The following is a 72,089-nucleotide window of genomic DNA, read 5'->3' as shown; positions in this document are numbered from 1 at the left end:
AGGGGTAGTATCAGACAGGGGTAGCAACTTCATGTCTGCATACTTGAAAGCAATGTGGAAGGAGTGTGGTGTTACCTACAAGTTCACCGCTCCTTACCATCCACAGACTAATGGACTGGTAGAGAGGTTTAATAAAACTCTCAATGGTATGATAATGGGAGTCCCTGAAAAACTCAGGAGGAGATGGGATGTTCTGTTACCTTGCCTCCTTTTTGCTTACAGGGAGGTACCCCAGAAAGGAGTGAGCTTCAGCCCCTTTGAACTCCTCTTTGGACACCCTGTAAGAGGTCCACTCACTCTTGTGAAGGAGGGTTGGGAACAACCTTTAAAAGGTCCTAAACAGGCCATAGTGGATTATGTACTTGGCCTAAGACCCAGAACGGCTGAGCACATGAAAAAGGCCAGTAAAGACCTTCAAGCCAGCCAGGAGCTGAAAAAGCAATGGCATGACCAGAAGGTTGTTCTGATCCAGTACCAACCAGGACAGAAGGTGTAGGTATTGGAGCCTGTGGCCCCAAGAGCACTCCAGGACCAATGGATTGAACGCCCACCTGAGACACCTGCACTGGCTTCCCTTCAACAAAAGGATCACCTTCCAACTCCTCACCCACGCACACAAAGCCGTCCACAACAAGGGACCCGAATACCTCAACCGCCACCTCAGTTTCTACACACCCACCCGTCAACTTCGCTCCGCCAACCTCGCTCTCGCCGCCGTCCCTCGCATCCGCCGCACCATGGCAGGTGGGAGGTCCTTCTCATACCTGGCGGCCAAGACATGGAATTCCCTCCCCACCAACCTCAGGACCACCCAGGACCACTCCGCATTCTGGAGGCAACTCAAGACCTGACTCTTCGAGCAGCAGTAACCCCACGCCCCTAGCGCCTTGAGACACGCACGGGTGAGTAGCGCGCTTTATAAATGTTTATGATTTGAACCCCATCCAATTGTTGAGAAAAAGGGTGAGGTTACCTATTTGGTAGACCTGGGCACTGCCAGGAGTCCCCTTAGGGTGATTCATGTCAACCGCCTGAAACCCTACTATGACAGGGCTGAAGTCACCCTGCTCATGGCAACATGAGGGACAGGAAGAAGAGAGTGACCCTCTCCCTGATCTATTTTCCACCACTGAAGCAGATGCTTTAGTGGAGGGAGTAGTTTTAGCAGATTGTCTGACTGCAGAACAGGATGACAACTGCATCAATCTCCTAGGACAATTTTCTGACCTCTTTTCAATTGTGCCAGGTACAACATCCTGGTGTGAACACACAATTGATACTGGAGACAGCCTGCCTGTCAAAAGTAAGATTTTAGGCAACCTGACCATGTCAGAGACTGCATTAAACAAGAGGTGCAGGAAATGTTGGATCTGGGAATGATGCTTGTACCAAAACCTCATACCAAAGATGGAAAGAGAGAGATCAGGTTTTGTGTAGACTACAGAGGTCTCAATCATGTAACAAAAACTGATGCTCACCCTATACCCAGGGCAGATGAGCTCATTGATACACTAGCATCTGTCAAGTATCTTAGCACTTTTGATTTGACTGCAGGATATTGGCAGATCAAATTGCCAGAAGATGCTAAACCAAAGACTGCATTTTCAACTATAGGAGGGCACTACCAATTTACAGTGATGCCCTTTGGTTTGAAAAATGCACCTGCCACTTTTCAGAGGTTGGTGAACACAGTCCTGCAAGGGTTGGAGGCTTTCAGTGCAGCATATCTTGATGATATTGCTGTCTTTAGCTCAACCTGGGATGAGCACATGGTCCACCTTTGGAAAGTTTTGGAGGCCCTGAAAAAGGCAGGCCTCACTATCAAGGCCTCAAAGTGCCAGATAGGGCAGGGAAAAGTGGTTTATCTGGGCCACCTGGTAGGTGGAGAACAGATTGCACCACTACAGGGGAAAATCCAGACAATCATAGCTTGGGTTCCCCCTACAACTCAGACTCAGGTGAGAGCCTTTTTAGGCCTCACAGGGTATTACAGGAGATTCATTAAAAACTACGGCTCCATAGCAGCCCCTCTTACTGATCTCACAAGTAAGAAAATGCCTAAAAAGGTATTATGGACAGTTAGCTGCCAGAAAGCTTTTGAGGAGCTCAAACAGGCCATGTGCTGTGCACCTGTCCTAAAAAGCCCATGTTACTCCAAGAAATTAATTGTTCAAGCTGATGCATCTGAATTAGGGGTAGGGGCAGTCTTATCACAACTGAATTCTGAGGGCCAGGATCAACCAGTTGCTTTTATCAGCAGAAGGTTGACCCCTAGAGAAAAGCTATAGAGAGGGAGGCCTTTGCTGTGGTCTGGGCACTGAAAAAGTTGAGGCCATACCTGTTTGGCACTCACTTTATTGTTCAGACAGACCACAAACCTCTACTTTGGCTAAAACAAATGAAAGGTGAAAACCCTAAATTGTTGAGGTGGTCCATATCTCTACAGGGAATGGACTATAGAGTGGAACATAGACCTGAGAGTACCCACTGCAATGCATATGGACTCTCCAGATATTTCCTCTTAGATAATGAAGACTCATCAGGTCATGGCTAGTCTTATTGTCCTTCGTTTGGGGGGGTTGTGTAGGGAAGTACCATCTTGCCTGGCATGTTACCCCCATATTTCACTGTATGTATGTTGTTTTAGTCCTTGTGTCACTCGGACCCTGCCAGGCCGGGCCCCAGTGCTCATAGGTATGTGCCCTGTATGTGTTCCCTGTGTGGTGACTAACTGTCTCACTGAGGCTCTGCTAACCAGAACCTCAGTGGTTATGCTCTCTCTGCTTTCCAAATTTGTCACTGCAGGCTAGTGACTAAATTTACCAATTAACATTGGCATACTGGTACACCCATATAATTCCCTAGTATATGGTACTGAGGTACCCAGGGTATTGGGGTTCCAGGAGATCCCTATGGGCTGCAGCATTTCTTTTGCCACCCATAGGGAGCTCTGACAATTCTTACATAGGCCTGCCACTGCAGCCTGCGTGAAATAACATCCACGTTATTTCACAGTCATTTACCACTGCACCTAAGTAACTTTTAAGTCACCTATATGTCTAACCTCCACCTGGTGAAGGTTGGGTGCAAAGTTACTTAGTGTGTGGGCACCCTGGCACTAGCCAAGGTGCCCCCACATTGTTCAGGGCAAATTCCCCAGACTTTGTGAGTGCGGGGACACCATTACACGTGTGCACTATACATAGGTCACTACCTATGTATAGCGTCACAATGGTAATTCCGAAAATGGCCATGTAACATGTCTAAGATCACGGAATTGTCACCCCAATACCATTCTGGTATTGGGGGGACAATTCCATGATCCCCTGGGTCTCTAGCACAGAACCCGGGTACTGCCAAACTGCCTTTCCGGGGTCTCCACTGCAGCTGCAGCTGCTGCCTACCCCTCAGACAGGTTTCTGCCCTCCTGGGGTCCAGACAGCCCTGGCACAGGAAGTCAGAACAAAGGATTTCCTCTGAGAGAGGGTGTTACACCCTCTCCCTTTGGAAATAGGTGTGAAGGGCGGAGGAGGAGTAGCCTCCCCCAGCCTCTGGAAATGCGTTGATGGCCACAGATGGTGCTCATCTCTGCATAAGTCAGTCTACGCTGGTTCAGGGATCCCCCAGCCCTGCTCTGGCGCAAAACTGGACAAAGGAAAGGGGAGTGACCACTCCACTGACCAGTACCTCCCAGGGGAGGTGCCCAGAGCTCCTCCAGTGTGTCCCAGACCTCTGCCATCTTGGAAACAGAGGTGTTGGGGGCACACTGGACTGCTCTTAGTGGCCAGTGCCAGCAGGTGACGTCAGAGGCTCCTTCTGATAGGCTCTTACCTCTCTTGGTAGCCAATCCTCCTATCTTGGTAGCCAGACCTCCTTTTCTGGCTATTTAGGGTCTCTGCTTTGGGGAATTCTTCAGATAACAAATGCAAGAGCTCACCAGAGCTCCTCTGCATCTCCCTCTTCACCTTCTACCAAGGATCGACCGCTGACTGCTCCAGGACGCCTGCAAAACCGCAACAAAGTAGCAAGACAACTACCAGCAACATTGTAGCGCCTAATCCTGCCGGCTTTCTCGACTGTTTCCGGTGGTGCATGCTCTGGGGGTAGCCTGCCTTCACCCTGCACAAGAAGCTCCGAAGAAATCTCCCGTGGGTCGACGGAATCTTCCCCCTGCTAATGCAGGCACCAAAAGATTGCATCACTGGTCCTCTGGGTCCCCTCTCATCCCGACGAGCGTGGTCTCTGGAACACAGCAACTCTGTCCAAGTGACTCCCACAGTCCAGTGGCTCTTCAGTCTAGGTTTGGTGAAGGTAAGTCCTTGCATCCCCATGCTAGACTGCAAAGCTGTGTACTGTGTGATTTGCAGCTGCTCCGGCTCCTGTGCACTCTTCCAGGATTTCCTTCGTGCACAGCTTAGCCTGGGTCCCCAGCACTCTGTCCTGCAGTGCACAACCCTCTGAGTTGGCCTCCGACATCGTGGGACCCCCTTTTTTAACTTCGCATGGACTCTGGTTCACTATTCTTCTAAGTGCCTGTTGGGGTACTTCTGCTGGTGCTGCCTGCTTCTGTGAGGACTCTCTGACTTGCTGAGCGCCCCCTCTGTCTCCTCCTCCAAAAGACGACATTCTGGTTCTTCCTGGTCCTCAGCAGCACCCAAAAACCTCAACCACAACCCTTGCAGCTAGCAAGGCTTCTATGTGGTATTTCTGCATGGGAATACCTTTGCAAGCTTCATCACGGCGTGGGACATCTTTCTTCCAAAGGAGAAGTTCCTAGTCCTCTTCTTTCTTGCCGAACTCCAAGCTTCTTCCAACCAGAGGCAGTTTCCTTGCACCTTCATCCGGGGTTTCCTGGGCTCCTGCCCCCCAGGACTCTGTCGAGACTATTGGACTTGGTCCCCTTGTATTGCAGGTCCTCAGGTCCAGAAATCCGTTGTCAGTGCACTGCTTGTGTTTGTTGTTCTTGCAGAATCCCCCTGTCACGACTATTGTGCACTCTGGGGGTATTAGGTGCACTTTTTTACTCCTACTTTTCAGGGTCTTGGGGTGGGGTATCTTGGACACTTGACTGTTTTCGTACAGTCCCAGCGACCCTCTACAAGCTCCCATAGGTCTGGGGTCCAATCGTGATTCGCATTCCACTTTAGGAGTATATGGTTTGTGTTGCCCCTATACCTATGCTTGCCGATTGCAACCTATTGTAATTCTACACTGTTTGCATTACTTTTCTGACTCTTACTTACCCATTTTGGGTTTGTGTACATATAACTTGTGTATATTACTTACCTTCTTACTGAGGGTACTCACTGAGATACTTGTGGCATATTTTCATAAAAATAAAGTACCTTTATTTTTAGTTACTCTGTGTATTGTGTTTTCTTATGATATTGTGCATATGATATAAGTGGTATAGTAGGAGCTTTGCATGTCTCCTAGTTCAGCCTAGGCTGCTTTGCCATAGCTACCTTCTATCAGCCTAAGCTGCTAGAAACACCACTATTCTACTAATAACGGATAACTGGACCTGGCACAAGGTGTAAGTACCTTTGGTACCCACTACAAGCCAGGCCAGCCTCCTACATGAATACATGTCATTTGTGAGTTAACAAACAGGGGTATTTGGATAAGACAACACTGGGCTAGTGGTTTGAGTAATGGTAACAGAGCCTCCTACTCTTAACAGTCATGTTAATTCTGTACTGCACACACTATATAAATGTTACCCCCCCAGGTGTGTACACATCATTTTTGAGTTAAGAAACAGGGGTATTTAGAGAAGAGAACACTGTGCTGGTGGTTGAGGTAACAGTAACAGTGCCTCCTGGCCTTACCAGTCATATCAGCCCCTGTACCAGTGGTGGCTCCTCCGCTAGGGCAGAGGAGCGTTGCCCCCCTGCCAGAAGCAACCGCTGCAATTCCTTTCCCAAGAAAAGGATAATAAACCATATGTATTATCCTTTCCTTGTGAAAGGGGTGAGGCATTGGGGTCACGAGCAGTTAGGGGAGTGCACAGTGCACTCCCCTCAGAGGATATGTATATTTGGCTGGCCATCTTGGGCAGGCCAAATACACATACGCAATAGGCTGTCTCCAGCCCTGCAACTGTCAAGCGTTGCTGGGCTGGCGAGAGCCTGCATAGGCTCCCGGTCTGCTTAGGAGCACCCTAGCTGGGCACTCCCAGCCAATCCTGATGCTGATCTGGACAGTGTCAGGATTGGCTGAGGGCAGGCTGGGAGCCTGTGCCTGCGGTGACAACGAGGGAGAGGAGCGGCGCGGCTCAAAGGAGGAGGTAAGTGTTATTTTTTTAAATATGTTTTATCAATCCCCCCGTCCCCCGTGCTCCCCTCTCCCACTCACCACCACACCATCCCAGGTGAGTACACTTCAATTGAGAGTTGAGGAACAGGGGTATTTGGACAAGTGAACACTGGGCTGGTGTTTGGAGTTACAGAAACAGTATGTACTGGGAGTTGCAGTCAGGTAACTCTTGGGAGTTGCTGTCAGGTAACTCTCTCTACTACAAACAGTAAACAATTGTTGGGTATTATTTATTGTTTGCAGACTGCATTTATGTACGGGCATACAGTTACCTGTTGAGATATACCATGAGTCCTGGGATTATTATTGTATATTGAAAGACTTACAGGCCCCATTTGCATCAAAGGTATGTGATGGACCTTAGTAGCTGTGATATTGGGTCCAACAACAGAGATTGGCAATGTTTGCACTCAGATACTTTGGGTATTGAATGTTGGTGGGGTACATGAACAAGACAGTGACAAAAGGTGAGCAAAGAGCATGCATGACATGGCATTTTGGTGACAACATTGTGTTGTGACTCCACTCTCCCAGGTATTCCTGTCAAGGTCTCACGATGCAGGATGGCCAATACCTTCTCCTCCCAGGGAAAGAGATGTAATAGGGCTCTGGAATGACCACCACAAGTCTTCTTGGCCTGCACCTGGTGCCTTGAGATCAGGAAATGGACATTGCCCTTGAGGTCATTCGACTTCTTCCTGATGTACACATTTGTGCATAAGGTGGTACCTTCAGCATTTATTCTTTCAAAGATCCTGTTCCACATTTCAATTTTCATACTGAGAGAAAGAGTATGCTGGACTTGAGCTCCAAACAATTGTGGCTCTACTCTTATGATTTCATCCACCATGCCTCTTAACGCATCTTCATCTTCCGAAAAACGTGGATTTTAGAGTGAGACATAGTGGAAAAAAAATGGGTGACAGTGACTTACTAAACTGACGAAGTGCAAAAGGGTATGAATGGACAAATGTGTGTGCAGGGTGTTCTATGTGATGTTGAAAAAAACAGGGGTCCCTAATCTATTGAAAAATGGGAAAATGGTGGTCAGTGTTCTTCATCGTGCTGTGTAAATGCAAAGTATTGTGGTCTGTGAAGGGTTGTGTTTTTTTAGTGTTCTTTGCAGGTGTGTCCACTATGGCAATTTGTGGCAGCCGTGTTGTTTTCAAATTCATCTAATGTGCAGTTATCTGTTACTTTGCTGATCGAGAACTGCCAGGGTTCTGACTGCCATTGGCTGACAACCATGCAGGGACCACCTTGGTGACTGTGTGCTTGTAATACCCTTGGTCACTGTGCTGATGGCACTGCAGGTAGGACCGCCTATTTGCAGGCAGCTGCCTGGGGGTCCTGCCTGTGTGACTCATAATAGAGTAGCCTGAAAGACTGTCAACATGGAGGTCTTTTCAGGACTGCCAACATGGTGGTCTAGTGGTCCAGCCGCCAAACTCGTAATGAGGCCTTTAGATGTTGTTGATGTTCCTCAGGAGTATTTAAAAACACCACAATGTCATCCAAAAAAGTAGCACATATTGATTCCAAACATCTGAAAACAATAAATCTATAAAATACTGGAAAATGGTATGAGAGCTACACAATCCAATTGGCATTACCCAATATTCAAAATGTCCGAATGAAATGTGAAAGGTCATTTTCTATTAATTACCTTCATTAATTCTCAACACTTGATAATCCTTTCTTAAATCAAGGTTAGTAAAAAACTCAGCTCAATGCGTTGGTGTTCAAAAGATCCTTAATAGAAAGTAAAAAATAGCCATCTTTGACCTTAATCTGATATAGGCATCTAAAATAAATTATTAGTCAAAACATTTTCTCAAAGAAGATGCTCCAGCTGGTCTGGAATGTGGAACAACCAGCCCATTCTAGTGTAACAAACATTTGGACGCTTATTTTGTCTCTCAATGAAGGAATAGGTGTAGCCAAAGGAACTATAGTGCCAGGCCCGATAGGTATAGCCTAAATATACTCCAAGGAGGAAGTGAGCTTACCCTAGGCTTGGAAAATACTGGAGAAAATGCATAATGCAACAGCGGTACTGAAGAAAGATTAACCACTGTTAAATTTGATGTGCAATGCTTTATCTCATCATTTGGAGATCAGTATTTTAAAAAAGCATAAAAATGATCATGCCAAGACTGTGATGACTGAGATATTTGTACGAGTATTCCAATTAACATAGGGATTATGCTTCTTTAAGCAATGAATGTCAAAAATTATAGCATTGCTGGATGAAACATTGATTCCAAAAGACACCTCTTCTGTATGATCTCCAAAAGAAACTTGCAAAGCAGCAGAGGCCTCTGAAGTTAATGGCAGCCATCACCGGTTCATATCAGGAGCCTTAATAACATGCACTACTGCCCAACAATACTGAAGTATTATCAACCTTTCATTTAATTTTCTCTTCCCTTCTTTAATAACTGATAAAAGGAGCAAATTATAACTAACATGATTTATTGATGATTCAATATACGGGAACCAAATTCACCTGTCTGGATTTTACAAAATTGTATAAATTTCCTTTTCATCTGTTTAGCAAAGGCCTGGATCATGTGTCCACCTTTGCCACAATAGAGATACAACACAGCCTTATGTCAATGTGCTTTTTCACTTTCGGGCATGGGGACCTCTCACAGTTTCTACTCACAATGACTCTTCTAACAAGGACTCTGGGGGCAGCCTGAGACCGTGGATGACTACGGGGCCCAGATCACATTGTTGCCAAGAGACCAACCCCCTGCCCTCTGTCACTTGCTCCCAGAGGCACATTTAATCCAGTGCGACTCCCGCTGCTCAGGACACACTCAGGCGTGTGCCAGGGCCAAGAGCAGGCCTGTCTGTGCCCATCCGTAGCCAGTAAAGCTGGATTGGGCCTACTCTCTTAACTCTTGGCCCCGGGCTCTAAATACTGTTGTATGGGTTGATACCAAAGGGTGTAAAGTAAGTGATATCATTGTCAATTGCCACCTCTGATAACATCTTTTTCTCTTCTGTGGCAGAGCTTACTGTTTGTATCTTATAGGTGTTAACTTTTATTTGTGGTGGGCTTGTGCCAGCACACAATTGTGGATATGGATAAGTGTAAAGCAGGAAGCCAAAACTCATTCCCTGAGACAACATGCTCTACCATTGATTCCTTTCTAGTATGGGTGGTAGGGGGTTATCACTAAGGAGATAGACCTGGCAGAAAGGCGCCTATCCCTGGGGATGGTTTGGCTTAGTGAAGCCACAGGGATGCCATTTAGCCCTTGTAGCCCAGTAGGCTTAGCTACCAACATGAACCATTTTGTGGACTCCGACATAGGGAGATGTGGTGAAAAGACTTCAGGCTTTATGGATTGTGTTTTTGTTGCTTCATTATCAGCCACTCATTCACCTGCTGCCAAAAGGAAAAAATGTTGCAGAAAGGGGGCCACTGGTGATTTGGGTCCTCCTGCCCGAGACAGCTTTGAAGACAAAGGCCCTTAATACAACCTTGGTGGGCGGCAGAGGCCCCCCGCCAAGGTTGAACCGCCGGCAGCTGCCAATGCGGTTGCACTCCCGCGGGGTCTATTATGAGATCCCCGCTGGCCCGCGGGCGGAAACCTGGTTTCCGCCCGCCGGCCCAGTGGGGATCTCGGCCTCAACACGGGAGCCGGCTCCAAATGGAGCCGGCGGTGTTGCGGCTGTGCGACGGGTGCAGTTGCACCCGTCGCACTTTTCACTGTCTGCATGGGGCCATGGCAGGGGGCCCTGCACGACTCCCCTTTCGGCCAGCCTTTTCATGGCGGTTTTTACCGCCATGAAAAGGCTGGCGGGAGGGGGACTCGTAATCCCCTGGGCAGCGCTGCAAGCAGCGCTGCCCTGGGGGATTTAAACCACTGGGACCAATGTGGTGGGAAAACGCCGGTGCCGGCGGTACGACCGCGGCGCTTCCGCCGCGGTCGTAATTCCCCTTGAAGCACCGCCAGCCTGTTGGCGGTGCTTCCTACAAAACAGCCCTGGAGGTCGAAGACCGCCAGGGTAGTAATGACTCCCAAAGTCTCCTCCTGAGATGGGCTACCAGAAGGGTCATACTGGAATAAACTTTTAACTGAAATGAGTGACTTGCTGAAGCCACTTTAAGACAAGGTGAAGAAATTAGAAAGGGAGGTTGGGAAGGTCATTGCTTTGTGTCAGAAACTATCCTTGCCTACTTTGGTCTCTAGTTGTAAAGCAGGTGTGCTACACAATGACCTAGGTAATATAATAACCCCAGAGGGTGTAGATACTGTAGTTGGTAATATTGAGAGGGCCAGACAGAGGGCCTCCGAAATCGGGCAACTAAGTGATGAGTATGGAGTAGGACAAACCATAGGGCGGTGTACAACTCCTTGTAAACAGATGCGTGTCACAGCAGTGGGTAATTCAAGAGAGTATACTTCCTACAAAAAGCACCTCACTGCAGCCTCATGATAGCGAGACAATTGAGCCTATCACTACGACCACTCTGGGTGAATCTACTACCATTCAGTTACCACCAGCTTGTTGCCCTTATGTAACTGTTAATATAAATCTTCCACCTTTGCAGCCAGGTCAGATTGAACACCCTGAGATCCCTGGTCCATCCTTGCATTGAGTCAATGAGGGGGTTGGCTAAGAGGGGATCAGTAGATTTCACATTTTTGCCTGGGCCTATAAGTAATTGGTATCAGGTTTTGAGCTCACTATCAGCTAATGACTGACCAAGCCATAGCGGTCAGGAGGCTAATGAAGTGGAGGGGTTCAATCCTGAGGGGCCCAAAAGGACTATAATGATTAGTGGTTGTGGAAGGGACCCCATCATTTTTTCAGGATTAGTTAAGGACGTTAGAACATCATGTATTACCAACATTGCTGGGGAAGCAATAGAGGGGAACTTGTCCACCACTAGCTTGCCTGAGGTGGTATCTATGGGTGGTGGGAGCTATAAATTTGCCACGTGGAATGTGGGAGGTCTCAGCAATAAGACAGGGACAGAGGAGTGGTATAATATTGTTAACGATCTTGATATCATCTATACCCAGGAGACATGGTGCATTTCCCACATACACATACAAGGATTTACCTCACATTTCCTGTGTGCCACGCCATCCCAGTCAGGGAGGGCTAACGGTGGGCTCCAGGTACTTATTTCTAACAAGCTTCCTGTAGTAGTTAAAGAGTCCTTTTGGGTGGGTTCTAACTCTCAATTGCTGTTGCTAACTTCTTGGAATATGGTGGACGTGGTGCTAATCAATTTATGCAGTAATGTCTTTGATTCTACCTACAGTGGAGTAGCCCATGTTTTGGATCATGGCCTGCATAAATTCTTGGGCTTAATCCATTCAACCTCTATCATATTATAGGCCTGAGACTTTAATATTCAGCCTTGTTTTGCCCCAGCGACTCAGGACACAAGTTAGGATGGGGTGGTCTATGATCACTTTTGCTACAATGACTATGGAGATGTTTTAAATCCAATTATATCTAAACATGATTTATGGTTATTGAGATGCAAACATGGTGCAAATGGGGAAATGATTCCATCCTTCAAGGGCAATAACATCTGTTATAGATCAAGTCTTAGGGCCTCATTATGAGTTTGGTGGTCTAAGGACCGCCGTGTTGGTGGTGGCGGTCATACCGCCAATAGGCTGGTGGAGAAGACCGCCAAGTTATCATGGCAATATTCCAAACAGAATACAGCCAAAGCACCTCTGGCACCACCACTGAGGTCAGACCACAACAGACGACGGAAGTCACCTGCAGGCCAGCAGACACCCTGTCACTACCAGACAGATTACGTTGCAGCACACTACCACGGTCGCACACCATGGAAACCCAAGTGGAAACAAACTGCATAATAATCACCTTAAGGAAGCCATATGCCTCTGGAGCCTCTATGGACCATCATCGCACTGCCCCTGCTCGCACAAAGACAACATAATCTTTGCCGATTAGGATGACAGCAACCGTAAGTACACACACCTGTTACTGTTGTATATTGTCAATGTATGTACACACACACAATACACCATCAAGAAGGGGGTGCGAGGGCGGCAACCACATGCAACTACACACTGACACTCACATTCACATACAGCCTCACACACACACCCGCACATACACAGTACGCACATTACGGCAAACACACACACATGTCAAAAACACACACTTACGCAAGGAAATACAGCCCAGGTCCAATCACACACAAAAATACACAACACCACAATATGTCACAACAACACCACAACCACACCATAGCCAATATGTTGGCAAGCACCCACTATAGACATTATCCAGGGACACAACACACATGCAACACAACCTACAATCGACAGGCAATGAATAGACACAACGCACATAGCACATTGTAACTATCATATCATACACTAAACACACACACACACACTGTCAAAATACACAAAACCAAGCAACACTGCAATAACCACATGTAAACACAAGCACCACTCAATGGCATGACAAGAAAATGTGTGAACAGACACATGCCCATCACACAGCACACACAATCACTGTGGGACAATAGGACAGCACATGACCTCACATACTGCCCAAACAATACAGGCAGCACAAGTACCACACACACACACACAAAATACTGACATAAACAACTCCATCATTGGAAAAGAGGAAAAGAAAAGCATGACAAGATGAAACCACAAAACCAATCACAGGTTGGTTGTAAATACATTATAAACTATGAGATAGTAAAACCAAAGGTAATAGGCCAGTCCAGTATCTACATAATACAATGGACACAGTGCACATTTGTGTGCCCCGAATTGACTCCTGACTGCCATGTAACCTCCACATGTAGGGGCATCAAGGGGGCAGGCAGATGTACTTTTGCATCTGTCTTGGGGGGGTTTTAGGTTTTGGCTTAGTGGAGGATTTTTTTTTGGGGGGGAGGGGTAGACGCCATGGCAGAGGGAGGGGCATGAGTACTTTCAGGGGGGCGGGAGAGGCTTAGAAGGTGGAAGGGATATACTTGGGGAAGGAAGCAAAACGTTGAGGGGTCTCACGGGGGAAGAGGGCAAACTTCAAAATGAAGGATTAATTAAACACACAGGGACAGTCAGAGGAAAAGGGTTTGGGTGTGGAGGGAGAGGTTGTAAGAGGTGTTGATGTGGATGCCCTGGATGCATGTTTGTGCAAGATATGCTTGTGGGTGCTGGGTGTCTGTTGGGTGGGTAAGTGAGGGCGTTTATGTGTCTTGGGATGAGGTGGAGGTGCTGGGGGATGCTGTAGTAGGTGGGTGACTGTCTGTTGGCATGATGACTGCAGGTATGGTGGGTGTGCTGCATGTAGGAGTGTCAGTGGTGGTGGTGTCTGTGGGTGTGGTGACCGGGGTAGATGTCTGAGAGTCTGCTGTGGTGCTCTGTGTGGGTAGGATAGGTGCAGTGGCTGGATCTGTGAATGTTGGTGTGGTGTCTGCAGGTGTGTCAGGTGTGCTGTGTGTGATGCTGGGGTGGTGGGGGTGTCAGGGCAAGTTGTGACGGTTGCTGTGTGCACATGAATGTTGCTTGTGTGCATGCCAGTGGTGTGTCTTGTGGAGTTTATGTCTGTCTGATCTACCCATGGATGTTGAGGTGGATGCATGCCTGTTTGTGTGCCTTGAGTTGGTCTGGGAAGAGGGGTTTGGGATTGGAAAGAGTAAGGTTGATGGGGGACAGTAAACAAAGGGTGCCTGGCTGCCGTCAGTGTGGAGGCCAGAGCCTGAAAGGATCTCTGTAGGCCAGCAAGTGCACCGTGAATGCCCTCCAGGAATGCATTACTTTGTTGCATCTGAGTTGCCAGTCCCTAGATGGCATTCACGATAGTTGACTGACCCACAGAGATCAACCTCAGGAGGTCAATAGCCTCCTCACTGAGGGCAGCAGGGCTAACATGGGATGGTGCAGAGGTGCATGCGGCAAAGGAGACGCCCACCCTTTTGGGTGAGCAGGCATGGCCAACTGGGTGGAAAGTTACAGCGAGGGTGGTGGTAGAAAGAGGGGTGGCATACAGAGATGGTGCTGAAGTGGTCCCAGATGGGTAAACCACCTCCAGAGAGTGTCCACTGGAGAAGGATTCCGAAGATGATGACATGGATCATGTCTCCCCCGTGGCACTCCCCTCGCCCTCCAGGCCACTGGGTCCCTCTGTGTCAGTGGTATCATGACTTGAGGTCCCATGGCCAGCAGCTTCCCCACTCAGCTGTGCCCCATCTCCTTCTCCTGCCGATGCTGATGCTTGAAAACAGATAGAGAGGTAGGGTCATCCCATTCTTTCAATACACTGACATCACACTGTGCACATCATTTCCATTATATCTAGTTGTACTGCACCCAAGGTAGAACCAGGTTAATGCCAGCATCATGTCACAACAACAGGCAAAACACATCCCTATATAATAACTGTCACATAAGCCACCTATATCACACCTAGAATACCGTCATATCAGTAGAGCTCCCACACTAACTATTTAATGACAAGCTGACTTGGTAACATGATTCTGGGTCCATATCTACAGCAATATAGTCAAGCAACAACCTAGCCATGGAAAATAGTCATAACATAGATTTCCACGTATCACATACACAAAATCTACACATGCCTGATGTCATGTACCAGGAAAGGAACCTTATCATATGCCAAAAACAAGACAGCACATTGTATACAAGCCTAACCCCTTTCATGTCACAGAGTTGACAACCTTCACAATTGAAATTTGCCAAAATGCACCTACTATATTCGGCATATTCGGATTATGATAGAGTCTAAACACGTCAGCAACACATGTCCCAATAGTCATTTAGGAAAGGATGAGGCATAGTTTGGTGAGCTACTCATCTAAGTCATTCTCTATCTGTAAACAAAGTCATGTACACTTATAGGGGCAACCTTAGCCCGCAGGATTTACTCACAGACAAGCCCAGGTACCATACCACACCTTAAATACAATTTATACCTGTCATGCGCATGAAGGCCGCATACAGTACAACTAATCATGATGAGTGTCAACATCAATATCCCCTTATTCAAGTGGCAACATCGCTATCCTCGGTTCAGACATGAGCAATCTTACATCTGTATATGAACGTTACAATGCCACAATACACTTCTGAGCTTAACATGATAGTGACATACACCTTGAGGCAAGACAAATGACTGACTACACATACCATTCCAACAACATATGAAGGTGCAACCACACCTGCAGCACAATTCAGTCAGTACAAACTATAGGATCCCATACCACAAGCCTACACAACATATCCACAACAGCAACAGTAAGTATGTAAAAGTTGCACAACAATGTTGATATGTCTGAACCAAACAATGTACACATGATGTTGGCAAAAAACAGTTTAGATTGTGCCAATTACCTAGATGTTGTGGCCTATTTAGCATGCTCACAATACATTGGAAAATGAAATGGTTGTGTAGCCACTTACCATCCAAAAAACATGTACATGGTACCAAATATTTTTAACTCTCATCTCAAATATATGGATTGCACTAGGAGTCTAGTGATACCGCCATGGTTTCCAACATGCAGGATGTCCGTTCTGAAGAAATATCATGTGTGCCAATGTATAGTCCTCACTTACCAATGAGGACGCCTCCTAACAGATCTGAGTAAGTGTAGCAAGTATGGCATGTGAAATGTCAGATTGAGATCACAGCCTCACAATAAGTTGACAATCATTGGGAACCTCAGGGATATTAGGCATCTACTCAACTTGTCAGACTCAATGTTGCACATACAGATGGATCAAGGGGCAACTGAATGGACAGAGTGCAAAGACCAGGCTAACTTACCATCAGGATGTTGGGAGTATGGATCTGTAGGTGGCAAGGTACAACCAGCATGGTACTAAGAGCTGTGTAGTGGTACAGATATGACACAGTCACATGTGCGTCATCATATACTACTGTACAGAAGAGATTACATAGGTGAGTAATATGTCCCTACACCCAAGACAATGTGCACACCTCTGTACCAAAGTTGAGGACTTCACATATAGGATTGCCTAGGATACACGTAATCTTTTGCACTTACCCCATTGTCTTAGCTTAGAGTCTTTCACATCATACAATGACCTTGCAGATGAATGTCTATTAATTTAGTCAGTACTCACCCTCTTGTGGCTCCTGTGCTACCCTCAAACACCTATCCAACTCAAGGTAGGCTACCATCAACATGTGGGCCATTAGGGGGGGTCAAGGTCCAACAGGCACCCCTACGTCCTTGGGAGGATATCCCCAAATGGGCCACAGTGGTCTTCCAGGCACAGCGTTACAGGTCCTCCTACCATTTTCGGCAGTGGGTGCTCCACTGGCTGTGGACCCCCAGGGTCGGCACTTTCTTGGTGATGGCACGCAAGACCCCCTTTTACTGATGGGAGGTGACATGCATGGATGACACACTCATGTACACATGTTCCATCCCAAAACAAGTAGGGTGAACAATCAAGTTAGTGTAAGGTGCCAAACATACCATTCCTCACACTTCAATCTCATTTGCAATTCACCCTCTGCAGTCAGGCCATGTGTGAAGTTGAGTCAGGCATACAATATGCATACACAGTACCAGGTATTGGCTACAAACATTGGACCAGACCACAAGTATGTCCTTAAAATGGTACATATATACAACTATTTGTAACTCCAAGATTGATGTAAATGCTGTAATGAACATATGTGGATGAGGCTACATACATCACATGCTACCTACTATATATCATGGATAACAATCTTCCTATGTGCACGTGCACATAACCAGCTACCCACACTTGACAGCTCAATCCTTCATTCATGCACATTTCATCTACCTCATCATACGCTCTACCTTTCACACATTGGTATTGCATTGGACTCACCTGCTCCTCTGTTGAACGATAGAGTTGTTCACATAGGGATAGGGCCTCCTCCACAAGCTGATCCACTCTTCAGGAGAGAAGGCAGGGGCCCTATCACCTGCAGGACGTGGCATAGTTACTCTCAGAGTCAGTACACAGCAGCTCACGTCTTGAAGGTCTTGCTGGCAGCAGTGTCATGATTCAAGTGAGAGATTGTGCAGGAGATGGCAGTCACGTCCGCCACATACAGGACATCACTGCTGGCATGCGTCACCACTGGCACAAGTCCACCAAAAGCAGTAATGTGTTCCAATGGCAATGTCCACCATGGTTCTAATCACTTACCACCATGATGATATCCACCAGCAGTCAGGTCACTTCCTGATGTCCAGTACTGTAGGTCAGGCAGCTGCCATTTTGGAGCTCAAATATGTATGTTGAAGGTATTAAAGTTGCATCATTTGTTAAAACCTCATATGTATGACAATGTGTGAGGTTCAGGCTTACTCTTTACAAGTATTTATGTGCATGTCATTAGTAGAGTAAGTGGAATAAGGTAATTTTTGGGCTTTGTACATGCAACAGTGTTGTCACCATATTAATGACAATCTGAAGATGGTATAGGTACAAAAATATGTGTTACTTGTCTACAGGGTTGATGTAACTTCCATAGTCAGTGACATGAATCTCCATGTAGAGTACATGCGAGGGTTTAGGGGATTATATTCCGGTGCACTTTCATATTTTGCCTCACAATGTGTTCAATACCACATATGATTCATTTGACATGATTTCGATATGTGTGACATTGTTGTGATCATACTTATGATGTATGGATTGAGGCATTCACATACATTCTTGTGTTGTCCCACATAGTTACCTTGCCTGAGGAGAACAAGATAACCTCCAGTGTACCGTCCAGTAACAGACCTGCAGAGCATGGAGGTGCAACATGTAATCCAGATATATTGTCTGGATAGGCATACAATTATGGATCTTTGTCATCAGTTGAAGACATATTTGATGCGTGCCAGTCACACTTCTTATAGCATACCTCCCATCATTCAAGTCATGTCAGTGCTGCACTTCCTGGCCACTAGGTCCTTTCAGAATACAGTGGCCCTAACTGCAGGGATGTATCAGCCCATGCTCAGTCTGGTTTTGAAGGCTGTACTGTCTGCATTGTTAAAACACCTGGACAGCTACATCAGATTTCCTCAACTTGAGGATCTGGCCCATGTGAAGGCAGATGTCTATGCTTTGGGACACATTCCACATGTGATTGGAGCCATAGATGGCACCCATGTTGCTTTTATTCCCCGAAGTCCAATGAACAGGTATAAAGGATCAGGAAAAACGTCCACTCCAGAAACGTCCACGTGGTCTGTTTGGCTGACCTCTACATATCACAAGTTTGTGCAAAGTATCCTGGATCAGTCCATGATTCCTTCATCATGCAAAACAGCAATATCCCACTGCTGATGATATAACTATACACAGAGAGGGCCTGGCTGTTTGCTAAGTCATGTGGGTCAATACCATTATTCCGGAACCCATATATGTGGATGTCCAAGATTAAAGTATGAATTGGTGTAACTATACCTTACAAGGGACTCTGGCTACCCAAACCGTCCTTGGATATTGACACCAGTGAGGTACCCAACCACACCAGAGGAGGTCCACTTAAATGAGGCCCACGGAAGGTCAATACATGTTGTGTAGCAGACGTTTGGACTCCTGAAGGCGAGATTTTGTTACACAGACAAATCTGAAGGAACCCTCCTCTTATCACCCTTCAAATGATGTCAAATAATTGTTGCCTGCTGCATTCACCACAATCTTGCCCTGAGACGTCAGATATCATTCATACCAGATTAGGGGAAGCCAGCAGATCCTGTGGGTTGAACTACAGATATGCCAAGTGAGGATCAGCATGATGAGGATGAAGCTGGAGACATCAGGCCAGATGTCATCAATCAGTACTTCAACTGACTCAAGGTATGTGATGTGATGTAGGGATTCCATGTGGTATTGTTGAAGTTATGCATGCCATGTATTGTTCTTTCTACCACCATCAGTGTGGAATTAAGTGGCTCCAAATCCCATGACTCAGATGTCCATGCTCAACGTTTCTTCGAGTTGTGTACAGTACTGTAATGTACATAGTCAATAATTTAGAAAATGCCCAATCAAAGTCACATTTGTAGTTATGAATAGACATTGTGATGTTTGTGTTCCACCCTTGTCTATACATTATCTTTGTCAAACACAGATTTGCAGATTGGTTGTTTGGCTCATCCTTATTTGCCATTGTCAGACTGTGTCATGAGCAGATGGGAATTGCAGACTGACATGAACAATGGACATGGATTAAACCAGGTAATTTTGCATGAGATTTGTGGTCTGTGAATGTTATGCCCAGACTGTCAGGACAGTGGTTTGGAAGTGTCCTTTTCAAACAATATAGACGAGGTTGGTAGTGAAGGTTGCTCAAATGGTGGCAGGTATGTGTCCATTTGTGCCTGACATAATGTGGTCTCAAGACACTCTACCATCATTATGGTTTGTTTTGTATGTAGCCTAACTTGTGCACGGCTGTCAGTTTGTTTCCTCATTGCAGAGCAATGGGCATGTGTCTGAAGACTGGCATATGTGAGTGACAAGACTACAGATACCTTACCATGGTGAATGGAAGGTTCCATGCCTGGGGAGATCATTACTGACCTCTCTCTGTTTCATTGGGGATGGTAATTGGGTGGATGGGGTATGGGCATGTGATAAGGCATTAGCTGATGATACATTGAACCAATCAGTCTGCCCCTTAGGATGGTGATAGACTGACATGTCCCTAACTTGTGCATTCTGTGGATTCGTAGTGAATGACACTTAAGCTGAAACACTGTCCACAGCATGACTTCACAATGTGCTGATTGCATGTTCTAAATAAATATGTGGGGATGCACAATACAGGATACTTGTGTCATGTGTATGTTACAATCCCAATGCTATATGTATCCTGGTTGTCCATTATATGTGTGATGACCAAACAGAGGTATAACATTGGAGAGGGACATTTTGGTACAAGAGTTGTCATACATGACAGTTGTATATGGTAGATACATCACACTAACACAGGATCTGTGATTAAGTGGTATTTATTGGGGAGTGAACAACTAAATTAGTGAATTGAAACAGAAATTAAATGAAGTTTACTATGGAGGGTTGAACACAGTGGATGAAATCATCCGGGTAGCAGCTACACTATTTGGAAACGCAAGTCCAGTGTCTTTGCACCATAGGAAAATGGAGTAAGGTATCAGAACAGTCAACAGGGTGTATCAGTCACACACAAGGGGAACCAATCAGGAGAGGTTCACTTCCTGGGAGTGGGCTTAGTCTTGGCATCTGCTCCTCCTGGATTTCTGGCTGGATGTCCAGGTTTTTTTTTTTTTTTTAATTCTTATGCTAAAGAGGGTAAGTTATCTGAGGCATACCCTTCCCCTGGCAGGACTTCAATTCCACTAGTAGCTGCAGATGTCGAGGGGCCTGATGTCTCATGGCTAGTGGAAGAGGCCTGATGTTGAGTGCCTAAGCTACTCAGGGTAGTGTTGATTTCCCTCAGCACCCCAGCAATTGAAGCCAGGATGGCCTTCTGAGCATGCCACTGCTGCATGTCTTCCTGTTGTCCCTCTAACGCTGTCTGACCTCCTCCATCATGGTTAATACCTGGCCCATCATGCCTTGGGAATGTTGGTAGGCTCCCAAGGCTTGGGAGGTGGTCTCCTGGTCAATGGTGCCCCTTGGAGCCCCCATCATCTGGCCCACACCATCCCTCCCATGTACCCTACCCCCAATTACCAGTGCCCCTGGCGCAGTGTGCCCCCTCCCACTGGTGGCAGGACCATCATTGTCAGCAGTGACGTTAGGAGACTGAGGTACCTGTACTGGGGGGCACACAATGGAAGAAACAGTCCTTGGGACACAGGTTTGGGAGTGAATGGTTGCTTGTGATGTGGTTGCAGCAGGGCTGGGAGGAGTTGTTGTGGGCAGGGTGAGGCTGACAAGTGTTGACTGACCAGGTATCCCTGATGGGCCAGCTTCGTCCTCAGTGTCCAGACGTCCAGGGCTGTTTTACTCACTGGGTCCTTCATCCAGAGGAGTAGTGTCTGCCTCTGGTATCCTCTCGATGTTGGGGATGGTAAGGTTACCTGAAGAAGAAGTGGAATACAAAGTTGGTGTAAGTGATGCAACAGGTGATGTATAAATTAGATAACTAAAAATGGTGTGTGAGATGCACACACTTCCTTTACATGATCACCCAACATGACAATGACAATGTGTTACTCTTGGAGTATGCTGGTGTTTAAATGGCTGCAAATACCCTCATATCTTGTCTGAGTAAAGATAAGACTATGTACATTTCACTCCTAGTAAGGGTTATGTCATCATTGAGCCAACTAGAAGCTGAACATTGCACAACGGTGTCAGAACTGGCACACAAAATTCTGGTTACAGTTTGCCCTGGCCCTCTGGATGTAATGTAAGTGCATCCAGTTTGGTAGTTACGTGACCCCCCAGGTGAGTATATGACATTGTTATGGACGTTTTCTCTGAGCCCAGTTTTATGTGGGACAAAGCTGTAGTTGTGATTTGCTTGTAATGGCACTGGCATAGCTGCCATTGCCATGAACTGTTACATGGTGGACCATTCAGTTTGGTCCACCATACTTTGATTGTCAGTTTAGCATGCAAGGCATTTCAATTTTGGTGCACGGTTCTGGTGGTGTTAATGTTGGAACAGTGGGTTCTGGGAGTTGTAGTGCTGTCAGTTACCAGGACTTCACATGCACCTATCACAAACTGTGGCCCAAGGTGAGTTTACTTGGCATGTGGCATGGCAGTGAGGTGTAGTTGGAGATTTGGACAGAGGGTGGTAGGTGGTTTGGTCATTGGGGTGCTATCAGGAATAAGGCTGTGCGCGGCCCAGGACCCACCCTGACTGCTGCTTCGCGTCTTTGCGGTGCATCATGCGTGCCGCTCGTCATCCCGCTTGCTCCAGAAGTGGTCATCAGCATCGGCTGCCCTGTGGTAAAGCTCATGTAGCTGCAGGGTCAGAACATTGGTGGACAAGCTGCACTTATCAATGCCATTCTATGAAAGGACTACAACTCCCAAGTTTTTAGAGGCAGTGGCCATCTTGGGTTGGGGCAGGCCTATAAAACCCAACCACACCCAAGCACATTGCTCTCTATTCTGAAGACTTCGGTGCAGTCGGACCTTGTGGGGAGTTCCTCTGAAGAAAGTGGATTTCCTGCATGGCAGAGTGGCAGCATATCAGAGTATCCTTGTTTCCATGGTGAATTAAAAAATTAGTAGGTCGTACTCGTATCGGTAAGGTCTTGATAAGTCAAATCTTGAAGGGGGTTGTTTACTCCCAAAAGTAAAGCGCCCATTAGCAAAACGAGCAAAATGCTCTAGACCAAAAGTAAAGCGCTCCTAGCACGACGATCAAAGCACTTCAGGCCAAACGAGTAAAGCGCCTTTGGCACGACAATCAAAGCGCTTCAGGCCAAACGAGGAAAGCGCCCTTGGCACGACAATCAAAGCGCTTCAGGCCACACGAGTAACCCGCCCTTGGCACAACAATCAAAGCGCTTCAGGCCACATGAGGAAAGCATCCTTGGCACAACAATCAAAGCGCTTCAGGCCACAGGAGTAAAGAGCCCTTGGCATGACAATGAAAGTGCTTCAGGCCACACGAGTAAAGAGCCCTTTGACACAACGAGCAACGCGCTTCAGGCAAAACAAGTAGAAGCGCCCCTGGCATCATGAGTAAAGCACTTCATGCAAGACGATCAAAGCGCTTCAAGTTCAATTAGTAAAACCTTTCAGGCCTCAGTTGCAAATGTGAAAGTGCTTGAGAAAAGCAAGCTGTAGTTTCATTGTTTTTTGGGAAGTACAATATGTGAGATACATTTTCAAATCTTTGTGCATTTCTAGGCTGAGATCAAACGTTTATGTTATGAAAGCATAATTGTTACATGGTTAATATTCAGATTATGATCATAGTTCAAAGCTGTTGCCATCTTTAGGTACAGAGATTGCAGTTCATTCTTGTTCCATGATTCAAAGAAGGGGCTACGCCCAGTTCACAAAGGGTCTCAATCCGATATCACGGAGACGCCTTTGATCCAGAGTCTATTGGTGAGGTTATACTGTTATGAAAGAGTATATGCATATTTGTCCTAACAATTTTCTTTTCAGATCTCTCTCCCTGCAGTTCCCTACACTGATTCCCTTCCCCCCGCCTGGCTTCATCAATACTCTGCGCTCTGATAGCTTTCTGAGTTGGTGACGCCGAGAGGTGGGCTTTTTGGTCAGCAGCGTGCAGATCCCGAGGAAAGGGCACTTTGACAGGTGCCTACTGCAGTCACCCTGATGACTATTCTTTGCCACAACTCCATTTTCCTGGTTCCAAAAAGGTACAGCAAAAATGTCACAAAAGGAGAAAGCACGGACCGGTAAGAATGAGAAAATGGGCATGGTGTGTCTGGTACTGGATTAAAGAGGCATAAAGTGGATTTTAGACTACCAGTCGTGGTATTTGGTGTGCTGATGTTCAATTGCACCAGCCACCAGCTTCTGAGCAGAGCTTTTGGGCACCAGCACGCTTTCTTTCACAAACTAGGCACTTGTGCTGGATATACCACAAAGTCCAAGCAATGTATTCATTTATGTGAATCATTCTATAATTTCAGCTGTGGCCATCTGTGTTGAAAGAACCCAGATGATTATTTTTTTAGCATGGTCTGAAAGAAGGATCAATCACTGGAACTAGGGGTACATGAAGAGCTGCAATACCCCAGAAAATCTAGCAAGAGGGCACTAATTGACTGTGGTTTGATCTGTTGCGGTTGTGGGCACTAGTCCCAGTCACACAAGTGGCGCAGAGTTTATATCAGCACAAGTGGGGTAACACTGGCTGGTTTGTGGATTCCTGCTAATTCCTGAAGTTACCATTGCAGAAATGTAAGGAAAATATGTGATTTAAGCCATACTTTGTGGTTTGCAGGGCTTTGTGTGTAAGAACACCTCACAGGACTCATGCAAGGCACACCACCTTGGAATCCTCTGGTTGTCTAGTTTTCCAAGATGTCTCTGATATATAGGTTTCCATGGTTGGTGGCTGAGCATGGCCACAAATACCGCAGGTACCCCTATCTCTGATCTCTCCACGTAGTGCTTTAGGGCTTTTTGTGACTAGATTTCTTGGCTCATCCAAACAAGTGAGGTACCATTGGTGTCAGAAGACTTGGCGGAATGCTGTGTGGTAGGAAATCTGAGGCTCTCCACAGATTCTGGAGGTTTTCCTCATAATCATGTGAGGAAAGTGTGTGTTTTTAGTCAAAGTTTGTGGTTTGCAGGGCATGTGGGTAATTAAATGTTGTGGGATCCACATCAAACATATCACCCTGGACTCCCATGGGCGTTACCCAAGCCCAACAGTGCAGCCGTTCACCATTGCAAGTGGAATTAGGTGTTAGGTAGACTATCTATTCGACTGGAAGCATATTTGGGACTATATCCCCTCCCCACCAGGGGGGCTGGGGGGCGAAAGACACTATTGTCTCTTCTGCGAAGGCAGTATGTCTCAATGCTGTTGAAGGCTGCACCCTCCTTTTGTTTCTTTTGGCTGCTTTTTTACATGTCTGGTCTTTAGTGGGCTCTTTGCCTCATAGGGGGCAGACTGAGGGTGAATACCCCTATCCCCACCCAGGGGGGGGGCAATAATTCTATTGGGCTGCCATGTGAAGGTGCGCATGGGCCCATGGGAGGGCTGAAAGACTGTCTCTCTTCTTGGTGGGGTGGTGGATTGGCCATGCCCATGGTGGGCAGCCCCCACCCCTATATTTTATTTGAAAAAACAATACATTCCATGAAGTCTAGTGGGCTTTCTGCCTTCCTGGCAGGCAGATTAGTGGTTCTTACCTCCGAGGGGTGTAGAAAGACTATCACCATAAGTGTAGCATGGACATGGCCATGGTGAGCAGCCCCTATCCTTATATTTATTTTAAAAATAGGCCCTAAGCCTAGTGGACTTTCTGTCTCTTGAGGGGACAGATCAGAGTTGTTTACCCCCATCTGCCCCCTGAGGGGGTAGAAAGCCTATTTCTCCTCTTATTGCAGTGGGGGCATGGCCATGCACATGGTGGGAAGCCCCCATCACTATTTTGTTTTTTGGAAAAACCTGAGAAGTGTACAGGGAAAGAGAGCTGGACAGAGGCAAAGGGATAAGGACAGATGGATGAACAAGGAGTAAGTGTATGAGTAAGAATAGACAAAAGGGTCTGTGGAGTCACCAGCAAACTTGGCACTCCTAAATTTACCTCAACAGAATGCCCACATATTGATGCATTTGAGACAATGCTAAACCTCTAATTTATGAGGCAAAGTGTCCATAAGATAAGGCAACACTTGAAAATTGCATAAAAATAGTTAATTAAGTAGTGTGCCCATTAAAGTACTGAGTTCAAGAGCAGCAGAATAAATGTAAAGGTATTATTACAAAATTCAAAAGATGCAGTACAGAATAACCACTATGAAGGTTTTCAGCAAATAGAGTATTGGAGAGTAGACCAAAATCAAAAATATTTTAAGTCTCACGTGAGCTGCAAAATCAATAGAAAAACAGACAGCATCCCTAGTAGAATTGGAAAGTCTTCTGGCTCAGCCTCAAAATCAAGAGTTTTTATAGGGAATCTTCTCATAATAAGTAATAGAAAGGGCAAATTCATCATGGTGGAGGGACAGATATTACTTATTCACACACCAGAATGCAGTTTTATTCAATTGTATTAAACATTATATTGCCTTAGCATCTAAGCTCTATACCACCTTATGAATATTGATTCTGCTCACTCCTGCTTATGTCATCTGGAGACAGTAGAACAAAGTATGAATGAATGGGGCACAATGAGCTAATGGAAGGACTTTCCAGATGATTACAGCTTTGTGACCAAGCTAGGGAAATTCAGCAAGAAAAACAAAAACAATACTAGTGGAAATAAACAAACATGAATCTGCTTAACTGCATGCTGCAGAAATAACAAACAGTGAAATGTGCAAGGGGAAGACATCTATTTTGTCTATTTTGGAAAATGTGGCTGCCAGGCCTAAATTGAGATTGAGGCCAAATTAACAAGAGTTTGGAAAACACGCATGTACATATCACAAGAAGCATTGTTAAACAATAATGGCACAATATCTGTGTACACAAGTGACACTGACAGTGAGAGTAAAACTACAGTCTGTGTGTTGTAAATGAGGCCCAAAATATAAATGCAGGACATCTTTAACAGAAAGCATGAAAAATAGAAGAAAACTATGTGTCAAATTTGGGATCTGATAAAACCGATCCAAGTCAAAATCTCCCCTTCGAAGTTTGAATCTTCACCTACCTGTAAGTGTAGTAAACAGACCCAATGATGAAAATAAGGAGAAAAAGAGGGAAAGACACTTCTTACCAGGCCTTTTCAAGATGGAAACAATCGTACGGAGTCATAGCTACAGATCGGGTTTTGGGTGATCAAACATGCACACTCATTTCTCACATGAAAGCTTTGAAGAGCGTTCAGGATGACCACGATACATACCGAATGCCGCAGGATGAAGAGTGGAGTTCAGCATTCAGGGTCCAAATGGCATATGGTATGCCTAAGCAAGAGCCACTACAAAATCCTGCCAAGTGCCAGACTTTAAGAAACATATAACTTTGAGGAATTGAAGAGAAAAGAACAAAACAAATTTAAAGGATCCAAAGGGGCCAGGTACAAACAAGTGTGATGAGCAGGAAACCCTATCAAATTCCACAGTTGCAAGGCACATAAATAAGTTTGTCCAACCTTGTTGTACTGTCACTCCACTGCAACCCCAAAGAGAACCTAACTGGGAAACAGCAAAGAATAGACCATCTACTTAGGTGCACAAAGCCTTCATAATCCGGTATGTCACAGGCTCCATATTGCTTATGTTTTTTGTGACTTCTATAACCTGTCCCCAGAACCAATGAAAGCTTGTACGTAAGGGGTTGTTTAGCTCACATAACTGTGTTCCTTGGCCCAATCCCCTGTCTAATCCTCACAACAGGAGAAAGTAACAGCACATATACTTGGGAGTAAAAGTATGTGCAAGTAGGTGTGGGAATGAGTTGGAATATAAGTAAGAGTAAGTAGAAATAGATCGTGCTAAGCAGCAGTAAAACCAAAGTAAGAAGGATTGAGTGGACTATTTAGAAAAGCAGTAGTAGCTGTAGGTGTAAATAGCAGCATAACTGGGCATCAATATGAGCAAGTGTAGGAGTAAGAAGGCACAAATATTGCAATATGTGCAGTGGTAAAATTAAGTGTAGGAGTCAAAGTAGGGCTAAATAGGCATACGTATAGATTAAACTAGGTGTAAATGTATGAGTAACAGTGAGTATGAGAGTAAGTGTAAGATTAAGATTGGGAGTAAAAATAAGAGTAATTAGGAGGAAGTAAGCATAGCACAAACTAGAATAGAAGCAGCTGTATGATTAAGGATAGGTATAAGTATGTGTAACAGTAGGAGTAGGCATAGAATAAGAAGGCGTGAGAAGTAGAAAGTAGAAACATGTAGCAATGTGTTTCTGCACACTACAGATTCCATCCTAAATGCGAATGTAGCCAAATGTTATGAATGGTTTCAAAAGATTAGCATACTAGATAATTGTGTAAGCATAATGTAAGAGTTGGTTGATGCAATAGTAGGAGTTAGCAGCCCCATTAGCACTTAAAATGAAGTTGAAGTAAGTAGAGTAAAAGTAGGCATTAGTAGGAGTAGCAGTATATTCATGTAGGAGTAAGAGTAGCAAGGACTAACAATGCCCATGTACAGACAGGACGTTTCGTATGGGTGCTCTTTCTGCACACTACTTGTTTCATTTCAACTGTGAATGCAGCTATGTGTCACACAGACTTTCAAAGGGTGGTTTGCTGTCTAAGTAAGTTCACAACACACACAGCTAGAATCACTCAAGATACTCGTAGCTGAAACAAAATGCTGTCTAGAAACAGTATCTCTCCATCTCATTAATTCTACATCACAATGTGTTGCCTGGCTGGGCCAGAGAATGTCAGTATTCCAGACAAGGAGTTACACAACTGGGCGTGCCTTGACTGGACTGTCAATCAAAGTGCTGGACTATGGGTCATTGGGAATGTCTGGGAGGAACTCAGTGTAACTATTAGTCACTGGCTGGATTGGGAGATCTTGAGGCTGTGAAGCGGGAGATGTGACTTGATTTGACTGAATAGCGTTCACTGAGCAATTTTCAAGTGGCTTCCCCAAAACGCAAGACACACCATCATCCAATCCCTCGTCACAGTCGACTGGACTATGGAAACACCCTCTATGTGTCAACTGAGGCCCACCTAGTTCAGACAACAGACCATCCACAATGCCACAGCAAGATCACCTCCACCTGAAAATAACTCAACTGGCTCCTGGTTTAGAATAAATACCTGTTCAAGCTCCTCACCCACGCATGTATGACTTCAGACCCGGCTACATCAATCACCTCCTGAGATTCCACAAACCCTAAAACACCTCCACTCCGTCTCCTTGTGCTGGCCCATACCCCCCTCACATACACAAAGCAGCAATGAATGAGGACTCTCCTTCTCCTACCTTACAACCAATGCCTGAATTGGCCTCACCCTGCACATCCGAGCCTTCCCAACTGTCCAGGAGTTCCGTAGGGTGCAGAAAACCTGGCTCTTTGACTGAGACCCAGCTAGCACCTGGATACCCTCAAAGGTGACAAGTCGTAATCTCCAAGTTGACTGACTGATTGATTGACTGAGCTGGGCGGAGAGGGAGTGAGAGAGGAATGGCGTGTTCATTTTGTTGAAGTGATGGTCACTGAGACAGTTCACAAAGTTGTGACCCTGCACAGGTAGTCAATGGGCCATAATGGGAGTGCCTTAGATGGGCGGGCGTTGACTGGGCCCAACAGGAAGTCACTGGGCCTAGTAATGGGACCTGATTGCTGGTCACAGAGCTGGGTTGCGGCTTTACGATTTGGATATCAGCAAGCTGAGGTCAGCTACACATGTCCTCTTTGGCCTGTAACACTTTGCACCCAATGAGGTACAGGACAGATGACAGCTCACCCAACAGACATTGAACCAGCGCTGCCTTCATTTCTCCATGGCCACTTTCAACTTCTAAAAAGTGAAAAGCATAGGATATCGGAAACCAAAAAATTTAAAAGGACAAGTGTTCCCAAAACACCCTTAGTTACTACTCTTACACACATAGAGATCCAAGTGAGTGGGATCTATTACGAGCGACGTTTCCAAGCCTTTTCAATTTTACCAAAACAGTTCCTCCACAGTTAATGTAGAGCTTAAATTGCCTCAGACTAAAAAGGAATGGGTTGTCACTGCACTGTGAAGTCAGCTAAAGAAAAACAAGCCTTCTTTCCAAGGTGTCTGCTACCTTAAAAAATGTAATATGTGCAATTCTTTAATCAGCAAATCTAAAGGAAACTCAGTAACTACTATAGGGCATAATTCAGAATTTGGTGTATGGATTACTCCATCACAAACATAATGAAGAAACCTGTTCAGCTTATTACAAGTGCCCTAGGATGTAATACACTTAGACTATGGCAGATGGAATATCCATCATGATTGTGAAGGAGTACATGGTCCACAAAACCCTAGATGATTCCCAAATTCTTTTAATGATAGAACCATTGGAAGCCTCAAGACAACAAAGACTTGTTCTGCGAACGTGTTTTAAATGAAAAGAAAATAAGGCAATAATGTACAGAATTAACATGTAGACTTTATAGAAAATAAGTGCTTTTAAAATGTAAAAAATTGTAGTCGGCATCCATATTTACATGTACTAGGCCTGAATAGCTGAAGCAGTATTTTCTGACAAGCTGACCTGGTTTAGGACGTGAAATGTTATTTTTCCTGGCCTTCCCGTAGACATTTTTTCCATAACGAATAATAGCTGCATAAAATGTTTTTGTTTATTTCCGCAAATTACTCTACTTACACAAAGAACACTGTTAACCAGTAAATAAGGAACTTCTTTATAGTGAGGTAATGTCGAAGCTTAAACATGAAGTTGCAGTTTCTAAAGGCAAATGAATGGTGTGAAAGCTTATAATCATAAACTTTGTATTTGATAACAATGCTTCATGCGACTTTGCTGTCTGTGGACTATTCCTGGTGAGAAGAAAAGAATAATCCTGTTCCTATGAGGACATCGGAAAGCTGATTGGCTGACTGAAGAAAGAAGAAGCAACATGTTGCCACAGCTTAAATTATGATGTCTGTAATAATGCGTTTCAACAGTAGGTTACCATTTACCTCCTTCCTTCTCTTGCCCCTTCCATTCACAGAGCATGCTGTTCATGCTGAGACTCTACTGAGTTTCTTGAAATTCTCTTTATGGGACGTTCTTCTTTGATTACTTATTGAATTTGAGCTGATATATGATGCTGAACCTTTATGCTTTTTCATCTCTCACCAATCAGAACTTGTCATGAGTTACTGAGACTGAGACTGACACCTTTTACCCATCCTTATTCTTAGAGTAGGGACTCTATCCTTTTTGGAAAATGCATAATGCATTGAGTATAGATTATTGGTTGCTTATTTTTGATCATTGAAAAAAACAAATGATTGATACTGGTGACTTTATTTGCTGGCTCGATAAAGAGGAAATACTAATAAGATTTGATCAATAAAACATTTAAACTCACATCAACTTTCATTATTGACTGAAAATACAATTGAGATGATAATTCAGTTTGATTCAATGGCTTCTTGTTGTTAACTGACGACAAAGAGACAATGGCTCAGAGTAAAACAGCAGGGATTTCCTCTGGATGAGAGGCATTGTCAGGATGCTACCAGTATGGACTGCCTCCTTTTCATGAAAACATAACTTTTGGAAAAGCTATCAGCACATTCACAATGTTTTCTGCCACGGGCCGGGACCTTAAAGCACTATACATACACAATTCCTCAGTGCACCAACCAAGATTCAAATTGTGACTGTTTCATACAGCCACCTAAAGGTGTTGCATAAAGCAACTGAGGTTTCCTATATAATCAATTAATTTCTCACAGATTCATTTAATTTGCATTTATTTTTATTTATGTGTGCACTATATCTTATATGGAGTTACCTGTGCGTAAATCGACAACAAAATAGTTACAGAATATTTTGCTCTTTTTAACTACGTATCAGACTCCATTGTACTTTAGATCAAGTTGCCATACTTTTGAGATGCACTTCAATCATTGCACACACATCTATATGTATGCTCAGAAAATATCCTTTCTACTTTTAACATATGCATACACATTGTGAGTCACTAGAGTCTTAATTTTTTAAATTGTGGTTAAATCAAGGCCACCAAGCAAAAGTGTCTTGGATGATAAATATGGTGGACCATTGAAAATTCCAGATGTATTTAGCTGTACTATCGCAATTTGTGATATTTTGACTGGGGGGACCGGGATGGAGGCAGGCACATATTTTGGGCAGTGCGCCACATGATTGTTTTACCAAATGCAAAAAGGCATTCAGTCAAAGAGGGACATGGGCGGAGGATTGAAACCACTATCTAGCCTACCTAAGATATCCAAATAAAAATTCACTGTTGAGTCCTGAACCTTGGTGGGAGCTTTGACTAATTTGACCATGCATGTTGAAGCAACCATATTGGTTACGGCTAAGTAGTCAGTATGAACTCATAAGAATTACATGTGTAGCCCACCAAGGGTATGGTGTGAAAGTGTCATTGGGAACCCGTTTTATAAATGAGTCAAGAATGTGTACGTATTGGTAGGCTGTTTCACAAGTGAATTATGCATGCACACCCACATTCAGTGGCTTCTTTATAGCCGGCTTGCTGTGGTACATGATACAACATAAAAGCACTTGGCTCATTGCCATAGCACCGCTGCTGAGAAATTGGTGACCACTATACATTCTGTTTGAACATCTAGGGACTTGGGCTTTAAAGGAGTAGGTATCTGTTAAAAGGGCACACATAGCCTTTCAATTTTATTCTTTAAATCCTCATGTTTTCACGGAATACGAACCACCCTTCCATGAACAAATGCATGATTGGGACTATAGAAATGCAAACAACTATTGATTAACCTACCTTTTCTTTTCTTTTCTTTTCATTTGTTTCTTTTCTTTTCCTTTTCTTTTCTCTTCTTTTTATTCTTTTCTTTTCAGTTCCCTTCGGTACTTCCAATCGAGAAGTTGCTTCTAGATCAGGTGAAATCATTAGGCCTCACAGCTATGCATGGAGTACATGTGTAAAAAGGCTGGGGTAGTTTGACCTTCTAGATAAGGTGAGATCATTGGGCCTCACAGCTATGCATGGAGTACATGTGTAAAAAGGCTGGGGTAGTTTGACTGGTAGGGGCTTTGGCAAGGACAGAAACATGTTGGTAAAATAAAGAGCTGCCAAGACAATAATTACCAACAAAACCCCATCTCTTTTTTTAACTCTTACCCTCAGTACCCCAGAATAAAAGGAATCTTCATGGTGTGCACCAGAAGACATTTTTAACAGTCTTTTACTTTTCTGGATCCGTGCTTATTTAACTCCCAATCTTTGTTGAGTCTGCCCTGGTGGTACCATCCTACCAGGGTGTGGATAGGCGCAGATGATTAAGTATTTCACTAGTAGTGGGTGAGGGGTCTACTCCAATTCTCTTCGGATATCTTAGATAGAGTAGAAAGTGGTTTCTATCCTCCTCCCCTGTCTCTCTTGGCCTGGTTGCCCTTTTGTAACACAACTTGGAATCTTCCTTGCTCTCTTTGTGTGTGAATTGACTATTTTTTTCAGTGAACATTAGTAAAGTGCTTAACAACTAAATATATATGAGAAGGAGAACAGGGCAGCCAGCTAAAACCGCGCTGCGGAGGGGCTCCGTACTGGCAGGCTGACTGAAGTGTTTATGCCGCGCTCCGCGTCCCACCGTTATTTTTTTTAAAAAAGATTACAACTGAAAAATGCTGAAGTAGAGTAAGTAAAAGACTTACCCTGGAGGAGGCTGCAGCGAAGTTCGGGCCCGCGACCTGGACGTGGGCATCTTAGGAGTTTCAGCGCGGCAGGCGTGCTGCTGCCAGAATATCCCTCTAGGGGATTGAAGGCAGAGCCAGCACAAGCGATGAGGCAGACTGGAGGACGCTAGTCACACTAAAGACCAAGCCTTGGAGAGGATCGTTTGTACAGGCGATAGACCATAGGAAGGAAGATATTTGGGTCCTGCTGTGGGGGCTTACTGCTGCTCCGGAGTTTTGCAATTTATTTGTCCCCCGGGATGTAGAAAATAACTACAACCTTAGTATGAACAACACGAAGGGGGTGAATTTGGGTAAGAAGAGAGGAGGAAGTGGAGCTCGGAAGAAGGGAGATTGAACTACTAAGAAGAGCCTTAACATGAAGGGGTCTCTGCCCCCTCAGGTTGGGCCCCCCCCATAATAGAAATTGGAGATCTAGCAAGCTCCCTGTGGCGGACGACCAAGAAATAAGGGACAAGGACACTACCAGGTACACAGGGGCGGCTGGGGTGAAAGTAAGTGCTGCAGAATTTACTAACAGAAAAGCAAGAACGTATTTTAAAGTTCTGCCCAGTACGCAGGAGAAGGAGATGGAGGTGGAAGAGCCCAGGGATCCACTCTCAGGAAGGAGAGTAGATGAGAGCCAGCTCTTACAAATTGAGCTTTCTCCCAATAGATTTCAACCTTTAGAAGCGGACAATTTGTACAATAGTAATAACTGTGTGATTTCCAGTCAAGAGTATGGATCAGCTGTGCCTAAAGAGATCTCTGCCCCCTAACAGCAGGGTTCAGAAATAAGAGAGATGCAAGGAGCAGAAGGAGATTTGCAATTGGAAGTGGCCTCCCCCCCTCAGGGGACAGTCATAAATGATGGCCCCATTGCTCAGTCTATTGCAGGGATGATATATGACCTAGCAGTAGAGGTCAGGGGAAGCTTCGAGATTTCGAATACGAATAAGAAAGAGATAAGAAGCTTGTGTGAAATCCTGGGGTAGAAATTTGATGACCTCGTGGAAAGAACGGCTGCCCTGGAAATGGAAGTTTCAGACCTGAGGAGAGATACAGAAGAAAATAGGAAGGCAATCCATCAAGTGAAATTGAGGGAGGAGGATGTACAAGTTAAGCTTGAAATGATGGAGAATAGATTGAGGAGGAATAACCTGAGGTTTTTAAAAGTACCAGAAGATTTGGAAGCTGGGGATTTGAAGAGTTTGGCCGTCCACCTGATTAAACAAGGTACTCAGGTGGAAGATAAAGAAGAAGACTTGCTAAAAGACATCCAGCAAGTGCATAGCGACCCCTTTAGGAAAAACCCCAATAGTGTAAACCTAGGAAATTTCTAGTGTGCTTCCATACCAATGCCATTAAAGATCATATTCTAGCTGCCGCTTTAAAGAAAAAATCTCTAACAGCAGAGGGCATTGATTTCGAGATTAGGTCAGACCTATCCTCTATGACATTGAATCGACAGTGGGACTTAGGGAAAATAATCGATGTTTTAAAGCGATTAGGGTCTACGGCCCAGTTGAAATTCCCTGCTTCCCTGAGGGTGATGGTAAACAATAAGATGTACACATTCAGAGATACTAGAGAGGTAGATGGTCTGATTAAGACGTTGGACATGGATCATCAACCGTGAGGTTAAGGGGCACAGGATGTGAACTAAAGTCCGGCAGGAGCCTCCCACAGCGAGTTCGCCGAGAGAGGAGATTGGGTGGGTTCTCTCAGGGATAGGTTGGAGGGATGGTATAGGATGGGGGAGTGGGGAGGAGGGGGGCCTGCACAGGGTGGGGAGCATGGGAAAAAAAGGGAAACAAATTGTGTCCTTATTCTGGTGTATTGGTTAAGAAATGGTTGTTTTTGTTAACCTATGGTGGTGTGGGTAGAATGTGGGGAAGTATAGGAAAATAGTATGAAGAATAACAACTTAAGGCTTCTGTCTTGGAATGTTAATGGTTTAAGGGTAAGGGGCAGGCAAAAGAGGTTAGTCCAATACTGTGGGGATGTCCAAGCCATGGTGATAATTCTACAGGAAACGCATCTATCTAGTAAAGAGTGTAGTAATTTGTTTAAGCCATTAGGGTGGGTTCAGGACATTTTGTGCTCCACTCAGGCGGGGGTAGAAAAGGGGTGGCTGTACTAGTTAAACATCACCCAGAGATATCTCTTCAGGGAGGTCTAGTGGACAAAGCTGGCAGATGGGTAATAGGGAGATTGGTGGCCTTCAATCAAGCTTTCACCCTGGTGGCTATTATGGTCCGGATAGGGATTAGGTCCAGCCTTTGCAAGTGCTGTACTAGCACTTGCTACTACATACGGATGCGATAATATGGGTGGGGGATTTTAATATAGTGCTGGACTATGACTTGGATAGGTCTAAGGGGAGTAGAGCAAAAATGAACGAGAAAATTAGGTCCCAGGTGATCCATATGATGTCATATTTTGCGTTGCATGATGTTTGGAGGGAGGCGATGGGAACACAGCGAGGGTATACCTTCAACAACAAGAAGTATAAACACCACGCCAGGATTGATTATGTATTGGTTGATGGGAGGTTGAAAGAGTGTGTTGATAGGATATCACATGTTGGAGCCCACCTGTAAGATCATTCAGCAGTGAGTGTGAGCTTTAAGCTTAGAGGGAGTAACGTACGGTCTAGATGGACATTAGATAGAACTCTCCTCCTAGATGAAGATATTGTGGCAGACCTGAAAAAGAATACCGAAGAATATTTCAAGTTAAATGTTGGATCAGCTGCATTATTAGTGGTGTGGGGTGCCTATAAAGCCTTTTTGAGAGGTAGACTGTTGAGAGCTGCCTCCTTTAAAAAGAAAACATATAAGAATATGATTAGTGTTATGGAAGAGCGCATACAGTCAGTAGAAAAAGAGCTGATAGATAAAAAGGGACAGGAAGAGGAAAAGGAACTGGTTAAGGTACTTCAAGAATCCTGTAACGAGCTTATAGCAATAATAGATAGGAGAATTAAGGAGAGATGCATAGCTAATAGGATGACTTTTTTTTTAATACGGGGAAAACTGTGGAAAAAAATTAGCTTGGAAAATAAAATCAAAATTGATGAGGAACAAAGTGTGGAGATTCAGGAGGATAACATAAGATAACATAAGAGGCCCCTGTAGAGGGAAAAAGGAAATAGAAGAGGCATTTCGGTATCATTTCGAGGATCTGTATGCAGAGAGATTAGTCGCATCTCCAGGATTAGTCCGGTCCTGGCTAAATCTCACAGCCTTGAGAGATGAGGATAGGAATATCTTGAATGAAGGAGTAAACCAGGCCGAAGTGAAAGAGGTGATACGATCTGGAAAATTAGGGAAGGCACCAGGCCCTGATGGTCTACCCCTTGAAGTTTATAAGAGACTAGCGGATGCATAACTAAGGTTTTTGTGGGATTGTGTGATACTGTTGTTAAGGAGGGGGCGGCACTTCCCCCCTCTTGGAGGGAGGCAACAATTCCCCTTATAATAAAACCAGGGAAAGACCCTACATGTTGTAAGTCTTATAGACCAATTTCCTTATTGAATTCTGATTATAACATTTTTGCAAAAATGTTAGGGAGAAGATAAGGTACGGTGGAGGAGAAACTGACCCAGGTAGATCAAAAATAGTTCATATGGGGTATATTTCTACATGAGTTGACCCATGATTTGATAGGGGCCATAGATATGGCAAGTACATGTAAGGTACCCCTTGCAGTGGTGATGATAGACGCTGCTAAGGCTTTTGATATGGTTAATTGGGACTATTTGACTGATCTTTGTGAGTTTCTTAAATTGGGTAGTAGGTTTATAAGGGTACTAAGTCTGATGTATTGCAACCCAGTGGCCAGAATTTTAGTTAATGGTTCCCTGACTCGTCCCTTTAGGATCGTGATGGGAACTATACAGGGGTGCCTTTATCTTCCCTATTATTCAACCTAAATATAGAACCCCTGGCTTGTAAAATTAGAAGTAATCTGATGATACTCCCCTTCCAGTGCGGAAACTGGCACAGGAAAGTAGCACTATATGCAGATGACTTGATGGTCTATACGAGTAATCTTAAGCAATCCTTGCTGGTTTTGGAGGAGTTGATAACTGACTTTGGGGAAACTGTGGGATATGCAGTTAATAAAAGCAAAACCGAAGTTATGGTTTGGAAAATGTCCGAAAATATGATCGCGAGGAGTGTCAAGACGACTAGAGAGCTGAAATACTTGGGTATTACAATAGTAAAGGATCCAGGGGGGATAGCTGAGAAATGTTTTTGGAGAGTGATGACTGAGTCATTTAAGCAGATGAAGAAGTGGGCTAATTTGCCTCTTACGATTCTAAGGGTCAATCTGGTTAAAATTATGCTTTTGCCAAAAATGCTATTTATTTTTAACGCTATTCCGTTGAGATTTGAAAAAGATTGGATGAATAAATTTCAAGGTAAGATCAGCAGTTTTATATGGGGCAATTAGGGGATCTGGATTGCTTGGAAAAAGTTGAGGCGTAGGAAGGAGAAAGGTGGATTAGCACTACCGGACTTACAACTGTATGCTTGGACAACGTTTATAAAAAAATACGAGGAGGGCTTGTAGGGGAGCTTCACCTTCTAAATTGGGGTTAATTCTAAAAGAAATGATGACATTTGAGAAGGTTGTAGAGGAGGGCTTTCTATATAAATTTGGGGACCCAAACTTTTTTAAGAAGGTGAGATTCAGACTACTGGTGGATTCAGTACAAATATTGTATGAGTTGAGAAGGAACACCCACTTGCCGTATTACAGTAAATTTGCCCCCATATGAAATTCACCAGGTTCGTCCGAATGGACTAAGGATGTGCAAGCTGCTCCTTGAGGGAGGCTGGGGTCTGTCAATGGGGACAGTTGTGTACAACAGAAGGACTGATTCCCTATAGCGACCTTTTAAGGGATACAGCAGGGAACCTATCTAGATTTAAGTTCTGGCAAATAAGGAGTTGGGTGAAAGGTTGCAAAGGAGGAGTGGGTGGTTCTAACCTGGTGGAGGAACTTCTCCAGAAGAGCGATTTGGGAAAAAAAGAACTAGCTAGATGGTATTGGACTTTACTGGAGACGATGGATGGTGAAGCCTCGAAGCCGGAGGATACCTGGAAATAATTTTTGCTAGGCAAACATATAACAGATATGTGGCGAGTATCTATCACATTGTTGTATTCTATAGTTAAACATGCTTGCTTGAGAAGGAATCATCTATTTACAATTCATAGGGCTTTTTGAACCCCTGAGAAACTCTCAAGACAAAAGGTGGGTAGCAAGGCTTGCTGCCAGAAATGTGGTGCTGAATCTGTAGGCAATTTGCATATGTTTGTGGAATGCCCCCGTCTCTTGGGATTTTGGACTGAGGTGGGTGAATGCATCAGTCAGATCAGACCCTTGATGTATAAGGTAAGCCCCTCTCAGATAAATTTTGGCGGTATACAGGGAGATAGTAAGATAGAAAAAGACAGTGCTAAATTGTCATTTTATATGATATTGCTGGCTAGAAGAGAAATATGCAAAAAATGGATTAGCCCGTTGCCCCCAACGATAAGGGAATGGAAAGATTCATTATTATATCATCTGGTTTGGGATACAAAAAGGAGAGGAATTAGTGAGAAAAGTCTTGAATTTTGGAAGCCGTTAATTAATTGTTTTGATAAATAGGCAAATTGGACCTATGATTATATATTCTAAAGTCCAGAGGAACAAGATTATAGGGGTCATTACAACATTGACGGTAAAAGCCGCTTACCGCCGTGCAGAAGACCGCCAACACACCGCCGCGGAATTCCGCCAAAGCTATTATGACCCACAGCTCGGAATCCGCCAAAATTTAGACACCCACACAAGTCCGCCACACCAAAGGTCAGTGATAAACTGGCGATAACAAAACCTCCACTGTCACGCCAACAGGAATACACCCACACTATCACGACCCACAAACACCTACGACCACAATTGCGACTGAAGGCCAGAGAGAGACACCACCAGAAACACCAGAAACAACACTAGCATCCACAGGCACTCAACACCATCACTCACACAACATCCACGCACCTCACACAACACACTCCTAAATATCACCCCACACATCACAACACACACCACCCCACACATCACCCACACCACCCAATGGCACTGCAAAGACACCCCAGGTTTTCTGAGGAGGAGCTCAGGGTCATGGTGGAGGAAATCATCTGGGTAGAGCCACAGCTACTCAGATCACAGGTGCAGCACACCACCATAGCTAGGAAGATGGAGCTATGGAGCAGAATCGAGGACAGGGTTAACACTGTGGGACAGCACCCAAGAACTAGGGATGACATCAGGAAGAGGTGGAACGACCTACGGGGGAAGGTGCATTCCGTGGTCTCTAGACACCAGATTGCAGTCCAGAGGACTGGCGGTGGACCCCCACCTCCTAAGCCAGAACTAACAGCATGGGAGGAGCAGGTCTTAGCTATACTGCATCCTGAGGGCCTCGCAGGAGTAGCTGGAGGAATGGGCTCTGGTAAGTCAAATCTTAACTATTTCATCCCCCACCCTACCTGCATGCTATCACATACCCCCACCCTCGCCCTCACCCCATCACTCCAACTCCTCACACCTGTCCCACTATCACAAACCACACATCCCAAACCCAAGCCCTGCATGCAGCACCAAAGCATGGACACCCATCACCAATGCATGGCCACTGCACATACCCACACACCCCCCTAAACCAGTATCACAGAAGGTCTCACGCAAGAATGCAAGCACTGGGGTACAGGGTCACCCCCACAATGCACACCATGGCACATACAGATGCAATAATCATGCCTTTACACCCCTGCAGGACCCCTACCCAATGTCACCGGACAGGAGGGTACATACATGTCCAATCCACCCACAGAAGATGCCCACAGTGATGACAGCAGCTCTGTCCACCTGGATCTAGATGACCAGCCCGGCCTGTATGGGACCTCGGGACAGTCGGTTCCCCTCACATAGTCACAGGCCACTACAGAGCTTCCCACTCTGGAAACACCAGCACAGCACCCACCCAGCAGGCCCATACCTCTGTCCTCAGGACACCTCAAGCAGCAGTGTGTTCACCACTACAGGGAACCCAGGGTAACCCACCACCCCAACAACACCAGGGACCTGGGGAGAGTGGTAGTGGGCACACAGTTCAGGGGACAGAGGCCCAGGAACACAGGTGAACTGGGAGGGCTGCTGTGCGACAGGGGGGAGGACAGGCCCAGGGAACCCACTCTCAACGAGGCCCTCTCCAACATCATGGGAGCCTACCACCATTCCCAGGAGAAGATGGCAACAGTACTGGCCACGTTTCAGGAGACCCAGCGGCTGCAAGAGGAACAGTATTTGGGGTTCAGGGAGGAACTTAAATCCATCAATACCACCCTGGGCACCATTGTAGGGGTGCTGAAGGAACTTGTCAACACCAGGAGGGACACTTTGGCACAAGAGGCCCCTGACACTAGCCTGGACAATGAACTGCCCACCACCTCCGCCGGCGCTAGTGGACAGGAGGCACCACCACAGGACCACGACACCAGCACCCCACCCCCTGCAGATGGAGAATCACCCCGCAAACGGTCCCTGAGATCCAGGACAAAGACAGAGAACAATGCCAAGACCCCCACCAAGAAATGAGACAACCCTGAATGTTATCCTTCTGTCCCACTTTGTCACCATGTCCATCCATAAACTGCCCTAGCTCCACTTCCTATGCCCCTTTGGACAATGCACCTGTGAGACTAATAGACTGGACTCTGCCATGGACATTCCTCCACCATCACCCCTGACCAATTTACAACCCCCTCCACTATTTTGCACTTAAATAAACACCCTTAAAGCACAGAACAATCTGGAGTGCTTTTGAAAATGCTTATTTGCAATAACTGTGGAAAAATGCTATATGCAATGTATTGTCAACATACCTATGTCATACAGCTCTAGTCCATGCGGAAACAAAGCAGATGTCACACAGTGGGACCCACATCTGTGAAATTGAAAGGGAAAGTGGAAAATCAGGGTCCATACAATGGGTGAAAGTGACAGACAGATGAGAGGTAGAAGAATTATATCAGCTGTAGCAGGCAGTGTTGTCTTCTTACCTGTGTCTCACTGGGAGTATTGATGAATCACCGTGTTCCTGTTGTCTATGTCCTCTTCTTCTGCTTCATCGTCTTCACTGTCCACAGGCTCCACAGCTGCCACAACACCTCCATCTGGACCATCCTCCTGCAGAAAAGGCACCTGTTGTTGCAAAGCCAAGTTGTGAAGCATACAGCAGACCACGATGATCTGGCACACCTTCTTTGGTGAGTAGAATAGGAAACCACCTGTCATATGGAGGCACCTGACCCTGGCCTTCAGGAGGCCGAAGGTCCTTTCTATAATCCTCCTAGTTCGCCCATGTGCCTCATCGTAGCGTTCCTCTGCCCTTGTCCTGGGATTTTTCACTGGGGTCAGTAGCCATGACAGGTTGGGGTAACCAGAGTCACCTGCAAAAGTCGAGGGACAACTGTTAGACACACATTAACTCTTAGGGACATTCCCAGACCCAGACACCTAGTCACACTGTATTGGGTCCATGTCCTCACCTAATAGCCACACACAGTGCCTCTGGAGTTGCCCCATCACATAAGGGATGCTGCTATTCCTCAAAATGTAAGCGTCATGCACTGAGCCAGGAAACTTCGCATTCACATGGGAGATGTACTGGTCGGCCAAACACACCATCTGCACATTCATCGAATGGTAACTCTTCCGGTTTCTGTACACCTGTTCACTCCTGCGGTGGGGGACCATGGCCACATGTGTCCCATCAATGGCACCTATGATGTTGGGGATATGTCCCAGGGCATAGATGTCACCTTTCACTGTAGGCAAATCCTCCACCTGAGGGAACACGATGTAGCTGCGCATGTATTTCAGCAGGGCAGACAACACTCTGGACAACACGTTGGAGAACATAGGCTGGGGCATCCCTGATGCTATGGCCACTGTTGTTTGAAAAGGCCCGCTTGCCAGGAAATGGAGTACTGACAGGACCTGCACTAGAGGGGGGATTCCTGTGGGATGGCGGATAGCTGACATCAGGTCTGGCTCCAACTGGGCACACAGTTCCAGGATTGCGGTATGATCAAGTCTGTATGTGACAATTACGTGTCGCTCCTCCATTGTCGACAGGTCCACAAGCAGTCTGTACACCGGAGGATGCCGCCATCTACTCACCTGCCCCAGCGGACATGCTCTATGGAGAAGAACAGCGAGCAGAGAGTCAACCAACATTGAGGTACGTAAACACAACTTTATTCCATAATTTTTTTTAATCGATATATGCCTATATTAGTGTTTATGCAAGGCTTAGGTATGTGTGACGCAGTCAAAATTAATGCCATGTGGCCCCCTGAAATGGCGGCTGCCTGACCTGTAAGGTGGAACAAGGGGATATGAGGTAACTGCGCTGGCGTTCTACACCGTCGTGGTAGGCGGTCGAAGACCACGGCGCAATTCTGCATTGGTTAACATTGGACCCTATGGATCCCAGGAGCCAATTATGATGTACGCCGGCGGTGACGGTACGCACCGCCGCGGATGTGACCGCCATTTTCTCTCTGTTCAATCACTCGATACCTGATCTTCGACAGGAGAGGACCTACACTGCAAGTGCTGCTGTGACCTCAGTCTGGAAGAGACAATGGCTCGTGTGTCTGGGGAAAGGGCCCCTGCCTTCAGCACGGAGGAGTTGGAGAAACTTGTGGATGGGGTCCTCCCCCAGTACACGCTACTCTACGGTCCTCCAGACAAACAGGCAAATACACTGTGAGCATGCTGTACGGGCAATGTCTGTGTGGAGTGGGGTGGATGAAAGAAAGGGGGGGTGAGAATTAGGCGTGCATGAAACAACGGTGAGTGCTTCATGGCAAGGGTAGGGATGCGGGCCAATGACTGTGACAGTGCAGTTGGTAATTACTTCTCTTTTTCCCCATACAATTCCTGTAGGTCAGCGCCCACCAGAAGAAGGACATTTGGCGTGCCATCGCCAAGGAAGTCCGGACCCTGGGGGTCTACCACAGACGGAGCACCCACTGCTGGAAAAGATGGGAGGACATTCGCCGCTGGAGCAAGAAGACGGCGGAGGCCCAGCTGGGGATGGCCTCCCAACGTGGGAGGGGTGACCGTCGCACCATGACCCCCCTGATGTTCAGGATCCTGGCGGTGGCATACCCGGAGTTGGATGGGCGCTTGAGGGCATCACAGCAGCAACAAGGGGGTGAGTACACTCTCATTCTGTTGATTCAGCGTGCATTGTAGGTGTCTGGGTGGGGGAGGTGGGCTGTGGGTTCCCCTAGGCCAGGGTGAGTTTAGTAGGCAAGGTCCCTTCTTCAGGCAAGCCCTGTGGCACCCCACCCCACCTGTGTACAGTGCCAACTACACCTAGTCAGGCTCCTGTGACATCCATGTGTGCAGAAATCGGCCATAGGCTTGTAAGCCATGTCCCAGGGATTGAATAGTGCACTCCAAGTGCGCAGCGTAGTGCAGGGGGGCTTCTGTGTCTGTCGTGTCCACCAACGGTAGCGGTATTGCATGCACTGAACATGTCTTTCTTCTGTCTCCCCCCCCCTTTTTGTGGTATCCCTGTTCTTGTGTGCATTAGCATCATCAGGCGGAGGAGCAGTGGCACCGGATCAGGAGGGAGCTGCATCCCACATGGCCCTGGAGTGCGACACTATGGAGTCTGAAGTCACCAGTGGGACGGAGGGCGAGGGGAGCTCCACGTGGGGACAGGAGCTGACAACAGCGATTCGGACTCCTCCTCTGATGGGAGCTCCCTTGCGGTGGCGCCCCCATCTGTGCCCCCCGCATCTACACGTACAGCCGCCACCCCCCCTACCAGCACCACCCTCCCAGCAGCCCCTCAGCATTTGCCCCGTTGCCGCTCACCCAGGAGGGTGGCCATCTCCTTCGCCCCAGGCACCTCTGCCCCTACCCCTGTCACCCCTGCTGCTCTCAGTGAGGAGGCCATTGACCTCCTCAGGTCCCTCACTGTTGGGCAGTCTACCATTTTGAATGCCATCCAGGGTGTAGAGAGGCAGTTGCAACAAACCAATGCATACCTGGAGGGCATTCATTCTGGCCAGGCAGCCCAACAGCGAGCATTTCAGACTCTGGCCTCAGCACTGATGACAGCCATTGTCCCTGTGTCCAACCTCCCCCCTCCAACTTTCTCCACCCAGACCCAATCCCCAGTACCACAGCCTAGCCCAAGCACACCATCAGACCAGCATGCACACACCTCAACACACAAGGGAAGCTCAGGCAAACATAAGCACCACACATTCCACAGGCACTCACGCAAGCAGCATACACATGCACACATACCAACATCCACTGCCTCCACTGTGTTCCCCTCCTCCTCGTCTCCCTCCTACCTCCCAGTCTCGTCTCCACTCACACCTGCATGCACTACATCTTCAGCCACTACCTCCATCACCAGCACACCCACCACCACACCCTGCTCAGTTACACTCACCACCCCCACTACCATTCACACATCCCCTGTGTCCTCTTCCAGTGTGTCTGTGAGCCCACCTCCCAAGGTACACAAACGCAGCCACACACCCACCCAACAGCCATCCACCTCACGACAGCCTCCAGCCCATGCACCTTCACCCAAAGTCAGCAAAAGTACACCTCCTACAACCACTACCTCTTCCTCCACTCACAAACTCCCTCCATCTACTCGTCCCAGTGTGTCCAAAAAACTTTTCCTGTCCAACCTTGACCTCTTCCCCTCACCTCCCCCTCCCCTTCAGTCCCCTAGGGCCCGCTTTTCCAGGTCCCAACCCAGCACCTCAGCCACAACATCTGCGGGAACAGTGGTGCAAGCAGTAACCGGCTTCTGGAGTGCGTCAAGCAGCAGGGCAGCCAGTGTGCCAAGGAGCCAGACCACGGACAGTCCCCCACCTCAAAAGCACAAAAAGTTGGCCACTGCCCAGCAGGAGAGAGGCAAAACATCTACCACCAAAGCCTCTCCCAGGAGTACAGTTGGGAGTCGGAAGACAACTGCCCCACCATCCAAGGTGGGGAAGGGGCACAGAAAAACAGCCAAGTCGCCGAAAGCCTGCACGGCGGACAAGACCGCCACCAGCACTGCTGAACAGGACACTGCTGCCACCAGCACCGCTGAACAGGACACCGCCGCCACCAGAACCGCTGAACAGGACACCGCCGCCACAAGCACCGCTGCCAAGGACACCGCCGCCACAAGCACCGCTTCCAAGGACACCGCCGCCACCAGCACCGCTGAACAGGACACCACCGCCACCAGCACCGCAGGCCAATGAGCGCCAATGAGCGCCAAAAGCTCCAACGCTACTGAGGCTGCCACGAGCAGGATGAAGCACTCTGGGCACCAAGCCCCCTCCAGAACCAGTGGAGAAAGGCATACACTACCTCAGTCCTTGGTAGGATGAAGCACTCTGGGCACAAAGCCCCCTCCAGAACTAGTGGAGACTGTTATTCACTTGAGAGACTGTGGCTGTGCACTCCCCAGGATACAGCAGTGGTCAAACCACCCATTGGAGAGACTTGAGAGACTGTGTCTTTGCACTCCCCAGGATACAGCAGTGGGCAAACCACCCACTTGAAAGACTTGAGAGACTGTGGCTTTGCACTCCCCAGGATACAGCAGTGGGCAAACCACCCACTGGAGAGACTTGAGAGACTGTGGCTTTGCACTCCCCAGGATACAGCAGTGGGCAAACCACCCACTGGAGAGACTTGAGAGACTGTGGCTTTGCACTTCCCAGGATACAGCAGTGGGCATGGAGCCCCCTCGTGGATCTGGCATCGTGCACTCATCCGGCTGAGGTGCCCCTCCTTCCTTTCCCCCTGAGGTGCCTGTTGTATTTCTATCTGATGCACCAGCCGGGTATCGAGTGTGGGTCTTGCCCATGCATTTTGGGCCCAGTGGTCCACGGACTTTAATAGTGGAATACCTTGGACTTGTATTCTTGGTGTTTATATTTGTTTATAGTGTGTATATATATTTTTGATTACTGTATTTTAATAGATTACAAACGTTCAACTCATTTCCTTTTGTCCTTGCATTCTTCCAGGGGGGTTGGGGGTTGTAAATGTAAAGTATCAACATGTACTTGTGTGTGTGTTGTAGTGGGTGAGGGTGGGGGTGGGAGTGTTGCGTGTTGCGTGTGTGTATCACTCTTTTTTCCCTCCCCTCTCCCCTGTGTCATAGGTGTGTCTTCACCACCGTCTTTGATGTTCCTGGTAGAGGAGCAGAAAGACAAAGGCTGGGAGTATCTGGGGCTCGGGTTCCATGGCGTCCTGGGTCCTCATGTGGTGTGTAGAGGGGAGCGTTTTCCCTTCCAAGTCCTGTTTCCGCTGTGTTTTTTGTTCGCGGTGAAACCGACCTGGAAAAGGTGGCAGATTGGACTGCTGGCGGAACCTTGTCTTCTGCCTGTCTGTTGGCGGTTACCGCCACCGTGTTTGTTTGTACCGCCGTGGCGGTCGGAGTGTTAAAGTGGCTGTCTATGTTGGCGGTTTCTGCCACGGTCGTGATTACATTATTTTACCGCCGGCCTGTTGGCGGTTTTACCACCGCTTTTACACCAACCGCCAGGGTTGTAATGAGGGCCTATGTGTGTTCCAGAGGGTAACTCTGCCCAGAGATGGACTGTTCCCTGGTCTGGGAGTCATTTTTGGTGACCGATATAGAAGAAACCCACGTGGGTTTATTCTGTTAGGGCCTCAGACAAGGGGATCACTGGAATGAGGACTATTAAAAAAAAAATGCAATTAAATATATGATTTAAATTAATAATATTTGGGTACTCAGGCCATTCTTACAACTTCGGGTCACTGAGGACAGTCCAAAAAGTATTAGTGGGACTGCAACACTAAGTAGGTATTTGCCTGCACTAGTCGGCACCTAAAGTGGGATAATCAGTAGAGGCCTCAGGAGAAATATCTTGGACCCTGGTACTTAGTATTTTACAAACTAACAAAGCTGTTTCCTTTGGAGAGCATGGAAGAAATTAAGGTAAACATGGGAATTAGTTTGATTGGCACGTCTGCGGAAAGGGAATTTAATGTATGATACACATAGGTTGGATTTAAGTTCCTAGTAAGTAGTCTGCTATGAAAAGTGCCATTGCTGTAACAGAGCGGGCATAAAACGTTGAACATATACATTTTGCTATGGTAACCTTTTAGCTTGATATACCTGCAAGGTGTCTTTATTTTTAAAGATCTGTGCCTATTACATTAAAATGAGCTTGATAGAACAAAGAGAGGTCCGACTAAGAACAGAGATGAGACCTGGTAAAACATGTTCATACCATCTTCACCTTGCACCATGCTAGTGAATGCACATGAGAGTTAGAGAGAGAAGTTTTTTGGGATCTCTCAAAGAAAATGATAGAAAAATGGGCCTGGGTGACTTAAATATGTAGTTGAAAAAAGACATAATATACACTGCTAATTCTCAAGGGAAATAAATTACATATTCTGCAAGACCAAGAATAAATATTTCTCCAAATCAGGCATTTTTGCGTATGCCTCCACATCAATTATTTATTTGTCTACTTATAAATTGTTTTTTATTTGTGATTTACAAGGCTCTACATTTCGCTAATAGTCGCCACAGGGTGTCTGTAATGAGACAGATGCAAAAAATTGGATGTTCAGCAAACAAACTATTTGTGTCAAAACAGGGAAAGTGCTCCTGATAAGTACTCCTATTAAATAATTGTCCATACTATAGTGTCACTGATATCATAGGCACTAGCTACCTCTGAGTCTTGGGTGGACTTGAGATAGGAATTACGTAATTGGATGGGAGGTGTTAAGGTGTGGTTATAAAAGTTATGACGCAATGAGTGGAAAGCGTGATAGTATGTTGAAGAATAAAGACATCTGTTACAGAGCTCTGTGTGTGGAATGTTCATTTACAATGTCGTGGCCTGGGCAGGACAGTACAACTGGCGATGAGTAGGAGATTCATGCTCTAAAGAAATGAAGCTGCTCTCCTTGAGAGTTTGTGAAAGTACAGCAAACTGCCCATGCATGCCACGTGCACCCCAAAACTCAATGCAAAGCGGTCTGTAATTGGTGTATGTGGTGTTGAAGCCCGACTCCAGCCTACAAACAGCCATCGAAGAAGTTGAAGCCTCTGCAGAGGAGCACATTTAAAAAGCCTGCCAAAAGCAATTGGTAAAGCTAAAAGAAGAAATACTGCGCTCTGCCATAATGCAAAACCTTTATCAACACGAAGCAAACGCTAAAGGCAGTGACAACCAGGTACAAAAACAGAAACTAACTTACCGACACCAGCGAGGAAAGTGCTATATGATCTCAAAAATCTGGCATGATGATCAGGCCTAAAGCAACGAGGGTTATGTAGACAGGTTGATAGCCCTGGTGCACAAGACAAACACTGCCTGCACAGCACATTGCTTGCGATGGCAACCGAAGGAAGCGCAAAGTACGATGTGGCTAGGTTCCTGAAGCCACAACCTTTGTTTGATACTGCTAAGAGGCAGAACATTGGTGGCAGGTTGACTTCATGGATCGAAACATTCAGTGACTTCATACTTGTACTAGTAGAAGGAGACAATAAGAATATCATTAAATATTTGAAAAACGTTTCTGGTGACCAAGTGAAAGAAGTGCAAAACAAAGTCTCACAAGCTGATGCAGCATCATACCAAAAGAAAAGCGCTGGATGCCAAGTTCAAACCGATGCAGACTGTTGACTTCGAAAGGTACATCTTAAACAAGCATGACAACAATCTGGTGAAACAATAGATGAATTTGTCGAGAGACTTGATACACTGCTCAAACACTAAGTTCTGTGACTTTACTGATGAAGAAACCATGCACCTCTGAGTTATTAATGGCTGCCCTTCAGATTCTTTTAGAAGGCACATGTTGAGAGAGCCATCCAGTCTGGAGAAAATGCTAACGGCTGTAAGGGCAGATGAACAAGCAGATCAACAAGCTGCTGATATGGAAGCATGAACAATGCGTACTAAATCAGTAATGATCATGATAAGCAAGCAGAAGCACAAAACGCCTCCATAGAAGAAAACGTTATGCTTCCGCTGCAGGTTTTCATTTCCCTATAAAGGTAAATGTCCAGCCATAGGACAGATGTGCAAAGGCTGCAGAAAATAAAACCACTTCACAATGGCCTACAAAGTCAAAGAGAAACAAAATGCGTCACAGAGAGAAGAGAAAATGGCCACCAGAAGGTTTCAGAAGCGATCTTGCCATGCCCACAAGGCCAAAAAGCAACATCTGTTAGGACAAGTAGAAGCCAAGCACAGTTGACCATCGTCCAGTTCATCCCATAAAGGCTCCTTATTGTCATTATCAAGCACTAGTGAACAAGGAGGATGTGGGCAAATTATATTGACTCTAGAACTACATGTAGGGTTAGCTGCTTGCAAACAAGATCAAAAGTCAAAAGAAAGTCAGAAAACAAAGTGACAAAATTAATCTGGACATTGTTTGTAAATCACACTCAAAGCAAACAGCTGCCCCATAATCTTCATTAAAGACAGTGATGAGTCTATTAACATCATATGCCAGTGGAAAAGTGTAACAATTTGTCTCTTGTGTCACACCTTATTCCGTCAAACATGGTGGTATATATGTGGGCTGCCTCACAATGTTACAGAGTCAAGGGTCATTTACAGCAACTTTGCAACACAAAAGAACATCAATGCAAGCGACAATCCAGGTCCTCCAAGGTACTTCATCTTGTGCATGCCTGCTTACCTTTGGCACTGCTGCTGACATGGGACTGATATCTTTCAACTACAACATCCATGCTCAGGCTGAAATAGTGAGTCAGTTCCCATTGTTTTTCATGGCATAACAAAACTCAAACAAATAAAAGTGCAATCTCATATAAATGAGGACAATCTGTTGCCCAGCGACACTACAGAGTTGATTTTCCCTTACAAGAAGCTGTTCAGAAAGAACTAGAAACACTGTTGAAACTTGACATCGTTGAATGCTCCACCAGTCCCATGCAATGGATTTCGCCCATAGTCATGGTATCAAAAAAGGACAGTGAAAGTGCGGTGTGCATTTGTGTTGATATGCACCAGGATAACATAGCAATCGAGAGAGAAAGACATCATGGTCCCCATATAGCAGACATGATCATACAGCTGAACAGAGATAAAGGGGGTTATTCTAACTTTGGAGGAGGTGTTAATCCGTCCCAAAAGTGACGGAAAAGTGACGGATTTACCACCAGCCGTATTACGAGTCCATTATATCCTATGGAACTCGTAATACGGCTGGTGGTATATCCGTCACTTTACCGTCACTTTTGGGACGGATTAACAATCCTCCAAAGTTAGAATAACCCCCAAAGTCTTCTCCTGTCTTGACCTGAACAAAGGAAACCATCAACTCTAGCTGGAAGAGAACTGTAGGTACTTTAGTACTTTTTCAACTCATGTTGGTTTGTTCAGATACAAAAGACTAAGGGGGTCATTGCAAGTCTGGCGGGCGGCGGAGGCCGCCCGCCAGACTTCCCCCCTCCGAAATACCGCTCCGCGGTCGAAAGACCGCGGAGGGTATTCTAAGTTTTTCCCTGGGCTGGCGGGCGGTCGCCAAAAGACCGCCCGCCAGCCCATGGAAAAACTCCCTTCCCACGAGGATGCCGGCTCGTAATCGAGCCGGCGGAGTGGGAAGGTGCGACGGGTGCTGTTGCACCCGTCGCGTATTTCACTGTCTGTCAAGCAGACAGTGAAATACTTGTAGGGGCCCTCTTACGGGGGCCCCTGCAGTGCCCATGCCAGTGCCCAGGGGCCCCGCGACCCCCCCCTACCGCCATCCGGTTCCCGGCGGGCGGACCGCCGGGAACTGGATGGCGGTAGGGGGGGTCGGAATCCCCTCGGCGGCGCAGCTAGCTGCGCCGCCTTGGAGGATTCCAAAGGGCGGCGGTACACTGGCGGGAGACCGCCAGTGTTGCCGGTCCGACCGCGGCTTTACCGCCGCAGTCGGAATGCCCTTGGGAGCACCGCCGGCCTGTCGGCGGTGCTCCCGCGGTCCTCCAACCCGGCGGTCATTGACCGCCAGGGTTGGAATGACCCCCTAAGTTTTGGAGTACCTTAGGCTGCTGAGATATTTTAGGAGGTTTTTCACCTAATTATTCACCTGCTACAAATGCTTTCTATTACATTGATGACATACTGGTATTTGGGGAAACACAAAAGGAGTATGACAAGGCTCTTACACAAGTGTGTTCATTACTTCTTGATGTGGGTCACAATCTGACTTTAGCAAAGTGTGAGTTTCACAAAACTAAACTTAAATTCTTCAGGCACACATTCTCTGATGGGGGAATGACCTGGATAAGGGGCAAGCACTGTCATCTACCTGCTCCCCTCTTGACAAGATGTAGCCATAATAAGATTCTTCTTAGGCCTAACCAGTTACTGCTCAAAGTACATTTGTGAATGTGCTACAGTGAGTGCCCTGTTGAGAGACACAACAAACAAAATGCCCCATTGCATTTGTCTTCTGAATGTGATCATAGTTTCATTGAAATAAAACATGTGATTGAAAATGCAATTGAAATGGCCTATTTTAATCCCAAGTTACATACTGAGATCACAGAACATCATATCTCAGTAGGGTTGAGGTTAATCATTACTCAGCACAATAGCCATCCAAATACCGAGAGACACATTGTGGCTTATGCCAGCAGAAGTGTGTCCGAAACAGAATGTGCATACTTTCAGCCAGAGAAGGAAAGTCTGGCTGTAGTGGGGGCCTGCAAACATTTTCATGTTTTGGAAACATTTCACTATCATCACCGACTATCAGGTGTTGCTCACTATGTTTGAAAACTCAAAACCTAAGATGCCCCCTCACATTGAGAGGTGGGTTTTCCGACTGCAAGAGTATGACTACGTGATTGTACTCAAGCCAGGGAAGGACAAAAACCCTGCAGATTACATTTTAGGAGTTCCACTACATCACCACAGTTCAACATCAAGAGCAGCTGAAGGTACCTCAGTTTCACTGTGAGGTCCAGCACACCAGAAGCTCTATGCAGTTAATAGGTTATTGTTGCTACCAAGACAGATAAAGATATGCTTACCCTCAAATACCTCATTACAAGACAAGGGTTTGACCTTTGCTGAAGACTTTGAATTTCAAAAGTTCAAAAGTTCAAAAACTGACAGCATGATCTATTTATCACTCAATAGGGTTCTCATATTGAGAGGCTCTAGAATCATCATAAATGATAGCCTGAGGCAGTAAGTCATTGAGCTTACCCATGAAGGACATCATGGCAATGTAGGCACTAAGGGGGTCATTACAACATTGGCGGTAAAAGCCGCTTACCGCCGTGCAGAAGACCACCAATATACCGCCGCGCCCGCGGAATTCCGCCACAGCTATTATGACACACATTTCGGAATCTGCCGAAATTCAGTCACCCACACAAGTCCGCCATACCAAAGGTCAGTGTTAAAATGGCTAAACCAAAACCTCCACCTCCACGCCAACAGAAACATGCCCATGCTATCACGACCCACGAATCCACGCGGCGGTCTTTCAACCGCTGTATTTCATTGGCGGTACACACCGCCGCGCTCAAAATACACACACATCTCCAAAACACCGCCACATTGGACAATTTGAAATACACAAACCTAATACACATACAAACACCACTCCCACACACCCAACACAATCTAAAACACACACCCACAAACCCCTACGACCAGAAATTCTGTAAGAAGGCCAGAGAGACAGCACTGATTAGACAATCCCACCACACAGAGGCACACAACACCATCACCCACACAACATCCACGCACAAAACACCACACACCACTACACATCACTACACTCATCACCACATACACCACCTCACACATCACACACACCACCCCATGGCACGCCAAAGATACCCCCGCTTTTCCAAAGAGGAGCTCAGGGTCATGGTGGAAGAAATCGTATGGGTAGAGCCACAGCTATTTGGCTCACAGGTGCAGCACACCTCCTTAGCCAGGAAGATGGAGCTATGGTGCAGAATAGTCGACAGGGTCAACGCAGTGGGACAACACCCAAGAAATCGGGAGGACATCAGGAAGAGGTGGAATGACCTACGGGGGAAGGTGCGTTCAGCGGTCTCCAGGCACAACATCGCGGTACAGCGGACTGGCGGCGGACCCCCACCTCCTCCCACACAACTAACAACATGGGAGGAGCAAGTCTTGACCATCATGCATCCAGAAAACCTCGGAGGAGTCGGTGGAGGAATGGACACTGGTAAGTCAAATCTCAACTATCATATCTCCCACCCTACCTGCATGCTATCACACACCCCCACCCTCACCCCCTCACCCATCACTCAAACTCCTCACTAATGTACTTATAACACAAACCACACATCCCAACACCAAGCCCTGCATGACACAACTAAGCATGGTCACCACTCACCAAAACATGCTCATTGCACATACCCAGAATAACCCCCTAACCATCATCACACAAGCCCCCACACAGGAATGCTAGCACTGGGGTACACAAACGCCCACCCATTGCACACCATGACACACACACATGCAATAATCATGCTCTTATGCCCCTGCAGGATCACTAAGGACCGTCACCACACCGGAGGGTCCAGACATCTCTACTCCACCCACAGAAGAGGCCCACAGTGACGATAGCAGCTCTGCCCTACTGGAGCCTGATGACCAGCCCGGACCATCGTGGGCCTCGGGACAGTCGGTTCCCCTTGCACAGGCACAGCCCAACACTGACCTTCCACCCTCTGGTAACACCAGCACAGCACCCACCCAGCGGGCCCAAACCTCCGTACCCAGGACAGGTCAATCAGCTGTGTGTCCACCACTACAGGGAACCCAGGATAACCCACCACCCAAACAACAACAGGGACCTGGGGGCAGTGGTAGTGGGCACACGGTCCAGGGGACAGAGGCACAGGAACACAGGGGACCTGGGAGGGCTGCTGTGCGACAGGGGGCGGACAGGCCAAGGGAACCCACTCTCCACGGGGCCCTATCCTCCATCATGGGAGCATACAACCACTCTCAGGAGACGATGGCAACGGTCCTGGTCAAGTTTCAGGAGACCCAGCACCTGCAGGAGGAACAGTATTTGGGGTTCAGGGAGGAGCTCAGGACCATCAGCCCCGCCTTGGGCACCATCGTAAGGGTGCTGAAGGACATACAGCAGACCTTGAGGGACACCCTGGCGCTCCAAGGGGCCCCTGACACTAGCCAGGACGATGAACTGCCCACCACCTCCGCCGGCGCTAGTGGACAGGACGCCCCGCCACAGGACCACCACACCAGCACCCCACCCCCTGCAGACGGACAACCACCACGCAAGCGGTCCCTGAGATCCAGGAACAGGACAGAGCAAGATGGTAAGACCCCCGCCAGGAAATGAGACCACCCTGCTTGTCCCCCCACCGTCCCACTTTGTTACCCTGTCCATACTTTAACTTCCCAAGCTCCACTTCCTATGCCCAGATGGGCAGTGCACCTGTGAGACTAATAGACTGGACTATGCCATGGACATTCCTCCACCATCACCGATCACCATTTTACAATCCCCCTCCATTTTTGAGCACTTAAATAAACACCCTTGAACCACAAAACATTCTGGTGTCAGTCTATGATTTTGTAAAATGTATTATCAATGACAGTGTCAAAATGTTTTTTTAGTTGTTAAGGCAACATACCAATGTCACACATCACAAGTCCTTGAAGGATGCATGCACATGACACACGTTGGTAACCACAGCTGTGAAACCGTAATGAAAAGGAACAACTCAGTTACCAAATTATCCCTGTAATTTACACACAGGATAGAGTAAGACGTGTGACAGTGAATGTAATGTTATAAATGAAAACGTTCTCACCTGTGTGCCACTGGAAATATTGCTGTGTGACTGACTCCTTGTTGTCTTCTTCCTCAGCTTCCTCCTCATCACTGTCCACAGGCTCCACAGGCTCCACAGCTGCAACAGCACCGTCATCTGGTCCATCCTCCTGCAGAAAAGGCACCTGGCGTCGCAAAGCAAGATTGTGAAGCATCGAGCAGGCGATAATGGTCTGGCACACCTTCTTCGGTGAGTAGAATAGGGAACCACCTGTCATATGGAGGCACCTGAACCTGGCCTTCAGGAGGCGAAGGTGCATTCGATCACCCTCCTAGTCCGCCCATGGGCCTCATTGTAGCGTTCCTCTGCCCTGGTCCTGGGATTCCTCACTGGGGTCAATAGCCAGGACAGGTTGGGGTAACCAGATTCCCCTAATAGCCACACACGGTGCCTCTGGAGTTGACCCATCATATCAGGGATGCTGCTATTCCACAGGATGTAGGCGTCATGCACTGAGCCAGGGAACATAGCATTTACCTGTGAGATGTACTGGTCTGCCAAACAGACCATCTGTACATTCATGGAATGATAACTCTTCCGGTTCCTGTACACCTGTTCACTCCTGTGGGGGGGACCAGAGCTACATGGGTCCCATCAATAGCACCTATGACGTTGGGGATATGTCCAGGGGCATAGAAGTCACCTTTCACTGTAGCCAAATCTTCAACCTCAGGGAAAATGATGTATCTCCTTACGTGTTTCAGCAGGGCAGACAACACTCTAGACAGCACGTTGGAAAACATGGGCTGGGACATCCCTGATGCCATGGCCACTGTTGTCTGAAAAGAACCACTAGCAAGGAAATGGAGCACTGACAGCACCTGCACATCAGGGGGGATTCCAGTGGGATGGCGGAATGGTGACATCAGGTCTGGCTCCAACTGGGTACATAGTTCCTGGATTGTGGCACGGTCAAACCTGTAGGTGACGATTAAATGTCGCTCTTCCATTGTCAACAGGTCCACCAGCGGTCGGTACACCGGAGGATTCCGCCATCTTCTCAAATGTCCCAGCTGACGGCGCCTATGAAGGACAACAGCGAGGATCGAGTCAACTATTTTCCAGGTATGTACCCACAGTTACACAGAACACAACACCAAACACAAAACCCTTCCTGTATGTGTGTTGAGTGTAGGCCTAGCTATGTGTGACGCAGAAGTAAATGAAGCCATGTGGGCCCCTGAAATGGCGGCTGCCTGACTTCTAAACTGGGACAATGGGATCGTGGGGTAACTGCGTTGGCGTTGCACACCGTCACGGTAGGCGGTCGTAGACCGCGGCGCAATGCTGTATTGGTTAACATTGGACCATATGGGTCCCAGGAGCCAATGAGAAAGTGCGCCGGCGGTGATGATACGCACCTCTGCGGACGTCACCGCCGCGGACGTCACCACCATTTTCTATCTGTTCAATCACTAGATACCTGATCTTCGACAGGAGAGGAGCTACACTGCAAGTGCTGCTGTGACCTCGGTCTGGAAGCGACGATGGCTGCTGCGTCTGGGGAAAGTGCCCCTGCCTTCACTGCTCAGGAGTTGGAGAAACTAGTAGACGGGGTCCTCCCCCAGTACACGCTACTCTACGGTCCTCCAGACCAGCAGGTTGGTACACAGGGAGCACGTTGTATGGGCTAGGCCTGGGTGGAGAGGGCTGGTTGGAAGAGGGAAGGGGGCATAGTTCAGGGAACATTAATGCATGTGAGTGAATGTGCCACATGGCTAGGATAGGGAGGGGGGCCACGCACATTGACGGTGCGGTTGTTAATGACTTCTCTTCTTCCCTTGTGCATGTCATGTAGGCGGGCGCCCACCAGAAGAAGGACATTTGGCATGCCAACGCCAAGGACGTCCGGACCCTGGGGGTCCACCTGAGACGGGGCACCCACTGCCGTAAACGATGGGAGGACATTCGCCGCTGGAGCAAGAAGATGGCGGAGGCTCAGCTGGGGATGGCCTCCCAATGTGGGAGGGGTGCCCGTCGCCCCATGACCCCCTTGATGTTCAGGATCCTGGCGGTGGCCTACCCTGAGTTGGATGTGCACTTGTGGGCTTCACAGCAGACACAAGGGGGTGAGTACAACTTCATTCTGCAGACTTTGCGCGCAGAGGAGAGGTCTGGGTGGGGGAGGAGGCCTGTGGGTGTACCTAGGCCAGGCAGAAATAGGTACACTAGGCCCCTCCATAATGCAGGCCATGTGGCACCCTGCACCACCGCAGTAGAGTGCCAAGTACAGATATAGATGCCCCTGTGGCATCCATGTGTGCAGATGTCCACCATAGCCATGTAGGCCAGATCCCAGGAATTGCATCTGTAGAGGCCAGGAGCACGGCGTAGTGCAGGGGGCTGCTGTATCTGTATTGTCCGCCAACGGTCGCGGTATGCCATGCACTCAACCTGTCTTTCTTCTGTTTCTCCCCCCCCCTTTTTGTGCTCTCCCTGTTCTTTTGTGCATCAGCATCATCAGGCAGTGGTACAGTGGCACCGGAGCACGAGGGAGCTGCACCCCACATGGCCATGGTGGGCCACACCAACGACTAGGAATGCACCAGTGGGACGGAGGGCGAGGGGAGCTTCACATCGGCCACCGGATCACCAACCAGCGACACGGACTCGTCCGCCGGTGGGAGCTCCCTTGTGGTGGCAGCACCATCTGTGCGCCCCACTTCTACAGTTACAGCCGCCACCTCCCCTACCAGCACCGCCCTCCCAGCAGCCCCTCAGCCTTCGCCCCGTGCCCGCTCACCCAGTAGGGTGGGCATCACCTTCGCCCCAGGCACCTCAGGCCCTGCCCCAGTCACCCCTGCTGCCCTCAGTGAGGAGGCCATTGACCTCCTCAGGTCACTCACTGTTGGGCAGTCTACCATTGTGAATGCCATCCAGGGTGTAGAAAGGGAGTTGCAACACGGTAGTGCATTCCTGGAGGGCATTCATTCTGGTCAGGCTGTCCTTCAGCGAACCCTGCAATCTCTGGCCTCAACACTGATGGCAGCCATTGTCCCTGTGTCTAGCCTCCCCCATCCAACCTCCTCCACCCAGACCCAATCCCCTGTACCCCAGCCTATCCCAAGCCCACCATCAGACCAGCATGCACACACCTCAACACACAAAAGTTGCTCAGGCAAACATAGGCACCACACAACCCACAGGCACACACGCAAACACCACCCACATGCAGAAACTGCAACATCCACTGCCTCCACCGTGTCCCCCTCCTCGTCGTCTCCGTCCTCCCTCCCTGTGTCGTCTACACTCTCAACTGCATGCACTACATCTACAGGCACTAGGACTCGCAGCAGTACACCCAGCACCACACCCCGCTAACCTGCACTCACCACCTCCACTCCCATTTACACGTACCCTGTGTCCTCTCCCAGTGTGTCTGTGACGCACCCTCCCAAAGTACATAAACGCGGGCACCCACACACCCAACATCCATCCACCTCACGACAGCCTCCAGTACCTGCACCTGCACCCAAAACACCTAAAGTGACACCTCCTACAACCACCTCATCTTCCTCCACTCCCAGACCCCCTCCAACTACCCACCCCAGTGTTCGTCAGAAACTGTCCCTGTGTAAAGTTGACCTTTTTGCCCCCCTCCTCCAATTAATCAGTCCCGTTGTAGCGCCTCAGCCAAAAAGCCTCCAAAACCAGTGGTGCCTGTTCAATGTGTGCGGAGTGCACCGGCCACCAGGGCAGGCAGTGTGACCCGGAGCCAGGGCACTGGCAGCCCACCCCCTGTAAAGGCTCTGAAATTAGAAAGTGGCCGACGGGACCCTGTAAAGACTCCTGGAGGCAGAACAACTCACAGGTGTTCCAGGGGGATTGCAGAGTCAGCTGTGACTCCTCCAGAGGTGGGGAAGGGCCAGAGGAAGTCTGCACAGCCTAGTGTGAGCAGCACGGCAGAGAAGGGCGGCATCCTTCCCGGCGGTCGGCACGCCACCACCAGCACTGTCGTCACTGGTCAGGAGACCACTGCCAGAGTCAGTGCCCAGGAGGGCCCAAGTATCGTCACTGGTCAGGAGACCACCGCCACCGCCGGAGTCATTGCCCAGGAGGGCCCAAGTATCGTCACTGGTCGGGAGACCACCGCCACCGCCGGAGTCATTGCCCAGGAGGGCCCAACTATTGTCACTGGTCAGGAGACCACCGCCAGAGTCAGTGCCCAGAAGGGCCCAAGTATCGTCACTGGTAAGGAGACCCCCACCGGAGTCAGTGCCCAGGAGGGCCCAAGTATCGTCACTGGTCAGGAGACCACCACCGGAGTCAGTGCCCAGGAGGGCCCCGGCTGCCACAGCCCCGCTGGGCAATGAGGGAATGTCATGCCACACACCAATGCCCAGTCCAGCGAACGTCATGCCACACACCAATGCCCAGTCCAGAGAACGTCATGCCACACACCAATGCCCAGTCCAAAACCGCCATGACAAAGCACCGCTGAACAGTCCAGAGACCGCCCTGGCAAAGCACTGCTGAACAGTCCAGAGACCGCCATGGCAAAGCACCGCTGAACAGTCTAGAACCGCCATGGCAAAGCACCGCTGAACAGTCCAGAGACTGCCATGGCAAAGCACCTCTGAACAGTCCAGAGACCGCCATGGCAAAGCACCGCTGAACAGTCCAGAACCGCCATGGCAAAGCACCGCTGAACAGTCCAGATCCGCCATGGCAAAGCACCACTGAACAGTCCAGAACCACCATGGCAAAGCACCGCTGAACAGTCCAGAACCGCCATGGCAAAGCACCGCTGAACAGTCCAGAGACCACCATGGCAAAGCACCGCTGAACAGTCCAGAACCACCATGGCAAAGCACCGCTGAACAGTCCAGAACCGCCATGGCAAAGCACCGCTGAACAGTCCAGTGACCGCCATGGCAAAGCACCGCTGAACAGGGCATGCACGGGGGAAGAATGAAAAGGCCTCCACATCAAGCATCGTTATCCCATGTGCAGGTGGGACAGTGACGCGACAGGAACTTCCACGGGGAGACTAATCCAGTCTGGGCACCAGTCCCCCTCCAGAACCAGTGGAGACTGTTATCCACTTGAGAGACTGTGGCTTTGCACTCCCCAGGATGTAACAGTGGGCAACCCACCCACTGTAGAGACTTGAGAGACTGTGGCTTTGCACTCCACAGGATGGAACAGTGGGCAAGCCACCCACTGTAGAGACTTGAGAGACTGTGGCTTTGCGCTCCCCAGGATGGAACAGTGGGCAACCCACCCACTGTAGAGACTTGAGAGACTGTGGCTTTGCACTCCCCAGGATACATCAATGGGCATGGAGCCCCGTTGTGGATCTGGCTTTGCACTCCTCTGGCTGAGGTTCCCCCCCTTGCCTCCCCCCTGAGGTGCCTGTAGTATTTCTATCTGATGCCCCGGCAGTGTTCTCTCCGTGTGTGGACAGGTATCTATTGTGGGCCTCGCCCATGCATTTTTGGACTAGTGGTGCACGGACATTTCTATGTGCATATCTGAACTACTTCTCGGAATGTATATACTTTTGTATGATTTTCTAATATATCTGTATATTTTTGAGACATGTATATTGATACATTACAATGTTTGGACTGATTTTGTTTTGTCTTTGCATTCTTCTGGGGTGGTTGTGGGTTGTTACTGTGATTTTTGTGAATGCATTGGTGTGTGTGTTGTAATATGCGAGGGTGGGGTGGGGGTGGGGGTGTTGCGTGTGTGTGTCCCTAACTTTTGCCTCCACCCTCCCCTATGTCATAGGTGCAAGACTCACCGTTGTCGTCGCCGGCGCAGGCGTTGGTCTTCGTAGATGAGTAGGAATACAAGGGCCGGTAGGATTTGGAGTTCAGGGCTCCATGCTATCCTCCTTTCTCGTGGGATGTGTTCAGGTGAGCGTTTTCCCATTGCAGTAACTGTTTCCGCCGTGTTTTTATCCACGGTGAATCCGCCCCGGATAAGGTGGCGGATTGGCGGGTTGTGATACTGTGGGCGGTACATTGTCCTCCGCCTGTCTGTTGGCGGTGACCGCCGCGCTGCTTGTCTGTACCGCCGTGGCGGGCGGTGTGTTAAAGTGGCTGTCTTTGTTGGCAGTTTCCACCACGGTCATAATTCCCTTTATTTGTCCGCCGGCCTGTTTGCAGTATTAGCGCACCTTTAACACCGTCCGCCAGGGTTGTAATGACCCCCTAAAACAGCCAAAAGAGACTGAGGGGGTCATTATGAACACGGCGGTGTTTACCGCCGTGCTCATGCTGGTGGTCATTTCACTGACTGCCAGCCCCCCTGGGACCATGCCGGCCGCATAATGAACATTCTGCTGGGCCGGCAGGTGGAAACATTGTTTCCGCCCGCCGGCCCAGCAGAATGCATGGCCTGGACGTTGCCGGCAGCTCCACATGGAGCCAAGCAGATCACTGCCTGTAAATCGGCCAGTGACCTGCGCAATGGGGCACTGCACAGGGGCCCCTGCACTGCCCATGCCAAGAGCAGGGGTGCCCCGGAATACACTTTCCGCCAGCCTCCCTCGCCAGGGAAAGTCTGGTGCCAAAAAGGATCATTATCCAAGGGGCAGCGCTGCCCCGTCGGACAATGATTCCCTCCACCGACAGGCTGCCTGTCGGCGACAGCCTGGCAGTGATGCGGCCCTCACTATGTGCATTATATGGTGGTTCAGACCGCCATGCCGGTGGCGGTCATTGCACCCGCCGCCGGCATGGCAGTCTGAACTGCTGGGGATCATAATGACCCCCTGAGTGTGGTTCCCTCGCCTAGACAAGCGAGTTGAGAAAGAGCTAAAAGCATGCTGTCTTTGAAACTGTTCATTGCCAAATGTGACACAACATCAAGTGATGATGTCTGACCTCCCTGCGCATGCCTGGGAGAAAATTGCAGTTGATTTCTTTGGGCCCCTGGAAAATGGACATCATCTTATGGTAGGTATTGATGAATACTTGTGTTTTCCTTTGGTGGAGGACTTATCACAACAAGCCATGATAAAGTAATCGAGTGGCTTGATGACATCTTCGCAGCATGGAGCATCTCTGTTATTACTAAATCTGACAATGACCTTCCTTTCAACGGCAAAGAATTCAGAGTTTGTTGTGCAACTCAATGTCTTTTTTTAAGAACACGTTTATCAGGCTTTGCATGATACAATGGAACACAGTAAAGCACATTGGGGAAAGACACATCAATCCAACATGGCAATAACACCCACATGACATAGCACTATGGCAAGTTACTAACAACATTTTCCCGAACAGAAAAGACCTTCAGTTAGTTGACCAAGCCAATTGTCCCAAAGTTGACCATGCTTAGAAGCACACCCCCGGACTTCGTAAACTGGCTTCTCCTTTTTTGAACACCAGTCCACTCCATAGCGCCATTGAGTGATAGTAGGTGGGGCAGAGGTCTTCCAACGAGTTGCAATATCTCACTTGGCGATCATCAGGGCCGTACCTAAAATATTTTATCAGCTCTAGTACCCCAAGAACCTTCAAGGGCTCCCAGTAGGAGCATCAAGAGGGAAATGGGTGCCTCCGTTCCCAACACTCCAGTCACCTCACCCACCACAGCGACCCAGTACTCCTGGATCCTGGGGCACAACCAAACCACATGATAAAAGTCAGCATGGGGCATCGCTGCATCAGGGACAAGTGGGTTCATGGATGAAATCTGTCTGGTGTTGTCTAGCTGGGTAAAGGTATGCGCTATACAAGAAATATGTTTGGATCAAATGTATTTTAGCCAGTATCGTAATATTCCTTGGTGCAATAAGGGCATCTCTCCATTCCTCATCCTCGAGGGGGCCTATCCAGCTCTTCCATTGAGCTCTAAAGTGGACTAGGGTACCCAGGGCATGGATGATCAATGTGTGGTATATTTTGGAAACCCCACCTTTGCCCATTGCTCCCATAAGGAGTTTGTCTTCAGCAGGCTGAATTCTGGGAGGGGAGCAGACAAGTTAATTTGTGACTTGAGGGCATGCCTTATTTGTAGATATTTATAGAATTGTGCATTATCTAATGTGAAGTCAGTCAGTCTGGAAGTCCCAAAAGGATGGCATATGTATACTTGACCAAATGTCACCTAATTGAGAAATGCATATGAGGTCCTACCTCCCAAAGCCCTACAGTGAAGTTTTCTCCTGCAGCCAAGTACCATACCATTGGGGCATTCGCTGCGTGAGTGTTGAGTTCCACTGAGTGTGGTGCAGGGCCATTTGCCAGGCCAGGAAGACTCCTCCCAGGGGCATAAAGCATACCCAAAATTTGGGAGAGTCCCAAAAGGGACAGTTCGAGCCGATATCCAGGGTCTGACCAACCGCTCCTCTAAACCAAGTTATGAATCACTAGGAGGTGGGCGGCCAAGTAGTATAGGAAGAGGTTGACCATACTCAGACCCCCATCAGATGGGGACCTTTGACAATGTGCAAGGGCCAGGTGCGGGTGTGATACATGCCACAAAAAGGATGTTGTGTACCTGTCCATAACCCTGAACCAAGATCGGGGTATGGGAAGTGACATGTTTTGGAAAGTATATAAAAACCTTGGCAGAATCATCATCTTATACAGAGCTATACAACCCATGACATTCAAGGAAACCATTTTTCATTCGAGAAGATCTGCCCTAGTCTTATGCTCCAAGAGAACACGGTTTAGGAACCATGAAAGCTCAGGGTGTAAAGCTCCCCAAATGCTGAGGTATTTAAAACTAAGACGATGGATGGGAATGGTGTATTGCCAGTCGAAGCAGTCGCGGGACGCGGCTAGGAGCACCGATATTGATTTGGAGGGATTCATCTTGATTACTGATACCTCTCCGAAGCACTGAAGGATGCGGAGGAAGAGTGTGCCGCTCATTGTAGTGTCTGCCAGATGGAGAAGGACGTTGTCTGTGTACAGGGCAATACAGTACTCATGTCTTTCGCTTCACTTCTATTCTCGCAGCTGATCATCAGCTCAGATGAGGCACGCCAGTATCTCCCTTGCTAGTGCAAAAAGTAGGGGGGGGGGCAGGTGGCAACTGTGCCTGGTGCCCTGGCTGATAGGAAATGCCTGAGGGAGGACACTATTGATCAAAACCCATGCCGAGGGACGGCAGTACAGGGCCTGGGCCACTCTCCAGAACCGTGGCCCAATCCCCACTCGTGCCATCACTACCTGTAGGTAGCACCAGTCCTCTGTAACAAATGCCCTTGTTAATTCGATGAAAAGCAATGCTAAATCAAAAGGCAGTTGACCACGGTGGGTGAGGGCCACATGGAGCCGCCTGGTGCAGTGCCTTGTTCCACGGGTGGGCATAAAGCTGCATTGGTCAGGGTGTATCAGAGTAGGAAGAGCTTGCTTAAGCCGGGTGGCAAGCACAGTCATGAAAATCTTAACCTCCCCATTGATGAGATATACGGGAATATAGTGCGCACATGCTGTTGATGGGGGCTGAGTTTTCTGGAGCACCGCTATCGTGGCCATGTCTTCTCCTGGTGGGAAGGTACCTCTTTGTTCCACCTCTTTGAAGAGAGACAGAATTGAGGAATCAGAAGGTCCTAAAACATTGTGTAAAATTCTGCTGGGAAGCCATCTGGTCCGGGGGTCTTCCCTGGAGTCACCACAGACAGTGCAGCACCAATTTCCTCTGCTGTGAAGGCCTCATCCAGTATCTGGGCCTCAGCCCAAGAAGGTCAGGGAAGGGGTATCCCATCTAAGAATTGAGAGGAGTATTTGGCATCTCTCCCAGGAATTTTTATATATAAACACTGACAGTAGCAAGCGAATGCTTGCGCTATATCAGGGAGTGTGTTGAGAGTGTTACCCTGTCCGTCAACAATTTCAGGCACGATTCTGGTGGCCTAATGTTGGGCAGCCAGCCAATATAGTACCTTCTTGTTCTTGTCTCCCCAACTGTAAACCCTAGCCATCTTGGTACTCCATGCACGTTTAGCCATCTGTAGGGATTGTATTGTGAATGATGTGGTTTTATGGTAAGATGCAGTGCTTAGCAGCATGACGAATAAAGAAGTATGAGAGATGGGTGATCTGTTCATGGTTTTTAACAATTTTCGAGCTTTGATCATCTCTACAGTCTCCTTTATGGTACTATTTATGATCACAGCCCTCTACTCTGATTACCACACAGGAATGTTCATTCTAAGATTTTTTTTGTTCATGATCATAGTACTCAGCAGGCATTGGTTGGTGGGAGAGACAGTCAAGAGATCTGTGGGCATGGACTTTTGTTACAATTATACCTTATACGATTGCCATTGTAAATGTCAAGAAGTGGCCATAGTAACGTAGTCATTTGGGACCTGCAGTGGTGGACTAAATTAAGAATTTTGCTGGTGGCCAGTGGTATGTGGAGACTCACTTAATTTGGATAAATGAATTCACATTGTACGGGTTTCTGCAGCACCAATGACAATTATAACAGTGTCGATATTTCCTAGTGATGTACAGTAAAATTGCCATGCCAGAATTATAATTTCACAGATATGTTCAGCATCAATGTCCTGCAGACACTAAATTGCCTCAGTACATAAAGCTTCAATTCAATGCAAACGCCAATGCCCACACACTTCCCGCCCCAATGCCAATCCCTTTCTCTTCTGCTCATATACTGTGTGCTACTAACAGTGGACTGCACCTCAATGGGTCCCAGGGGACTGCATGGATCTACAGAGTTTGCTGAGTCCTGACTAGCCCAAGTGAAAGCTACTCAATCCACTACTACAGTGACAGATAGCTCAAGTTTCTATCTTCCTCCCTAGTACCCCTTTTACATTATTGTAGTCAAACAGGCCTTCCATTACCTTTGCAGCTCATGATCACGTACACATGGTTGAAACGTCCACATGGCACATGCTCTAGACATGTGGCCACTTGTTGTCTGGGTCACACTGGCTTATAGGACAACCTAGTAATGCCAGCTGGGCTGATTTGACAGGTTAGTGTATGGGCTGTTTTGTGTGGCTCTTTGTGGGACAGTTTTATGGTCTCCTAGACCCGTTTTCACTATTGGGTTCCCTGATTTTACCACAACCACTGCCTGCAGCAAGCACACATACATGCAGTCTCCCACACCTTGCTATACACTTATACAGTGTGTATTCATAAATTAAAAACGTCCCTATTTCCAAAAAATTTGCCACGTTTTAGTTATCTAATTTGCTAATACAGTCACTTTTATTTTGGTGCCAAGGCCTATTACCTGCCCCAGTCTGACCCTGCTGGTTGTTCCGCTTAATGAACAAGCTGCTTGTTAATGCCACTGATTTGATTTAGCAAGCCAAGCAGGTTTCCTGGATAGATAATGGCAGACAAATCAACCATGACAGCAGTCCACAAGCCTGCAGTCCATGAAGGAAATGCCGGAGTTCCAGGCTGGACAGTATCTCTTTGCAGCCCTGGCGAAAGGGAATGATCTTTTTTCAATGGCATACCTGGCTGGGCCAGTACATTTTTTCTTTCAAATGCTGTTATCAGCTAAAATTGCAAATTATATGAAAGAGGGAAGAAGTCACTCTACATCTGAATGAGAACCTGACAGGCACTATCTATTTACTAGCTCACATGCATAGAAACCCATGGAACTATAACAGAGATAACTTATGAATGCAAGGTTTCACATTGCAATTTTTGAATAGTAAGTTAAATAAGTGCATGTTACTTCTTTACTCACAGAAATGCCTAAAACGTTTTTAAAACTGCTTCTTGCACTATGTTACCTTACTCACTCACAGAAGTCACTTACATAGGGATTTCTCTTTTCTCTTCTTATGTAAGTGGCATACCATGAGCTTGGTTCACAATAGTAAATATACACATGTACTCCTGCTCCTATGTATCATTCTCCACTTTTTTGTTATCCATCATTCCTGAGTACAGATTTCAATCTAGGTTTAAGGAGGGGGTGGATCTGCCTGCATCAGAATTTAGAGGAGTAAAGTTACTAATAGTTAGTGGAGATCTCTACCAAAGGAAAATATTAAGACACTTATGAAAGTTTGTCATTCTTCCGAAGAATGATAAATCATTTTGTTGCATAATACATATGTAAAAAAATGTAAAACATTTATGAACCTAGAAATAATAAAATAACATTTTACAGCACATGAACTCATTAGATTAAACGTGTAATAAATAATAACATAATTTAATCGTGTTCATGTTTTTTATAAATATTACATTTTCAATACCTTAAATATATTCACCCTGTCTAGCAATTCTATTTTTATTTACTACTGAGTAATGTAGTTACAAGTTTGATACTTAATTATTTTGTAACTTTTTTTTTTGTATACATTATTTATCAAACAGTGAAATTCGGTGAAAGTCTTTCTTCCAATGTAACGTTACTGACATTTATAATTTCACTTTATGCATTTATAAATATCACAATTGTCACCATATTAGGCAAATACGGGCTTCAAATTTATAATCAAACATTACATTCTGGGTCACAATACCGAAAATTAATCTGCTAGTCACTTATATTTTTGTATCCTTGCAACGGTCAATACGTAGAACGAAACTGTAGGGCAATTGCTAATATTATGGCCACAGACAGAGTGTGAAGGAGGCAAGCTACAGCTTAAGACCATTTCCAATAGGAATCCTAGTATTTAGAAACAGACCATTCTATCAGTCATACAGAAAGTCAATATTCTAAAAAGACTGAAACACAGAAAACTTAACAGGTTGCGGGAAACTTCAAGTCTACAAAATGTTTATATGTGGGGAAGATCTTGAGAGAATGAAAGATCTTTATAACCCCTTTGCACGAAAATACAAATCCACAACTATTACAAGAATGGCCATAGAATTCAGCAGAAAGATCAAACGGAATGTCAAGAATATTAATCAAATATGTGTGGGATAGGTATGAGATGTTTGTGAAACAAATTGATGAATTGAAATCAGAACCTGAAGCAGTAATTGGACAAGGAGATATTAAAGGCTTTATATTTAAGATGGATCAGAGACTTACCAAACAAGAGGGAGAACTCCAACAGTGGAAACAATGGAAACTACACATTGATAAATGGGACTATGACAGTTGGCGAATTGAACCTTCTCATAGAAATGTGATAAAACAGTTGAAATGGAATGTAAAGATAGGAGCAAATTGGAACAAGGTGAACAGGTGAGAGAGCTGAGTTTTGAACAAGCTCTGATGTGGACTCCATCACGAAGGGACAGGGGTCATCCAATGCGTTAAGACTCCTCACTTTTTGGAGGAGTTTCGATGCTCAGGAAGGGCCATCAAAAACAAGGAAACAAATCAAAGGAAAGAGATGGTGAAGAAAACAGAGCAGACAATGGAAAGAAGCCCAGATCCAAAAGAAGCAAGGGGGTAAAACTTGCAGGGACAGGAAGACGGATAGGACTACTCTTCACAATAAGGTCAATTATAACATTACTGTTGTGAACATTTCAGATACAATCCTAACTGATTAACAGATATTGGTTTTGAAATTAGGACTTTCATTTTGTCCAGTTAGTGACTTGAATTACACGCAAACAAGAATTGATTTGTTCCAGTTTATGACACTGCTCAAATTTGTGATGGCACACACCCTTTCTCAAACTAATAAAAGGAAAAGCTAATATAACAAATTACCTGAAGTTTGGACTTTAGCAGATATTAGAGGACTGTGTGCTGGCTATGACCCACATTTTAATAATAAATGTCTGGAGGATATAGACTAGGTTGTTAAAAGTGAACAAGAAATTATTAATACCCTCAATGCAATAGGGATTAGGAAGGATAATTACAGCAACTGTGGCTTCAGACTCAAATCTAGAACAATTCTACAGTTAAGATATGACTCGACTGATGCCTCCTTGAAGCAATTCTCAGAGAACTGAAACATCTAAGAAGGAGGAATGTTAGTCTGGGGAAAAGAAACCTTATAAGGTCTCAGTATAAAGTACTCAGGTATCTGAAACACAATACTTACATGATTATGAAACCTTTGGATAAAGGGGAAAATGTTGTTGCTGAAATAATTATGTGGATGATGCTCCTAGACAGAAAAATAATGCTGATTACTACACTACTGTTGAGACGACCAACTATTTAAAAAATGGTTGAAAAATGTCATGATATGTTACTGGAACTGAAGAATCAGGGATGCTGGAACAGGCAGAATACCAATTCTTAAAAACAACCCTAGAATACAACTTTCTATATCCTCCCAAAAATCCATACGAATAAGGTCAGCCCAGCACAGAGACCGATTATGTCTTCGATAAATGGCTTATTTGAAAGAACTTCCACATATGTGGATAATCTCCACTTTTCATTTGTCCAAACGTTACTCTCATGTCTCCGTGGTCTTATATATATATATATATACATATTTTCACTTAAACAAAACAAGTGTTGCAGGGACGTTATAGTTAGGCTCATATTTCAAACAAACCAAACCATAGAAATTCACATGTTCAAGTACCTCTATAACTCGTGCCCTATCGAAACTATAATGTGCGTCCCTATTACTGTACGTTAATCCAACCAATGGTGTGCACAGAGTTGGTTGGCCACAGGCCAGGCCCTGCAGCCAACACCCTATAACAACCCAACACCAGGCCATGCATGGCCTTTGGCCATGTGCAGCGGAGGTTGGTTGCAGGGTGACCACAGATGAGGTCCTGCGGCCAAACCCTTATAGCCACCCAACCTTGTGCCATACACTGTCGATTACCATGCACAATGGGGTTGGCCAGTGGCCTGGCCTGTGGTCAACACCCCTAATCACTCAACTCCATGCTGTGGTCAGCCTTTGGCTATGCACAGCGGGAGTTGGCCACAGCCCTGGGATCCCATCTCCTGGGGCACGGCATTAATATATGTATTTTTGGGGGGAGGGGGCAACATGGCCCCCATCCCTGGGCTGATCTTGGCTTTGGGAACCCCATCCCACAGGGCCTGGCCTTCCAAAACTATTTTTGGGGGGAGGCCCTCCTCCCCTGGCTGATTTCTGCCCTGAGGACCCCGTCACCCGTGGCCCAACATTAATTAATTATTTTATGGGGATGGGGGCAGCATGGTCCCTTTCTCCAGGCCAATCTCGGCTCCGGGGACTCCATCCCCCGGGCCCAGAAAGGTCACCCAGGGCACCCAGTCACGATGGCCCCCAGGGCATCCAGTCACAATTCTGGGGACCACTGGGGGAGCGTGAAGGCCCCCACAGTCATTGCTGAGGTAACTATAACTGCTGAATTTCACTGGTGTTGTAGATGTGAAATGTGATCCTAACTATAACATAGCTGATACTCTGTTTTTTCAGTGAATTCTTATGTTTTTTCCAATTCTATTTCATAACTATAACACCCCTGTAACCTTTGTTGTTTTTCTGTGACTTTCTAAGTTTTTTTAAATGTTTAACGTAAAGTAATTTTCATCACTGTACGATGATCCATCCACCACCTTGCATGGCAATTTGGCCAGGCGCGGCGGTGGTTGGCCATAGGGCCTTGCCTATAACCACCCAACCCCATGCTGTCCATGGCCTTCAGCCGTGTGCACGGGGGTTGGCGGCAGAGTCTAGCCTGCGGCCAGACCCTGTGGCAAACCCCTATAACCACCCAACCATGCTGCTCAGGGCCTTTGGGTGAGGTTGGGTTCAAGTCTCAGCCCCCGAGACTTCATACTCTGGTGCCTGGCCTAAATATTACTTTTTTGGGGGAGGACCCCTTCCCCTGGGCCAATCTTAGCCTCAGATACCCTATCTGGCCATGTGACCACAGTGGTCCCATGGCAGCCAGTCACAATGGTGGGGCCCTTGGGGGGAGCCTGAAAACCCCTGAGGTCCCAGCCAGCTCCCCACCTCCCATGGGAACCGGCATTGCTGTCACAGAGAGGGAGCTGCTAAAGCGGAGTGTTTACTGTGACTTGGTGGGAGCTGAAAAGCTCCCACTAAATCACAGCAAACAGCTATGTACTGGTGGTGGACACCCCAGGACATAGCAGAAGCTGGCCTCGAGGAGGTGGTGGTCCCCAGGGCCATTAGTGACTTCTCAAGGGGGGCCACTTGGCCCCTCTCCAACATCAGCAGCCCCGGGGAGGTAGTCCATCCAGGGTGTCCACAGCGGACCCCCTATTTGTTTTAAAATCAGCCCTGGGAAGGTGGTGGTCCCTCAGGCTTTGGGGGCCAGGCGGCCCCCATTGGATTTTTTTTAAAGCCCCAGGGAGGTGTTGGTTCCTGGGGCCGTGGGGGAACCAGGCAGCCCCTGCATTAGATTTATTTAAAGCTTCAAGGAGGTGGTGGCCCCCCGGGCTGAGGGGGGCTGGGCACCCCCCGGTGTTACGTTGGTTCAAAGCCCCAGGGATGTGGCAGTTCCTGAGGCTATGGGGGAGTGGGCAACCCCGCTGGAGTTGTTTAAGGCCCCAAGGAGGTGGCGGTCCAAAGGGCTGCAGGGGGGCAAGGCAGCCCTGCATTTCAGTTATTCAAAGCCCTGGGGAGATGGTGGTCCCCATGGCTGTGGGGCTGTGTGCACCCTCCCCCACAAAACAAAATCTTCATCCCAGGATGTGGCGGTCCCTTGGGGATTTGGGAAGCCCAGGAGGGTGGCCCCGTGCACCCTCCTCCTTATTTCTAGCATGACCCCTGGACTTAGCCTACCCAGGTGCTTCAAGAAAAGGACGGGAAACCGGATCCACAGATTTTTCTGACTTTATGTAAAAAAAATACTTTTAAGCCCTGGCAGGGTCCCTCTGGGATCCCATCACCAGAGCTAAGTAGTCACTGTGTCTTTACCCTGGCCCCTTTTCTTTTTTTTCTGGGAGTAGGATGAAGCTGAGTCCCAAG

This window comes from Pleurodeles waltl, chromosome 6 (assembly GCF_031143425.1).
Source record: "Pleurodeles waltl isolate 20211129_DDA chromosome 6, aPleWal1.hap1.20221129, whole genome shotgun sequence".
Lineage (NCBI taxonomy): Eukaryota > Metazoa > Chordata > Amphibia > Caudata > Salamandridae > Pleurodeles > Pleurodeles waltl.
This window is presented reverse-complemented; position numbering follows the sequence as displayed.